This window comes from Pituophis catenifer, unplaced genomic scaffold (assembly GCF_029215685.1).
Source record: "Pituophis catenifer annectens isolate HBS135680 unplaced genomic scaffold, rPitCat1.0.hap2 SCAF_2, whole genome shotgun sequence".
Lineage (NCBI taxonomy): Eukaryota > Metazoa > Chordata > Lepidosauria > Squamata > Colubridae > Pituophis > Pituophis catenifer.
In genome coordinates, this window is record NW_027256882.1 from 52,893,330 (window position 1) to 52,965,418 (window position 72,089).

At 38.6% G+C, this 72,089-nt stretch overlaps 1 protein-coding gene across 1 annotated transcript; it reads left to right on the forward strand.

Annotated features, from left to right (window-relative positions):
* Window positions 1–20,103: 20,103 nt before the first annotated feature.
* KBTBD8 (kelch repeat and BTB domain containing 8) lies at window positions 20,104–39,095 on the forward strand. Its single transcript, XM_070933543.1, is given in 5 exon segments — window positions 20,104–20,123; window positions 26,531–26,667; window positions 30,129–30,339; window positions 33,202–34,316; window positions 38,632–39,095. Coding segments are annotated over 5 exon segments (1,947 nt in total).
* Window positions 39,096–72,089: the final 32,994 nt, after the last annotated feature.

Below are 72,089 nucleotides of genomic sequence, written 5' to 3' on the forward strand. Positions count from 1 at the left end.
AATAAATTCTGCAACATGTTGTGCACTGAATGGACATTCAGGTGGTTCTGGGATGAACTAGCACTCAGGTTGCTTGCTCTTCATGGGCAGGAAATTGATTTTATTTATTCATGTAGGTTTTCTAAATGATTAAGGAGTCTTCTCTGGAGCGAGAAAAGGACAAAGTTCACACAAAGACAACGAGAGGGTTGGTGGCCAAATCCTATGAAGAATGCTCACAGGCCTTAAAGAACCCAGTGGCCTTAAAGAAAAGAAAGTTGAGGGGTAGCTGTCTTCCAATACTAGAAGAACTGAATGTGGATTTCAGGTCTGAAGAGAATATAGATTTATTCTCCATGGTGCAAAGAAAGCAAAAGAACCAATGGATGGAATTTTTATATAGGGAGACCCAAACTCAAGAACAAATGTCCTGACCATGAGAGCATTAAGCAATGGAATAGAGCTGGCTCCCAGAATTGGGAATCTCCATCACTGGAGTTTTTCAAGCAAAAGTTGGACAGCCATTTGTCAGGGTTTGTCTGAGGAATCTGCCTTGGGAGAGATTTGGACTCAAATATCTCCAAGGACCTTTTAACTACGTTCTACGCCAATTTACTTCTAATCTGATTGTTTAAATTATGCATCAGGAAGCTGGTGAGAATAGCAACACAGGGGAGAAAAGTAAGCACAGGAGTGTAAGCACTATGTACAGTTGATAAGCAAAGTTCAAAGTTTAGTACTAAAGGACCATGTGCAAAATATGGACTTCAACTGAAGAAAGTTGTCTTACATATTGAAATGATCCACATAAATATTGTAATCAAACACAGAATATGAAAAAAAGTCATTCTGAAATCTCTGTCATAGTTATTACAGTAAGGTGTAAAGCAACACCAACCCAACTAAATGGAGATAACATTGCTTCCATACTGCCAAGGCTGTGAGACAGTGATGGCGAACCTTTTCGGCACCGAGTGCCCAAAGCGGAACACGCACACTGGAGCACCGGAAATCCCAAGACCAGCTGGCCGGCGCGCATGTGCATGCCGGAAACCAGAAAAGCAGCTGGCGACGGTGCGTGTGCCCACAAGGAGGGCTCTGTGTGCCACCTCTGGCACGCATGCCATTGGTTCACCATTATGGCTGTAAGACGTTTGTGTTGTCATTTCAACAACTAGTATTACCCTGAAATGCTCTAAGACTCAAGATTTTCTACAGAGCATTGGAACTATGCCAACTAGAGTATTTCAAAATATTGTACCTCTGACTCTTGGGAAGCTTGCCAAGGCAAAACTGGAGGATACATCCAAGCCCATTTCTGAAAACATTGCTCTGTATAATATTCTTTATAAATAAAATACATCAGGCCGAAGGAAGCAGATGAATTTGATTCTACGCAATCCCTTATTATCCCTTCTCAGGAGGAGCAAATTAACTTAATATAGCACCTTGATGATATCAAAACAAGTTTACAAAATGGGATAATGATCACCGCATTCTATCTCTGTGTGCAGGAGACACACCCCTGCATATAAATAATTATACCTTGGTGTTTGGATCATTACCAAGCTCTCTAAGTGAGATTGCTCCATTAAACAAGAAAAGGAGAAAAGTATAAAGCAAGGGAAAGTTGAATTAAGATCCTTAACTACTAATCATGGAGCTACAGGAGGATCTCCTGCAGAATCACGTGTGCAGGCCAGATGTTCTGCATGAGTAATGAAGAAAGCTATACATCCAGTGGTGGGATTCAGCCAGTTCGCACCACTTCAGGAGAACCGGTTGTTAACTTTCTGAGCAGTTTGGCAAACTGGTTGTTGGAAGAAATCATTAGGGCAGAGAACCGGTTGTTAAATTACTTGAATCCTACCACTGTATACATCTACTGCAAAAACATCTCCATATCATATCAAGATCCATATGGAAACCTAGCAACATGTTCCTCAAAGATTGCATATAACTCCCCAGTGGTGGAATGCTGCCGATTTAACAACCGGATCAGTGAGTGTGCGCTTCACACTGAAAATGGAGCATTTAGAAACTCAGCTGCTTACCTTCCAAGTCAGCAATAGTAAGTAGAATGGGGGGGGGGGGGAAAGCAGCTATCCCGCACGATTGAGATGAGCTAGAAAGCAGGAAATAAAGGACAGGATAGGGCAGGGGCGGGTGGATAGGGCAGGGGTAGGTGGGCAGGGCTAGCAGATCGTCGGAGTTACCATTTCACCCGAACCGGCTGAATTCCACCTCTGTAACTCCTCCTTTAGAAGATCCTATGCAAAATCATCACGATCTAGTAACCCCACACTCAGCAACACTGAATGAAGCTGCCTTCAAATTATACCTCTAAAGTTGTATAGAATATTTCTACTGAACTATTTCATGCAGATTATGGATTATAGACTCCCCACTGTGAATGCTCAGGAAAGTACTCAGTAGATAATCCAGTCTGTTTACGTGCATCTTAATGTTTTATTTGGCCCTGGATTTTTTGTTTACTTGCAGTTTTAAGACAAGAGGCATTCATCAAAGCATTTGAGACACCTGGCACTTTAAAAGAAAACATTTTCAAAAAGGAAAAGGGACTGCTTTCAAATGTGAAAGAATATTTGAAACAGTAAGCAAACAAAGATTAAACAGATTCATGGTTTGATTTCTGTTTATTCAGCCATCTTTAGAATGGATGGAGCCTGGAAAGTTTCCACAGAAGCTTATGATCTGAGTCTTAAGGTTTTGAAAGGAATTGCTGTGAAAGGGAGAAGAACTTTCCCAGCATGGAAGTTTTCAAAGCATTCTTCTTTATTCATTCTTCCTTCATTTATAGAAGTTTTAGCAATCTACATTGATTATTTTCTTGGATTTTTAAAAAAAGCTCATTTGTTTTGCCTTATTGAACCTTGCCCCAAGTTGCATATACATAGATAATTGCAAGTTTTAATTCATGGCTCCCTCCTAACCATTACCAAATGACCCTGTGAATCTTCTCGTCTTAAAGGAATACTGCATTCAGTTTTGGTTGCCACGATGTAAAAAGACTCTAGAAAGAGTGCAGAGAAGAGCAACAAAGATGATTAGAGGACTGGAGGCTAAAACATATGAAGAACGGTTGCAGGAACTGGGTATGTCTGGTTTGATGAACAGAGGGACTAGGGGTGACATGATAGCAGTGTTCCAATATCTTAAGGGCTACCACAAAGAAAAGGGAGTCAAACTATTCTCCAAAGCACCTGAGGGTAGAATAAGAAGCAATGGGTGGAAACTAATCAAGGAGAGAAGCAACTTAGAACTAAGGAGAAATTTCCTGACAGTTAGAACAAATAATCAGTGGAACAACTTGCCTCCAGAAGTTGTAAATGCTCCAACACTGGAAGTTTTAAAGAAGATGTTGGATAACCATTTGTCTGAAGTGGTATAGGGTTTCCTGCCTAAGCAGGGGGTTGGACTAGAAGACCTTCAAGGTCCCTTCCAACTCTGCTATTCTGTTCTGTTCCGTTCCAGTCCAGTCCTGTCCAGTCCAGTCCAAAGCAATTGAGCCAATGCAGCCTTTCATTGTTGCACTGAAGTAGAGGTAATCCTCAAATTACAACAGTTCATTCAGTGATCGTTTAGAAATTACAACATTACTGAAAAAAGTGACTTATGATTGTTTTTCACACTTACGACCGTTGCAGCATCTCCATAGTCATATGATCAAAATTTGGATGCTTGGCATCTGGTTCATATTTATGACAGTTGCAGTGTCTGGGGCCACCTTTTATGACTTTCTAACAAGCAAAGTCAATGGGGGAGCCAGATTCTCTTAACTGTGTTAATGTCTTAACAACTGCAGTTATTCACTTAACAGCTATGGCAAGAAAGGTCATAAAACGGGGCTCCCATTGCGAACCTGTAGTAAAGGTAAGTAGAACCCACCCCTGCTTCAACTCGAGCGATGTGATTATCCTTCTGGGCAAAGCCATTAAGCCACAAAAGAAATTGCACAACAAAGCCCCTTCATTGCATCAGCCCAAGCTTCAACCAAGTTTGACCCAGGTAACCTACTAAATCAGCTATGACCCCTGCATAGCCCCATGGGAGTCTGACAGCAACCAATAAAATACATGCTCTTGCCACAGGAACAGGAAGCTCAAGGGCAAGGCCCAAGAGAGGGTATAAAGGGAGAGGACCCAGATTGTGGAGGCAATAAGATGACTTTGTATAAATATATAAAAGTATGAAGGCTATTGCTTAACACATTGTAAGCCGCCCTGAGTCTTCGGAGAAGGGCAGCATATAAATCAAATAAAATAAATAAATAAATAAATAACCCTCACTCTCCACTCCATGTGGTCAGCTACCCAGAATCCCATGTGCTTAATTCTGCTTCACCATTAAACCATCTTTCCAATCAGCCTCCCTGTTTCCAGTGTCTTTCTCCCCACTTGGAATTGAACCAGATGGCTATTTCTTCCAACTATTGTTTTATCTGAGTAGATGGCTGTTTCAAAATATTTAAGGAGATGGTGAATTCCTCTTCTTGAAGCAGAAACATTTGTGTATGTCTTAACATAGCTACCTGCAACTGGGGGTAGGTTCATATTTCATGCCCTTAATGAGCACTTTCAACATTAGGGTTCTATAATGCTATATAAGCATTGCCGGCAAAAGTCTGCCATTTTTATTTCTCAGAAATGCCTACCAGATTAATGAAACTACTACCATTCTTGGAAAGAAACATACTAGATCAGGGGTGGGTTCTAAATTTTTTTACTACCGGTTCTGTGGGAGTGGCTTATTTTGTGGGCGTGGCTTGGTGGGGTAATGTGCCTGGCTGGGAGTGGCCAACTTTTTTTTTTTTTTACTTTTAAAAGCATTTTTCCTACAACCTTAAGAGGTTGCAGAAAAAAATGCTTTTAGAAGCCTCTGACAATCAGGCAAGTCAGCTGGGACCGCCAAAGGCTTTTAAAGGGATTTTTTTTCCCTACAACCTCTTTGGCTGAAGAGGTTGCAGAAAAAAATGCTTTTAGAAGTTTCTGACAATCAGGCAAATTTGCTGGGATCGCCAGAGGCTTTTAAAGGGATTTTTTTTCCTTCTTCAGTGAAGAGGTTGCAGAAAAAAATGCTTTCAGAAGCCTCTGACGATCCCAGCTGAGCAGCGCGATCATCAGAGGCTTTTTTTTTAACTTTTAAAAGCATTTTTTCAGCCGAAGAGGTTGTAGAAAAAATGCTTTTAAAAGTAAAAAAAAAAAAAAAAGCCTCTGATGAGGTGGGTGGGGTAAGCGAACGGCACCCAGCCGGGACCAGTTCAGGGGCGTGGCCAGCCAATGTTATTACCGGTTATCCAAACTACTAAAAAATTTTAGTACCGTTTCTTGTGAACCGGTGCGAACCGGGAGCAACCACCACTGTACTAGATGCAGCTGCTTTGATTTTCAGCATGCCTGTTTCTTGCTGTTCATAATTTTTAAAATCTTTCTAAAAAACAGCTGAGATGAAAAGGAAGGTTTAGCAGATATTCTTGGAGTTTGAGTCTGAGGCAGTCAGTTTGCTCTTTAAAAGGCTTCGGAATACCTTCAGAAACTTCCCATTCTTTGAGGAAATGGATAATTCCTAACTTGCCTTTTCATGAATATCCGACAAATGAAGGAAATGAATCAGTTGATGACTGATGGTTTCAATTTAGTTTGCTACCAGTTCGGTCATGCGCTCATGCGCAGAAGCATCCGGGCGGGTGGGCAGTGCCTCCCGCCACCGCCGCTACCGGTTCGCCCTATCTGGGGCAAACTGGTAGCAACCCACCACTGAAATGAATAAGGATCCAGATTAAATCAAGGAATCCTATCCCTGAATTTAAAAATTGGTTATGGCCTGACTAGGTGGCTCAGTGGCTAAGACACTGAGCTTGTCGATCAGAAAGGTTGGCAGTTTGGTGGTTCAAATCCCTAGTACAGCTCGCCTGCATGAGCAGGGGGTTGGACTAGATTAGTGGTCATCAACTGGTGGTCCATGGACCACTGGTGGTCTGTGAGAAAATTTTGGTGGTCCGCAGAAAAATTATTTGCATTTTTTACATAGCACTAAATCAGGGGTCCTCAAACTACGGCCCCTGGGCCGGCTCCGTGCAATGAATGTTTGTGTTGCTGCAGAGAGTCTCCCCCTTTGGGGTCTTTTTGTGCAGGTCAGAAGGAGGCAGAAATTCTGACTTGGGGTCTGCTTTGGCCTCCTAGTGCGGGGTTTTGGGCAAAAACTGGAGGAAAGTGCCACTGATGGCGAAGAGCCGTAGGGCCTTGTTCCAATGGGACTGTATCATGGCCTGGAACTGGCCAACCATCTCAGCCCTCTGAGCCTCCAGGCGCCGGTACCTGGTTTTGCACTCCTGCAGGTCTTCCCTCTGCTTGGAAAGCCTATGCTCGTAGTCCTAAGTGAGGTGTTTCTGCTGAGCCTCCTTCTTGATCAGATCCAATTTGAACTGAACCAGCGGTTTTGTCATCTCTTTCTCATGGTGGCTGCTTAGCTCCAACAACTGCTTCTTGTTGGGGCCCTAAGGAGCCTGGGTGGACAGGCAAAGAGTGGCTGGGAGGGGAGGGGTGAGTAGAGGCTGGTGAGGTGCCCCTCGATGTGAGTGACATCAAGTGGGCCACACCCACCCAGCCAGTCACATGACCACCTAGCCACGCCCACCCAGCCAGTCATTAGGCAGATCATATTAGTGGTCTGTGGAATTTAAAATTATGAATTTAGTAGTCCCTGAGGTCTGAAAGGTTGGTGACCCCTGGACTAGATGACCTCCAAGATCCCTTCCAACTCTGTTACTGTTACTGCCTACCCCAAGCCCAGATATCTTTTGCATAGCAGGGATAAATGGCAGGAACAGGTTCTTTTGCCATTTGCTTTCCTGAAACAGCTAGAACTAAACCCAGAGGATCAGCAACAATGATAACAAACGAGCAATCCAAGGTAATCAAGTAGCCATACAAGATCACAGACATGCTTTAATCTAGTGATCAAGCTGAGTGACTCTGGGCCAATCATTCTCTCTCAGCCCAACTCATCTTATAAGATTGTTGTGGTGGGGAAAATAAGAGGAGGAAGGAGTATTAGGTATGTTCACAGGTTGTTTGCAAACAATAATAAAAGAAGAATGAAAATAAAATAAATAAGTAATCTGAGGTTGCCCCTCTTTTCAGGTCCTGAACACAGATAATATCAGAAGGAACTACACTTAGATTATTAAATACATCTCCTTGTTTGAGAATCTACTTAGAGGACCTCCACCCTTTCCCACCAGATAAAGACAAATAATTGTGTATTTAACATCTAACCACAATGCCTTTAAGGCAAGAGAACCAGTTTAGCTGCCCACATAAATCATGCTTTTTTATTTTTGAAAGTGCTCTCTTATCCCCTTTCATTTCAGATCAAATGATCTGAAGCACATTATTAACGCAATTCCTTCTAATTACACAAATCCCAAACTTTTTTTTATTTATTAACCCATTGCTTTATGGCTGGAGTTTTCTAATTCCATGATTGCCTTATTTCATGGGACTTGTTTCTTCTTTAAACTAGCCAAGGAAAGGTGGGAGGCCACTTCCAAATTGGCAGCATCTCTGAAGAGGAAATGCACTTCTTCATTTTCAACCTGTCCACCATTACCTGAAGACTATTTCCAGGCATTGAAAGATTATCTCATGGCTGTAATTCCTGTATTTCTCCGTCATATTCTTGGCATCACCTGGCAGGATAAAGTTCCAAATAGCGCAGTCTTGGAACGTGCTGGAATTTCTAGCATGTATACACTATTGAAACAGCGACGTCTGCGCTGGCTGGGGCATGTCGTGAGAATGGCTGCTGGTCGGATTCCGACCATATATGTATGTGTATGTGTATGTGTATGTGTATGTGTATGTGTATGTGTATGTGTATGTGTATGTTTATGTATATATATATATATATATATATATATATATATATATATATATATATATATATATATGATTTGATTTATATGCCACCCTTCTCCGGGGACTCAGGGCGGCTTACAATGCATTAAGCAATAGCCTTCATACTTTTGTATATTTTATACAAAGTCAGCTTATTGCCCCCACAATCCGGGTCCTCATTTTACCTACCTTAGAAAGGATGGAAGGCTGAGTCAACCTTGAGCCTGGTGAGATTTGAACTTTCAGTAATTGCAGGCAGCTGATGTTAATAACAGTGCTTTAGTCTGCTGCGCCACCAGGGCTAATTCTATATGGAGAATTAGTGCAGGGAAAGCGCCTCAGAGGGAGACCACAGCTGTGGTATAAGGATATCTGCAAGAGGGATCTAAAGGTCCTGGGAATGGACATTAACAAGTGGGAAACCTTGACCTTCGATCGTTCAGCTTGGAGGCTAAAGACGCAGCATGGCCTTCTCCAATTCGAAGAGACACTTGTTCGGCAGGCTGAGGCAAAGAGGCAGTCCCGGAACCAGCAAAATCTCGGGGCTGGGCAGGGGACAGAATGTATCTGCCCTCACTGTAGAAGGGATTGCCACTCTCGAATTGGCCTTTTTAGTCACACTAGATGCTGTTTTAGGACCTCTTTCCAGAGCACGATACCATAGTCTTTTGAGACTGAAGGTTGCCAATGAATTCCTGTGACTTAATTAATAATCACATACAGTGCATTATTTGGCTATTTCCCTAACTTTTCATCAGGTAGGTTTTTGAATGGTTGACTGATCCAAATTTATCTTCTGTAGAAACTGAGCCAAGCATGAATTTTGCCTGTGGCACTGAATGAAAATAGAGCAAGCCAATAATGAAATCTAACTGATCTGTCTTTCCACTTCAGGATATATTTAAATCTCAGCCAAGTCATTTTTTTTCTCCCTTCTCTCTCTGGTATCCTACTACAGATGCACAAGGCTGCAGTGTTTGAATGTTCATATTCTTACTACTACTACTGCTACTATTAAAACTATTGTTATTAAATATTACTAACAATACAACCCATCTTAAAAGAGCTCAGTTGTTTATGTTGTTTATAGCACATATTCAGACTTTTTACCTGCTTATTCTCTAAACTATTTCTTCCATAATGATAAATTTGCTAAAATCAGATGGGCTGTGTTTCAGTGGTGGGTTTCAAAATTTTTTACTGCTGGTTCTGTGGGTATGGCATGGCTTGGTGGGCGTGGCAGGGGAAGGATACTGCAAAATCCCCATTTCCTCCCGATCAGCTGGGACTTGGGAGGCAGAGAATAGATGGGGGCGGGGCCAGTCAGAATTTTTACTACCAGTTCTCTGAACTACTCAAAATTTCTACTACTGGTTCTCCAGAACTGGTCAGAACCCGCTGAAACCCACCTCTGCTATAGTTCCTATAAATGTTCAATCTATATAGAAAACTATCCAGTGTCAATCCAGTTTCACATAATGTAGAAACATTTCATTATACTATTAATTTATTTTCAGTTCACTAGCCAGCATAGCTGAAGTTGAAGTCTACACATCTTAAAGTTGCCAGGGTTGAAAAATATTTCTACTATCAGGTACTTGATTTTTGTTTCAATTTCTTGTATTACAGTTCTTCCTAAATCATTCTAAGCAATCTTGCTTCATTATCTTCGAGACCGCCTGCTGTTACCGACGGCCTCCCATCAACCTGTGCGCTCCCACAGAGAGGGCCTCCTCGGGGTGCCATCAGCCAAACAATGTAGGCTGGTGACCCCCAGGGGGAGGGCCTTCTCTGTGGAGGCACCTACCCTATGGAACCAGCTGCCCCCAGAGATAAGGAGAATCCAAGACCTCGGTGCCTTCCGCCGTGCCCTTAAAACCTTCTTTTTCCAGCAAGCCGGGCTGGCCTAACACTTTTTAAAATGTTTTTAATTGTTTGTTATTGTTTTTAATCATGGGGCCAAATTTATATATATCTTTTTAATTGTATTTTAATGTTTGTAGTTTATGCTTTTACTTGGCTGTTCACCGCCCTGAGTCCTCAGGGAGAAGAGCGGTATACAAATTTAAAAATAAATAAATAAATAAATAAATAAATAAATAAATAAATAAATAAATAAATAAATAATAAGTGTAAAATCTTCTAGTTGTGCAAGTATCATTGGGCCAAAATTTTAGTGTCATATATGTCTGCAAACAGACATGTTTCAATGATGGGTGGGCAACATTATGAAGATGCTTTGGGTCACAAGTGGGGTTATCATAGCTTGGTTATCAGACTTAGCATAATGAGCAAACCAGTCTAAATTATTGGACCTCTGGTTTCAATAACCTCATGTGAAAATTAGCCATGGTTTGTCTTACTTATTTTAATGGAAACGACATGCTTCTTATTTACTTTAATTATATTGTTCACAATATAGAAGAACCCTCATAAAATGACAATACATACAGTACATCTCTATCATCCATGCTTTCTCTGCTGCATTTGATTTAGAATTTTTTTAGTTGATTTCTTCTGGTATATACATTATTCTTTTCTTTCTCCTTTGGTTTCTGTTGCATGTAACCTGCCAGAGTCTTTGGAAGTTGGGTAGCCTTCTAAATTTCATAAGTAAAATTAAATTAATTTCAGTAGACAGAATTACATGAATTACGTTGCCCGATTGAGTATACTCAGATTTCTGGATCAAAACCATTGTCTGGGAAGACTCAAAAGCATTTGAAACATCACTTGTCTCAATGAGAAGAATAGAATAGAACAGAACAGAACAGAACAGAATAGAATAGAATAGAATAGAATAGAATAACAGAGTTGGAAGGGACCTTGGAGGTCTTCTAGTCCAACCCCCTGCCCAGGCAGGAAACCCTACACCACTTCAGACAAATGGTTATCCAACATCTTCTTAAAAACTTTCAGTATTGGAGTATTCACAATTTCTGCAGGCAAGTTGTTCCACTGATTAATTATTCTAAGGAAATTTCTCCTTAGTTCTAAGTTGCTTCTCTCCTTGATTAGTTTCCACCCGTTGCTTCTTGCAATGGGTGGAAATAATATTAAATAAAATAATATTATGATACATTTGATGATGGGGATAATAATATGATACATTTGATGATGGGGAGCCTGAGTGGAGTGGGAGGCTAATGCCTCCTACTAAGGCAGTATTTAACATCCAGCTGCCTGCAATTACTGCAAGTTCAATTCTCACCAGGCTTAAGGTTGACTCAGCCTTCCATCCTTTCTAAGGTGAGTAAAATGAGGACCCGGTTTGTGGGGGCAATAAGCTGACTTTGTATAAAATATACAAAAGTATGAAGGCTATTGCTTAACGCATTGTAAGCCGCCCTGAGTCTCCGGAGAAGGGCGGCATATAAAAATAAATAAAAATAAAAATAAATAGATTTGGTTTTTTTAAAATTCCACTTACAATAGCTAAAAACAGAGTTTTATTGTAAAGTTTATAGAGTAGAATGATGTTGCTAGCTACCAATTTTAAATAATTTCTATATGTTTTTCTCCTTTTATCTATACTAAAAACAGGAATATCATATAAGATTTAGATTCATTTTTTTTAAAAAAAAAATAGATGATACTATGGTTTTAGTGTTTAAAAGTGTTTAAAAAGGAAGATGCACTATAAACTCCAGATGCCACTGGCTTATGGCTATTTTATTTTGCTGTTTCAAATTTGGAAAGCTACTCTTTTGAGTTGAAAATGAATAGTGCGGAGTCCCATTGCTTATTACCATAAAATGTATGAGCTGAGCAAATATGAAAGTATTCTTCCAAAAAGGATATGAAAGAATGTTTCCCAAAGTAAAATTCAAGGGCGTTGAAATAAAAAGTTCAGAGTTTAAAGTAATGGGATGTGCCAGGATTTTGATTGGAGCTGGGGCAGATGGGGTGGATTTGGAAGATGTGACTCTGTTTTTCAAGTTGCTTATTACAATGCATTTACCCAGACAGAGCATGCAGCCCAAGATAAATTTGTACTAAAAATATCCTAATACAAAATACACAGCACCAATAAACGAGAATATTTGTAGCTCAGGGTTGAAATGTGGGGTGCTCTCTGAGCTTGCTTGTTTTCTTGAAGATGTTTCATTACCTAACTAGGTACGGTAACATCATCAGTGCTAGTAAGGAGTGCTGTTTGCTGTCAGTTTATATTCTGATGACTTGTCTGTGTGGGTAGGGGTGGTTTTAGAGATTCTTTGGTTGGGCTGTTTACTGATGGCTCTTTGGCAGTGCCTTGATTGGGGTATTATTTGCTTGATTGTTGGTCTGAAGTTAACCTTGGAGTTAATCTATACTGATCTAGGTGCTGATTACTGGTGGAGAGGGGCTGGAGTTTTTTTGCTCTGTTTTGGGCTGGTTGATTGTCTCTTTTGCAAAGTCTGTAGATGTTGTTAATGTCTATGTGTCTGTTGATGGCTGATTTGTCAGCATGCCAGACTTCTAGAAATTCCCTGGCATTTTTGAACTTGGCCTGGTCTAGACCTGTTGTCATAACCAGATCTCTTTGTAGCTTATCATTGGTCTTTATAAGCTGCAAGAAAATAAGCTATTAGTAAATGTTACCATTTCAGACATCATGGCTATAGTTTCCAGGGCATTGTTTTGCATGAATAAATACTTAACTTCTATCAGCCAGAAAGACATCCTGAGTCTGAGGAACCAGTAACCAAAGAGTTCCACTTTGTTATTATAATTCACTGAAGCAGCAACATGAAACCACTGCCAAGGTTGGATTTTTTTTTTTTTTTGGCCTATCATCAAATGAACATTGCAAAATAGAGATGAAAGACAAGACAGTACTGTGGAAAGGCATTGTTTCAGTAAAAGGATATCTTGTAGATGTTCTCTTTTGCAAATTGAGGGCACAATTTATTTGTTAGATTTTTAACCGACCCGGGGGTGGCTTACAAATATTCTTTTCCAAACCATATAAAATTACAATTCTTCAGTCTAGTTGAGCAGCTAGTCTAACATCACCAAGCTAGCTTTGCAGAAGACTATGATTTGAATCTGGAGCTCTTGGACCAAATCCAACATTCCACAAGACATCACCACTTGATCTCTACATTTCCATTGTGGTTTAAAAAAAAAAAATGCACTGTGGAAAAATTACAGCAAATTCTCCAAATAGATCAAAATAGACAGAAGGAACTATACAACATGGTTCTTATGAGTGGTAGGTCACCAAGTCAAAAATAGAAGTCATTTGCTCATGAAACTAAATAGAAAGTATTAAGATCAGAGTGCCAAGCTGTATTTTAAATATTATAAGAAGACCTGGTTTTTTTGTTTTTTTGTTTTTTTGAAGAAGGCTCTTCTTAAATGTTGGGAAAGTTGGAAGGAAATAAAGATGAGGACCATCAAAAACAAAGTGGTGGATATGATCCCAACAGCAATTGGTGCATTATTGGAAGACCCCCCAAAATCAGTTTTGGGACAGAATATCACATAGAAGTCTATGCAATTGCTAAAAGTCAACACCAACTTCATGGTTCATAATTCAATCACCTAAGTGTGGCTATGCATATCTGTACACACATATACTATTTCTCCTTTATAGGAATTTTTTAAAAAAATCAGACCCACTCAGAACATATAAAAATAAAAAATGTGCCAAGGAAGAAGTTTGGAAGAATACTTCCTTTCATACAATTAGCCATTCTCACAAACACACACTCAACAGATAATTTTAATGTATTTATTATCTTAGTATCATTTTATTTTAAGCCACCCAGAGTCAGAAGACAATCAGATAGGCAGTGAATAAATTTAATAACTAAAATAAAACAAATAACATTACTAGAACAGCTCTTGATAGCTTTGTTGTTAATCAAATTTACAAGGTACCAGTAAGATGCCTTCCTCTATCTCCATCTCTTTTATTTAAAAGAAATTGGCATGAGTAGAAGGAAACAAAACATCATGCTCCAGACTTCCTTTTACTTTCCAAGAAACATTAAAGGAAGAAGTGACTATGGAGTTTCTCAGTCATCCAGGTCATGGTTGTCCCAAAGGTGTTTTTTCAAGAGGCAACTGAACTTTCTGGTTTTTCTTTGAAGACATTTCGCTTCTCATCCAAGAAGCTTGGATTTAGTCATGCTGGCTAAAAATAAATATGGGTTCCAGTGCATTCAGACGAGGTCATTTTGGACATGATTGATCTAGTTCACTTAAGGACTTGTGGACTTCAACTCCCGGAATTGAAGCTGAAGAATTCTGGGAGTTGAAGTCCCCAAGTCTTAAAGTTGCCAGGTTTGGAGATCCCTGATGGTGCTGAAGCATAATGTTTGCTTTTGTTTCCTTCTCCTGTTCCTTCACTTGGGCAGGTGGATGGTCTCTGCCCCTTTTGAGAATGAAGTGTAGGACGTTAGCACCCTCTCCTAGGAAAATGAAATATTCTAGGAAATATTAAAAAGGCAGAATATTATATTTTCCCTAAAGGAGAAACATGTTTCTAAAGACAAACTCAGAGTCTCAGCTCCATGCCCCTACCCCCAGCAGATATTTTGGTGCCAATCCAGGGGTGAAATTTAGCAGATTCTAGCAGGTTCTGGAGAACTGGTAGCAGAAATTTTGAGTAGTTCGGAGAACCGGCAAATACCACCTCTGGCTGGCCCCAGAGTGGGGTGGGAATGGAGATGTTGCAGGATCCTTCCCCCAGAAGTGGGGTGGGAATGGAGATGTTGCAGTATCCTTCCCCTGGAGTGGGGTGGGAATGGAGATTTTGCAATATCCTTCCCCTGCCACGCCCACCAAGCCACGTCCACAGAACCAGTAGGGAAAAATTTTGGATTTCACCCCTGTGCCAACCTATCTACAAGACAAAGGCTGGGCCAGCTTATCTACAACACAAAAGACATGGCCCTCAGGACATGATAGGATTAGCCCTCACTCAAGATCCAAACCAGGACAAAGCCATTAAGCAATAATAGGAATTGCTCAAAGCCCCTTCATTACATCATCACCCAGCAAGATTCAACCAGGCCTGGGAGTCTGACAACCAATCAGAGTACATTCCTTACACAGGAACAGGAAGCTCAAAGGCATAAATAAAGGTATAAATCTCTCTCCCTCTCTCCCCCATGTGCTCTTTTTACCCAGGACTGCAAACCATGTGCTCCCGTCCACCATTAAGCCGTCTTTCCAAGCAGTCTCCATGTTTCCAGTGTCTTTCTTCCCACTTGGAACTGAACCCAGATGGGACATTTCTTCCAACAGAAGGAAGGAGGGGAGGACAGAGAAACAAAATCTCAGCATTTCTTGTTCTTATGCACAAAGAAAAGTTTACAAAACAAAACAAAACAAACCAGCAGTGCTGAAAAAAAAAGTTCCCTTTCTGAAATAGAATATTAGAATGGTTATATCTCTAGTAGATGCCATTTGCCATTCCACTGCTTCATTTTATCCCCTAATCCAGCTGGCCTCTGCCTCTGGAGCTTTGACATCATGAAAGCTTTTAGGAAGAAGGATCCACTGGCTGACCAGGACAAACAGTCAGGAATGTCATTTGTTACTAGGTGGGAGCCCCACCATTCCTCCTCCTCTTTCTCTACTATCATTTTTATACAGCTCTGGTCAATTTCACAGCCCATAGCAATACTGAATGGGGAAATTGGAAACCTGCAGAATCGATTTGCAGAAGTGAGGGTCTATTTTCTTTTACAGCTCTCTCATCAGAGTTGCTATCATTCCCGTGTTAGGGGGTATTATAATCGAAAGCAGCCTGGCTGCTCCTAGTAATTGGTAAGAAAGGCTGGAGCTATTCTCGGAGAGGAAAGAGAGCCCTGTTGTGATGCTCAGAGGAGTTTTGTGTAGCTGTTGATCATACTTGGAAGGCTCAGTGCTTAATTTTTAAAATGGGGTTAACTACCCAGAATGGCACCAACCAAGAAGATTTATCTCTACCGTGTGCCGTAGTTAACCATTAATGAATGAACCAAGCAGGTTAGAAATGCTTAATAAGTCTACACAAATCAGCCCTGATTCAACTTGAACTGGAGAGAGGCATGACTCATTCTGACTTTGTGGTTCCAGGGCAAAGCAATTCAATCTGGGCTCTTGGAATATGCAATTCCAGATTCAGTTTAGAAAAAAAAAAACCTGCATAGGCTTTACTGGGCAAACATCAAATGCCTTCAGCAGTTCCATTGTTTGATAGAATGGAAATAAAATAGCAAGGATGGGAGTTTTCAAGGGTCATTAATCTTGCCTGATTGAATAGAATAGAATAGAATAGAATAGAATAGAATAGAATAGAATAGAATAGAATAGAATAGAATAGAATAGAATAGAATAATAACTTTATTTTCACTTTGAATGTACACTAATCGGCATACATTAAAATGAATGTATGTATGTTGCATACAGTTCTCAAAGGGTCCCCACCTCCAATATACATTACATAAACATGACAAAATAAATAAATAAATACAAAATTATGTATATATACCCACATATATTATATGACACCGAGGAACAACACAGTATATATCTATGGATATATACATGTACATGGTGAGAAAAACAAATCTTGCAAGTTCAACAGATGCATAGGGCAGGGATCCCCAACCTTTTGGACCTCAGGGACCACTAAATTCATAATTTTAAATCCTGCAGACCACTAATATGATCTGTCTAATGACTGGCTGGGTGGGCGTGGCTAGGTGGTCATGTGACTGGCTGGGTGGGTGTGGCCCACTTGATGTCACTCACGTTGAGGGGCACCTCACTGGCCTTTACTCACCCCTCCCCTCCCAGCCACTCCTCACCTGCCCGCCCAGGCTCCTTAGGGACCCAATAGGAAGCAGTTGTTGGAGCTAAGCAGCTACCATGAGAAAGAGTTGACAAAACAGCTGGCTCAGTTCAAATTGGATCTGACCGAGAAAGAGGCTCAGCAGAAGCACCTCACTGAGGACTACGAGCATAGGCTTTCCAAGCAGAGGGAAGACCTGCATGAGTGCAAGGCCAAGTACTGGTGCCTGGGGGCTCAGTGGGCTGGTCAGCCAGTTCCAGACCATGATACAGTCCCACTGGAACAAGGCCCTCTGGCTCTTCGCCACCAGCGGCATTTCTCTCTAGCCTTCACCCAAAGCCCCACACCAGGAGGCTGAAGCAGACCCCAAGTTGGAATTTCTGCTCCCCTCCGACCCGCATAAAAACACCAAAGGGGGAGACTCTCTGCAGCAACACAAGCATTCACTGTACATTTCCGGCCCAGGGACCGTAGTTTGAGGACCCCTGATTTAGTGCAATATAAAAAATGCAAATAATTTTTCTGCGGACCACCAAAATTTTCTCGCGGACCACCAGTGATCCACGGACTACCAGCCACTGGCATAGGGAACAAAGCTGTTACAGAATCTGGTAGTCCTGCTAGAAATACTTTGAAACCTCCTCCTAGAGGGGAGCAACAGAAACAGACTGAAAAGTGGGTATGTAGGGTCTCTAACAATGCTTTGAGCTCTAAGCACATAGCGCTTATAAGCAGTATCCTGAATAACAGGAAGAGAGCTTCCTATAATCTTCTCAGCTGTCCTTACTACTCTCTGTATGGGCTTTCTATCCGAGGCACTGCTACCACCAAACCAAACCGTGATGCAGTTTGTTAAAATGCTCTCAATCATGCCTCTGTAAAAAGTGGCCAGGACAGAAGGAGAAAGATGTGCTCTCCTCATCTGATGCAGGAAATACAGACGCTGGTTTGTACAGTTCACTAAGGATGACGTGTGGAGAGACCAGTTCAGATTGTTAGTTATCTGCAACCCAGATACTTAACACTGTTGACCACCTCTACACCTGCATCCTTGATACTGAGTGGAGTATGGCTATGCCAGCTCTTTCTACAATCTACAATGACCTCCTTTGTGTTATTAACATATAGATTCAGGTTTGTTTTATTGTACCAGTCCACCAGAGCCTGGATAAAGAGTTTTGCATTAATTTTTAAAAAGCACACCCTTGCATTTTTTTTTTAAAGCTACAGGTAACAAGATAAGGAAAAGTCAACAAAGCAACCTCCAGATTTTTTAGTATAGAGCATCTTTTTTTTTTCTGTATTCATGGTTAAGATAACATTATCTCAATTTAAAAATAAACATTTGTAAAAATGATTTAGATCAAAATTCTGGGAGTCTGCACATCTTAAAGTTTCCAAGCTTGAGAAACTGGTTTAGAGGGTAGATTTCACTCACACACTAATGTCTTTCTAAGATACCAAGCTTATGTGCCAGTGGAAAAAACCTCACCTGACTTTCATTTGTGGGGTGATGCATCTTTTCTGCTTCTAATCATCTGTTCAGGGTTGACTGGAGAATTAGCTTAGTTAGTGGAAAATTTCTTTCTTTCTAGGAATGATCTCGGTGGATTTGATTGGGTGCCAGGCTGGACAAGTTGCAGTGACAAAACTTAATTCTAAAGCAAGATTTAAGATTTTTATTCATTTATTTATATTTTTGTCATGTTTATGTAGTGTATATTGGGTGACCCTTTAAGAGCTTTATGCAATGAAATTTCATTTTAATGTATGCCGATTAGTATACATCCAAAGTGACAATAAAATTATTCTAAGTCTAAGAACCTTATAATAGGGTTTGTTTGGAAAATAAAATTCATTAGCTGGCAACTCATATCTGTATCAGATAACTCATCAACTCCAGCATTCTTCAAATAAAGAAATAAAGTCGCAATGTTGTATGTTGCTTGTAACAATCCCAGAATCAAATCATTGATTGAATTTGTAAAGATGCTTTGCAGTCATCTGATTCAATTCACTAGTATATTGAACTTTGATCCATGAATCTTTTTGATGCAGTCATTCAAAGACATCTTTATCAAAACTGAAGCATCCCTTCAAAACTTTATATTGTCGTAATGCATAATGGTCACATCTTTTTACTGAGTGACCTATGCCATGATTTCTATTTTGAATATACCGATTGGATTTATGTTACAAGAAGTAGGACTGATATGTAATTGTCTTAATCATTGTTCTTCCTAGACAAAGAGTCAGCAGATAGATAAAATAGGTTTCCCAACTTGGTGTCCTTCAAATGTGTAAGATTTCAACTCCCGCTGGGTGGGCTGAATAGAAATGATAGCTGAACTTCAAGATATTTGACTGGGGAAGGCTAGAAAAGTTTCTTGGAGACTCCTCTATAGTCCTATATTTAGGTATTTATGAGATAGCCATTTGTGTCAATGAATGGCCAATGACTGGTCTAGTGGAGGGGTCTCCAAACTTGACAACTTTCAGAGTTGTGGACTTCAGCTCCCAGAATTCCCCAACCAGCATGATTAGTTGAAGAGTTCTGGAAGTTGAAGTCCAAGATTCTTAAAATTGTCAAGTATGTAAACCCTTGATTGATGATTAAGGCATATGGTTGCTACTCAAGCCACATGCCTTATTACTCAATAAGGCATGCCTTATTACTCAATGAGCAATAACTCATTCCCTAAATCTGAGTACCACGGAGGGCATAGTAGTGCAACCATTGGCTAGCCCACCTACCTGTTTTTCAAGAGGCAACTGGACTTTCTGGTTTTTCTTTGAAGACGTTTCACTTCTCATCCAAGAAGCTTCTTCAGCCCTGACTGGATGCTGGGGAGGACCATCCAGTCAGAGCTGAAGAAGCTTCTTGGATGAGAAGCAAAACGTCTTCAAAGAAAAACCAGAAAGTCCAGGTGCCTGTTGAAAAAAAAAAAGCACCTTCGGGACAACCATGACCTAGATGACTGAGAATCTCCATAGACATTAAGAGACATGTTTCCCCCACCCCACCCCCTAAGAACTGTCCTAAATGGAGATTTCAGCAGCAGTAGAATCAGCAGCGAAATCACAGCCCTGCGAAAGAAACCATTCATTGAACAGGCCCTTGAAAGAACAACAACTCCCAGTGTGCAATTCGCGGGACGTTGACGTCTTGACCTTCGGAGGTGGGGGGGGGGGGCTGAAGGAGGGGAAAAAAAACTACAATTCCCAGCAACCTCTCGGGAGCCGCCGCTGGCCAATCCCGTCTCGGCTAGCGCTCGTGGGGCGTTCTTTGCCGAGCCGACAGAGGCGGCGAGCATCACTGAGGCGGCGGCAGCATCTCTCTGCGGCCGACGGAGGTGGAAAGGCGGGAGCCGCGGCGGTTCTCCTCCGGTAGCGGCAGACTCTCTTGAGGCCCGCCTTCCCCTCCCCTGCAGTATGGCTGCCACAGGAGGTGGGCACGGCGGGCTGGAGCCTCCAGGCGGTTGGGGAAGGGAGGGGGCGGCGGGCGAGGGGGCTTCCGAGGCCTTGCCCGGTGGGCCCTCGGAAGGAGGAGGAGGAGGAGGAAGAGAGCCGGGGTGGGGGGATGCCTCTCGTGACCCTCTTTGTGAGGTGTCCCACAAAGAGTGGGGACGGGTGGCTCGAGTGAGGGAGGCCGGGCTCTTTTTTTTGCTCTTTTCTTTCAAACTCTTGTTAATGTTAATGACTAACAACCCCCCCCCCCCAAAAAAACCCACCCCACTATCCCCTCCCCAATATAGAAGGGTGGTCGCCGTAGGCTTTTAGGATAATACTTCGGTGGGGGGTATTTTAGGCGAGCGTAACCCCTGGTGACAACCCAGGGAAAGAAATGCTACAGATTGGGGGTGTGGGGTGTGTGTTTCTTTCAGAAGTAACCCGACAGACTTTTTTTCATCGCTCAATGAGGACTAGAAACCTTGGACGAGTCTTGTTTTGCGTGGCACTTGGTCTTGGAGAGGCGCTGAAAGGAGGAGGGGCGGGGTTGGGGGCTTCCGTTTTTTTTTTTTTAGTTCCATTAGCACCGAGGTGTTAAATTTGGGTTAAGAGGACAAACAAACAAACAAAAAACAACAACCCAGGAGTGGGAGGGTACCTGTTGCCAGCATGGCTGATGGTCGCCAGAAGTTGTTAGCTCAGTTAAAGGGGGGCAAGCCGCAGGTTCCTCTCCTTAAGAAATGAAAACACAGCAATTTTGAAAGAGGAAGCCTTTTGTTTTTTGGAGTGGGACGTCATCAGAGATACCAAGAAGTTAAAATAGGAGTTTAGAAGCCACGTTCTCTGATGGGAGTTTCAAGAGGGTTAATTAGACGTGTCTGAAACCAGGAAGTTAATGAGAGATCCAGGCTGACACAGAGAGAGAGAGAGAGAGAGAGAGAGAGAGAGAGAGAGAGAGAGAGAGAGAGAGAGAGAGAGAGAAACCCATTTTTAATCTCACAATTTACAAATAGGAGAGTTGAGAAGTTGAATTTTGTTCTCAAAGGCACATGGTGGGTGGGGAAAGGGGGGTAAAAAGAGTGGAGATTGGTGGCACTGTGTCTCCTCTTCTACCCCACGACTCTGTTATCGCCATCCTGCTCCCTTAATCCCCAGACTTCCCTTTACTGAGCAAATCTACATGGGCAAAAACTACAGCTCCCCTTCAGATTCTGTGGCTTAACCAAGGGAGGTCTGGGATTGAGAGAGAGTGTGTCCCCCTGCCTTTCTACATACCTTTCTAATTATGCATTCTCCTGAACCCCTAGAAGAAGATACATTTATAGCTAATATATAGAGAGGTTTTTCTGTTACCATCAAAAGTTAGGCATTTTGTAGAATGCCTAGGAAATCTTAGAGAATGCCAAAAATGGGGTGTCAGAGTATGAAATGCTTAAATAGTTCACACATTTCTTAGGCATTCTATGCAATTCCAAAAGGCAAACCAGCAAAGTATAAAATACTCCCACTAAAGTGCCATTCTAGCCTTCCTTGTTGTAACAAGTAGGTCAATATTTGACTTTTTCTCTGTTTTTTTCTTCTTGTTTTTTCAGTAAGAAAGTTCTCCTTACTAAAGGACTTTCTTACTGAAATTTCCATAACATAAAATTGCCACAAAAATTACAATCACCAGGCGTTGAACTTCACCTGAGTGTATCTTGCCTTTATGTATATTACTACCAGAATGTATGTTCTAGAATAGATTAAAAAGCAGCAGAACCTGATTTGTAAAATCCTCAAGCACGTTATCTGTCTTCTCTTGGAATACTGGCTTCTTTCATTTCTTTACCACCAAAACAGGTTTTATATTGAAATACTGCTTGGCTGTCATTTAGCCAGATATTCTGAAATATTTCTAAACTTGGTGTTCTTTCTGGTGATGTGCTAAGAGTTGATGTATTATTCTGTTATTATTTTATCATCTCTGTTGCATGTTCAAGACTGCTAACAAATAGTTATATTTATATTTATATAAATATATATTTATAAATATATAAATATATTTATATATTTATTATATATAACCCTATAATGTTGATATGGAAAGGACATCAAAGGAAAAAGAGTAGATGGACATTGAACCCACAGATACTGAAGGAAAAGGAATATAGAGAGCTAATGAAAAAGGAATTAGAGTTATTTTTTAGAGATAACACAAAAGACCATACCTCCCTTCAGAACCTGTGGGACACAATGAAAGCATATGCAAGAGGACTAACAATAGCCTACAATGTAAAACGAAAAAAGGAAAGGGAAAAAGAATATAATAATGTGCAGGAAGAGATCAAAAATTGGGAAGAAAAATTACAAGATAAACCTGGAGATGAGCAAATTAGAGGTAAGTGGATAGCAGCTAAACATAAATTGAATATATTAGAACAGGAAAATTATGTAAAGGCATTGAAATTTATAAAACAGAATTATTTTGAACATGCGAATAAACCAGGGAGATGGCTTGCTTATAGATTGAGAAAAGAAAGGGAGAAAAAAATAATTCAGCAACTACAGGATAAAAGGTAAAATGCAGTATAGCTTAGAAAAGAAAAAAGAAATAGCATATCAGTTTTTTCAAAAACTCTGAACAAGACAGAGTGACAGATGAAGAAATAAATAAATATTTAAGTGGAGAGGGAATGTCGATCTTAATAGAAGAAGAAAAGGAGATATTAAATAGGGCTATCATTATAGAAGAGCTAAGAGAAGCGATCAAGAAACAAAAAAATAATAAAACACCAGGGACCGATGGAATACCAAGTGAATTTTATAAAGGACTAGGAGAAACATTAGATTGGATATTATTAGAAACATGCAATGAGGCATTAATAGAGGCAAAGCTACCAGACTCATGGAGAGAAGCATACATTTCGTTGATACCGAAGGAAGGAGCAGATATAACACAAATAAAAAATTACAGACCAGTCTCTTTATTAAACACTGATTACAAATTTTTTATGAATATAATGGCAAATAGGATAAAAAAAATATTGAATTGTAGGATACACCCAGACCAGAACGGGTTGTTACCAACGAGACAAATAAAAAATAATATAAGAACAGTAATTAATGTATTAGAATATTATGATGTGCATCCAGAGAGGCAGGTAGCCCTGTGGATGCACAAAAAGCTTTTGATCAGGTCAATTGGCAATTTATGCTCCAACAAATAAAACACATGAAATTTGGGAAGAGATTTGAAAACATAATAGCCTCCATATATAGAAAGCAAAAAGCAGGTATAATGGTAAATGGAGACTTTACTAAACTTTTTGAAATAAAGGAGTATGGCAGGGTTGTCCACTCTCACCCTTATTTTTTATTTTGACATTGGAAAATCTATTGATAAAAATTAGAGCAAATAAAAAGATAAAGGTGTTAAAAGTAAAAGAGGAATACAAGGTCCAAGCATTTGCGCATGACCTTGTATTCTTCATAGAAGAACCATTAAAAACAGGACAAATATTGATAAAAGAAATAGAGGAATTTGAGAAGGTAGCTGGTTTAAAAATTAATAAAGATAAGACCAAAATGTTAAGGAAAAATATGACGGGAAAACAAAAAGAGGAATTAATCAAAGAATCAGGATTACAGGTAGTAAAAAAGGTGAAATACTTAGGTATAAATTTGACCCAGATGCGCAACAATAAAGGAGAATAATTATGTAATCTTAGTCCAACAAATAAAAGAAGATTTAGAAAAATGGGGGAAACTGAAATTATCATTATTAGGGAGAATAGCAGCGATAAAAATGAACGTTCTGCTGAGGCTACTTTATTTCAGACAATCCCAGTAAAATTGGACAATTTTTTTTTTGTAAATTTGAACAAAATAACTACAAAATTTGTATGGGAAGGAAAAAAGGCAAGAATTAAATTAAGTATATTGCAGGATGACAGAGCCAGAGGTGGATTCGGATTACCAGCATGGGAAAAATATAAAGCAACGAGTTTGACATGGATTAGGGAATGGGTGAGTTTGAAAAATCAAAGATTGCTAACATTGGAGGAACACGATTTGATGATGGGGTGGCACGCCTTGTTATGGAACATCAGGAACAAAACACATAGATATTTTTGTAATCATATATTAAGAGACTCATTAATTTGTACATAATAAGAAATTAAAAGTAAACACTATATGAAAGTTCCTGGATGGCTATCCACAATGGAGGCGATGATACACCTCAATACTTTGACAATTCAAAAAATGGTAAGATATCATGAAATATTAAATCCCCAGGGAATATTAAAAACACAAGAGGAACTTAGAGAGCAAGGAATACAGATAGACTGGTGGCCCTATTTACAGATAAAAACAAGATACAAAAAAGACCAAGAGGAAGGAGAAATTGAATTAAAACCAAATTGGTTGGATAAACTCTTAGAAGTCACAGACAAAAAATTGATTTCAAAAATTTACAAAAATTTATTAGAATTTGATTTAGCAGAAGAATTAATAAAGGGACAAATTATAGCATGGGCAAGAAACATTGGACATAACATAGAATTGGAGGACTGGGAAAGAGTGTGGGAAAATAATTATAACAAAATCAGTGGCTTATAAAAAGAACCAGTACAAAATGTGGTATAGATGGTATCTGGCCCCTTCGAGCCTAGCAAAAATGTATTCGAATGTAAGTCCAATTTACTGGAAGTGCAAGCAGGTACAGGGCACTTTTTTCCATGTCTGGTGGCTTTGCCCAAAAATTAGGAAGTATTGGGAAAAAATAAGGATTTGGCTAATGGAAATAACATCAGAAAAAATAGAACTCAAACCAGAATTTTTTTTACTAGGGATTATTAAAGAAAATTATAAAAAAGAAGTAAAGCATTTAATACTACATATAATTACTGTGGTCAGATTGGCGTTAGCTCAATTTTGGAAAACCGATCAACTACCAACAGAAAAACTGATAATCCAAAAAAATTATAATTGTGTGGAAAAGGATAAATTAACATTTGAATTGAAAGATAAGGCAGACTCAAAATATTATACAGCATGGAATAGATGGTACGATTGGAAAAATCGGAGAAATGAAGGCAAATGTAAAATTCTGAATAACAATTTTTTTTAAAAAAAGCTCCATCAATAAGACAATGGATAGGTGACAAAAGTCACCTTTTTTTTGGAGTGGTGTTTATATGGATATATATGTGTTTAGTGCATATATGGTGTAGCATTTCGCTTTTAAATGTTTAATAAAGTTTGTTTTTAAAACCAAAAAAAAAAAAAAGAATGCTAACAAATAAATAAAAAGCCAAAGACATAAAATTCACACCAAATTCAATTATCAGTTGGCAAAAATATTTTCTAAATTCTGAGAAGACAATTCCAGACACAACTCCCAAATGAAAGCATTTCATGTTCTCTGATTAATGCAAGATAAAGTCCTCTTGACTCACATAAGGCCTTAAAAGTTAGTACCAATTGTTTCAAATGATGCCAAGAAATATTTGGTAGCCTGTACAGTTCTTTCCATATAGGTATATGATCACTTGTATGCTGCAGCCTAGTTGCTGCATTGTTTACCAATTACATATTGGGGGCATTTTCCTGGGATAGGGTTTTATAGAATACACTGCATGAATAATGCTTACCATATTTTATCAGTTCACATCATACATGATTCTTGTTAAAACTACCCTTGCAAGTTGACTAATAGATGAGGATAGATGAGAATCAACACCATACCCAAAATGATAGCTTACTTCTTTTAATAGGAGTTCAGCCCTATTCTTACTTTAGAAAACTGAATATGTGGATTTGAGCATTTTTTGGATCACAGAGAGGTTTTAAAGATAGGACAGAAGACAGAAGTTTTAAGTCCTTCTTTTGACATAAGTGAATTCCTCTATCCATCTTCAATAAAGAAATGTTAATCATTGTCAAATAAAACATCTTGGTATTTTGTAAATTCTTACTGGGTGACCTTCAGCAATCTTGAGCTCCATGCACACAGAATAGGCTCCCCTTCACAGCTCTGCATCAGCCACTTCTGAGATGTCCTTTAGAGTTAACAGCACATTGTCAAAGAACATAGAAAATGTATGGTTTGCAATTCATACATTATGTACAGTCAGGTTGATGTTGACTTTTAGTAAACACAAACACTGTTTTTCTTCAGGATAATCTGTTCCAAACTTGACCTTTCAAGTCTCCAACAGTGCACTCATCATCACTGTAACTAAGTCCATCCACTTTGTCGGTGGTTATCTATGTTTTCTTCCCCTTTTCTCAGATACAGATTTTTTCAGAAAAGCAAGTTCTTCACATATGAAGTGTCCTAAATAAGATGGTTTCAGCTGGTCTTTTGTGTCCCAAGTGAGAATTCTGGATTAATTTTCTTCTACGATCTATTTGTTTGAATTTAGAGGGACAGGACAGCCATCCATTCTTGGGAGTCTTCTCCCACACTGAAGTTCAACACTCTCTTTATTCCACATCCTTCAACTTTCATGTCCATAAAGTGTCATAGAAAAAAATCATTGCATGATTTTGATTTTTGTAGATGTGGACAATACTTTTACAAGGTTTTCATCAATACTTTGTAGCATATTTCTGAACTGCTGGTTACTTTACTGTTGATAATTGATCCTAAAAATCCTATCATTTCAGTATCTTTACAAGCATTGATAAAAAAAATTGGATGGAAATATTTATTTTGAAAAAATATTTAATTTAGAGAATTAAGGGAATCCTGTTGGATTAGACCAAGTAGCCATTAATTATTTCTAATTTCCAGCAAGCTTTTCTCTTGAGATCCTAATGAGCAAGCAAGAAAGTATCAGTAAATTAATACTGAAATATAAGGACATTTTGAGGGTGCCATTAAGGATCTGGGTTTTAGTGATGCACTTTCTCTGTAGTTGCCTCCAAACTCTGAAACACATTGTATTTTAGAGTATAGAATGTGAGTGACCTCTTGACCTTTAGGAGGACAGTTAAGAACCTATTACTTCACAAAATATTTAGGTGCTAATAGTGTCATGATTACTATTCATTAATTTTGCATTTTTATTTGAATTTCCATGTTATTTATCCATTATGTACCTTATACTTTCTATGTTATTTTGGTTATTATTTACCACCTCTCTCCTAAGAGTGCTTTATGTCTTAGGAAATAGTGGTATATAAAATTTATTATAAATAAATATAGATTAAATAATTGTTAGGCCCTAATACTAATAAATTACCCATGAGAATCAGTATTTTCTTTGTTTTTGTCTCAAGTCATTAAGATGTGACGTATTTAAGAAGTCACTTGGAAATCTTTTTACATTGAGTAATAGATGAGTGAATAGAGAAAGATCACAGTATTCTGAAGGAATCTCAGTAAAGCTAGACCATCAAATGAATCTGCAGTATGATGAGTTCCAAATTCTAGTTTCTAGGTACTTTTTGAATGTGCTTCATTTTACATTGAGTCAAAGGGAGATTTATTTATCTCTCAACATCCTCCCAACACACTCTTCCAATTAGTCTTGACTCCACTGAAAATTTGATTTCTGAGGATTTATATGGCATGTTGATTATTTCAGTTAAAAAATAAGTACTGTAAATATAGAAACATTGGACCTATTAATATGTTTATGGTAATAAATTTGTGTATACACCCCCTTTTACTTTCTGAGAGCAATCAGATAAATAATAATTGTAGAATTAGACCCTAAATAGCATTTCAGTGAGATAACATGAGGTATATAGAATGTTCTTTCTTTTGGCTAATTTCTAGAGTAAGCCTTCTTACTCTATGGGTGGTCCAAACATGTAAAATATAAATAAAGTCCTATTGTCAATCAAGTGCAAGCCCAACTTGGAGTGCTTCCTGCAATTTGCTTCACTAAAGAAGATTTGGAGTTGAGTTGTTATCACTAGCTCTAAGTCTTAATTGGTTAAGACTTCCTCTGGTAGCTGTTATCAGCCAGAATTAACCAAACAAACAATACTTTCTCATTCTTGCATGTGGGCAGAAAAAAAATCAAACATTCCCCCCCACACACAAACCTGTATAATTACAGAAATAGTTGCTTTAAAGACATACTTGAATCTCAAAGCTGAAGCCTAAAGTTGAAGCAGATTCAGATATTTTATCAACAAAAGGTTTTGACATTTACTATTTTTACTAGTTTTCTCATATTCATCCTATTGTTTTAAGCCTATTTCATGTTTTTAAAAGTGCAGCATCAGTAAGATACTCTTCCGATAAAATTGGTGAACTTAAGCCTTCAGTAAGGCATTTGATAAAATAGACCACAACATATACTTGATAAGATAGAAAAATGGGGGTTAGACAGCATCACCACCAGATGGATTCATAATTGGCTGACTAACTGTGCTCAACATGCAGCCATTAATGGAACTGTATCTACATGCAGGGAAATATGCAGTTGGGCATCTCAAGGCTTTTTAGACCCAGTACTCTTCAACATCTTCATAAATGATTTAGAGGAGCAAGTAGAAGAGGAATTCATGAAGCTGGCAGGAATAGCCAACATTCCAGAAGATAAACTCAAGATACAGATGGATCTTGACAGACTTAACACTGGACCTTATTTTAACAAAATGCAATTCAATGGTGAGAAAAGTAAGGTTCTACATTTAGGTAAGAAAAACCAAATACATAGGTACAGAATAGGTGATACCTGGCTCAATAGTAGTAACTGTGAGAGGGATCTTGGAGTCATACTGGTAAAAGGTTAAAGGTAAAGGTTTCCATGTCCAATTGTGTCCAACTCTAGGATGTGATGCTTATCTCCATTTCTTGGCTGAGGGAGTCAGCATTTTCCCAGCATTTTCTGTAGTCATGATCAGCACGACTACATGCCAAAGGCACATGGGACACTGTTACCTTTCCACTGAAGTGGTATTAATCTACTTGCATTTGCATGCTTTCAAATTGCTAGGTGGACAATCACTTAACTATGAGCCAGCAGCATGCTGCAGCTGTCAAAAAATCCAGTGCAGTCCTAGGCTGTATTAACAGAGGGATAGAATCCAGATCACATGAATTATTATTACCACTTTATAATATATTGATAAGACCACACTTGGAATATTGCATCCGGTTTTGGTCACCACAATATAAAAACAGATGTTGAGACTCTAAGAGCAACAAAGATAATTATGGAACTGGAGGCTAAAACAAAAGAATGGTTGCAGGAGTTGGATATGTCTAGTTTAAATGAAAAGAAGGACTAGGGGTGACATGATAGCAGTGTTCCAATATCTAAGGGGCTGCTCCAAAGAAGAGGGGATCAACCTATTCTCCAAAGTATCGGAAGGCAGTAGCAGCAGCAATCAACTAATAAGGATAGAAGCACCCTAGAACTAAGGAGAAATTTCCTGACAGAACATTTAATCAGTGGAACGACTTGTCTCCAGAAGTTGTAGGTGTTCCAACACCGGAGGTTTTTAAGAAGGGGATTTGACACCATTTGTCTGAAATGGTATAGTGTTTCCAGCTTGAGCAGGAGATTGGACTAGAAGACCTCCAAGGTCCCAACTCAGTTACTCTGTTACTCTGTTATGGAAAATAGTTGCAAGTCAGAACATAATGAACACATAAGAGCAAGAGAATATAAAGTATAGAAAAATACAATCTAATCTGATTGGATCTTAAAATAATAATGCAATGTCCTATAATATAATATTGCTTGTTTTTTCTTGTTTGCAGAATGATAAAAATAATATTTTCCATGTATAATCTTGAAGAAATATCCTAGCATTGTACTGAGGTTTGGTTTTTTTCAACATTCAAAAATTTAAATTGTGCAGATAATTTTTTTAAACAAATGCTTTGGGTGTGAGGTGTTATTTGACAAACTTTGGGAGGATATCTCTACTTTTGTCGGTGTACAGAATATTTTCCAGCATTCACATCTAATGAAATATGGTTCACGTCTTGATCCATGGGAATCAATCATAATATGTGCCATTCTTTCTCAAATTCATTTATTTCAATTTTTCACCAGAACAAAGCAAATTTACCCAAACATTGTATGGAACTTCTTCTTCAAGCATAGCCATTGGTGGGATGGATCCCTTTCATGCTTGTAGCATTCTCCAACAGCTCAAAATGATGTACGATGAAGGACAGCTGACAGATATTGTGGTAGAAGTGGATCATGGGAAAACATTTTCCTGTCATCGAAATGTCCTTGCTGCAATCAGTCCTTACTTTAGGTATATAATATTTTATTTTTAGTGTATTATTTGTATTGTAAGTAATGTATTTTTGTTCTGGTATTTATCTGTGTTTGTGAGAGACAGAATGGGCAACAGATTAATTCATTTGAACAGTCTGTTTTCTTCTAACATATACTAGTATTCTTTTATTTACAACATTAATGTAGGAATTAAAGCTGTTAGAGTTGGCTATTTTTAACTGCTTCATTTCTTGACTTCTGAATGTTCAGGGTCTATAATTATTTTTCCAAACTTATTTGCAGAGCATCTTGGATATTTCTACAATTTGTGACAACTTGCAGAAGTTGGATCATATGTATTGTAAATGTACTTTTCACATGTTTTGTATAATAAGTCAAATAAGTCAAATCACTATTCCCCTTTCCCAGCTTAGAAAGTTGTTAGAAATTACAATTGACTGTTTAAAACTCAAATATAACAGATAAGCAAAGAATAGCATTTAATGTGCTTAGGTTTCCTAACGCAGCCACAGGAAAGAGTTTTTGAGATTAATATGAACCTCTTGCCAGGGAGTTGGTTATTGAGTTGAAAGTATCTTTTCTTCAGATCTGATCGTACAGTAATCAGGTCTCTGAACTTCTAGTTATGCCTTTGGCATCACCATTACTTTGGCACTTGTAGGCACCATCTCTGGAAAAGGCCAGGAATAGCAAAAGTTAATGTGAATTATGCCTCCTTTGTGATAGAGAAAAGAAAGGAGTGAGCCAAAGCAGAGCTCATGCTGGCAGGCACTTGGAGCCAGGAAGGTGCAAATGCAAGCTTCTGTTCTAAAATAATTGTTGTACACCTATAAATATATTTGGAAATATAAATATATGGAACTGTCTCACCCAGATAGAATTGGTCTATACCATCTGTGCCAGCAGAAAGGGCATGTCCCTGAGCCTCAGCATAGTAAGCAGCATTGGAGCCTTGCAGAGAGGGGAAATAATTGTTCAGGGCAGTTGAACAGTCCCTTACCTTGGAAGCTGGGTTTGGGAGGAACAAAGCCTAGAATGGCTTGTATGGGATGAGTCTTTACTGGTGGAATTTGGTTAATGATGGGAAGCAGCAGGAAGTTCTGGGATTGCCTTCACTACACGATGCAGTTATGTGACATCATGCTTTATGACCGCATAACTTGAGCAACATAAATTCTTATCCGAATTACTGTTCTCCCCATAAGGGGAGAGATAATAAGTTACATTTCTGAGAAGTCCTTGGTGCTCTCTGAGCTTGCGTGTTTTCTTGCAGATGTTTCATTACTCAAACTAGGTAACATCATCAGTCGGGTGATGTTACTTAGTTTGGGTAATGAACATCTGCAAGAAAACAAGCAAGCTCAGAGAGCACCAAGGACTCCTCATGTCAACTCTGAACTACAAATATTCTCCTTTGTTAGTTACATTTCTATACTAAGTGCAGATATGCATTAAACACTGTAAGAATAATAAAATCCATAAAACAATCTAAACAGTTACAAGTAACGCCACAGTGTGTGAGAAATGCCTGGGTAATGTTCTTGTGAATGGATGCCCTGTATTGGTTTGATGCCAAAAAAAAAAAATATTCTAAAGCAAGATAAACCATTTCATATAGTTTATCTTACCAAACACCAGAAGGCAGAACAAGAAGCAATGGATGAGAACTAATCAAAGAACCAACCTAGAACTAAGGAGAAATTTCCTGATTGTTAGAATAATTAAACAGTAAACAACTTGCCTCCAGAAGTTATGGGTGCTCTAATACTTGTTTGAAATGCAATTTATTTGAGACGACCTCAAAACCTGACACTATTATTCTGTTAAATAATGTGACATTGGGAATTTTTAAAATCTGAACCATCCATTATAGCACCTCCTACAAGTGCTATTTTTACAAGGAATATTAATATGGATGTAATCTGTTTCCAATAATTTAATCCCCCATACTTCTGAGTTCAGAGCAATTGGAAGTCTATACTGGAATAAGCTTTCACACTTGTATTTATTGTGCAATGTTGAACTGCAAAGTTTAGTGACCGTGGTTGAGACAGCCAATTTCTTCTGAAGGTGACTGCCACAGTAACCAGCAAAATACCAGGAAATCTTTCAGACCACAGTTACTAAATCACAAAACTGCGCAGTTTGAGTCATTTCAAGAAAGAAAAAACAGCTGAATAGTTGTTTTTAAATTACATGAATTATTCTGTATTACACATCAAAACTCATCCCAACCTGCTACAACTATGGTGTTTGTTTACTTCAACACCTGTATCATAATCCTATACATAACTCATTAGAAGCCTTTTTAGAATTCGGTGGGACTTATGTTGGTAAATCTTTCTAGGGTTGTGGCTTAATTCTTCAGGATTAAAAAGAGTATTCTCATGACTTTTACCAAGCGAAATCTGTGCTTTGTAGTATAGATAAGCTAGTTGCTACTAACAACTCTTCAGGTAATCATGATGTAGCTATTCTGAAGTTTTGTTTCCATGTTGTACAAAATGTAAGAAAACATTGAATTTATTGAGGCAGGAGCTGCAAACACTTTAGTCTGGATTGTTGGAAACAGGTACATAGAAAATCCAGACAGGCAGTTCTCTCTTAGTGGTTGCAAAAGGCATTTTGATTACCCATATTGCAATCCTTATTTTTAGCAGTAGCATGCATATAAGCAAGTGTTCTGTAGCTCTCAACTAATATAAATGTGTTAAAAATCTAATGGTAATATCTTAACAAAGTCAGGATTCTGCTGACTGATTTAAAGTCTAATGTGTTTTGCAAAGAAAAATAAGTCTGAGTATTAATAACAGTTGAAATGATGGTTGATATGTTAATTGTACTTTTTATTAATTGTATCCATATCCTCATTTTATAGATCTATGTTCACTAGTGGCCTTACTGAGAGTACCCAGAAAGAGGTTCGGATTGTTGGTGTTGAAGCAGAATCCATGCATTTAGTACTGAACTACGCATATACCTCCAAAATAACATTGACAGAGGCCAACGTCCAAGCTTTGTTCACTGCAGCTAGTATCTTCCAGATCCCTTCCATTCAGGATCAGTGTGCTAAATATATGATCAGTCACTTGGACCCACAGAACTCCATTGGGGTGTTTATTTTTGCTGATCACTACGGACATCAGGAATTGAAAATCAGATCGCAAGATTACATTCGTAAAAAGTTCCTGAGTGTCACCAAAGAACAAGAGTTTCTCCACTTGAGGAAAGACCAACTTGTAAGCATATTGGACAGCAATGATTTAAATGTTGACAAAGAGGAGCATGTCTACGAAAGCATTATAAGGTGGTTTGAGCATGAGCCTAGTAAAAGAGAAGACCATCTGCCAGAAATTTTTGCCAAATGCATCCGTATGCCCCTACTGGATGAAGCATTCATAGAGAATATTCCTCCCATGTTTGCACAGGCTATAGCCCAAAACTCTGTACAGAAAGAACAAAGTGGTGCCAATGGCTATACCCAGAGGCTTGGAATGACTGCTTCGGAAATGATCATCTGCTTTGATGCTGCCCACAAACACTCAGGAAAGAAACAAACAGTGCCTTGTTTAGACTCCATTACAGGGAGAGTGTTCAAACTATGCAAACCGCCTAATGATTTAAGAGAAGTTGGAATTCTCGTCTCACCTGACAATGACATTTACATTGCTGGAGGATACAGACCAAGCAGCAGTGAGGTTTCCATAGACCACAGAGCAGAAAGTGATTTTTGGCTGTACGATCACTCCGGCAATAAATGGATCCCTAAATCTCCGCTGCTTCGTGCCCGAATAGGTTGCAAACTGGTTCATTGCTGTGGTAAACTGTATGCAATAGGTGGTCGAGTTTATGAAGGAGATGGGCGCAACTCCCTGAAATCTGTGGAATGTTATGATGGTCGAGAGAACTGCTGGACAGCTGTCTGTCCAATGCCTGTAGCAATGGAGTTTCATAATGCTGTGGAATATAAAGACAATATCTATGTTTTACAGGGTAAGATGCTTTGTGTGGGGGGATATGGTGAGATTTGAAGTTAGTACTGACAATTGAAGTATTGGAAGAAGAGAGTAATTTCATTAGATCCTGATCATTGCCAGTAGTTTCCCTGCTAATTGTACCATACAGGATGGATGATCCTATTCATGTCATATAGTACAGGCAGGGGTAAATTATGCTGTGGTGCATATCACTTATTTTTATACATGATAATATTTTGGCTTGGTGTTGAGATGTTCTGATATAACCTACAGTAGGAATTACTTAACTCTGTAGGCGATAGGGAGAGTCACTGACAGAAGTATAATTGGACGCTATTTAAAGGTATTCTACATAGTTCTACTTCTGAAAGTGATATTCCATCATTCATCTTACTTTTTCTTTACAAATTTCTTAATATTTGGACCAGTGTTTCTCAACCATAGCAACTTAATTACTTTTAGGCAACTTTCAGAATTCCCCAGCCAGCACAGTTTGGGCCAGTAGTCTATGGTTTGGGCTATTGAAGGTCAGATATATTTAATAATTAGCAATAAAAAGAGAGGAGAGCAAGAAGCTCACACAATTTCAGAATTCTGATACAAAGAGCATTAACCCTGTGCCCTCACCACAAACCTAATCTGAATTACTACCATCATCCCATATACACACCACCTATTTGTATAGAAAGGAAACTCCTATTTGGCACTAGTTAATATTTCCTTCAATTGTGAATAGCTGTCAGGACTGAATTCAGATGGAACTATAGTGAAGGTAGGAGATAAATATCCTCATCCTCGTATCATATTCTTAGCTGACCTTGTCCAACAGTCTTCAAATTGTTTTTCTTTTTAACAAATGTGCTTGAAAACTTGCATATTTGGTTTGCAGATCTTTCACATGAATGTCTGAATCTAAAGACATCTTAGAAGCCTGTATCTGCTGGACTCCTTTCCTCCTCACATTACCATTAATTAAGGTGTGGGAAACATTCTAAAGTATTGCTTTAAACTACGTACTTGATTTGTATCTTAAAAGACACAATATAAAAATTGCAGTTGTGATAATATCAGTACTCAGCTTTCATGAAGTCAGTAAACCAAAGGAGATAAAAGATTTATTTCTACAGCTGAACTGTTATTTTGTTCTCTGTTATTTGTACCAAACATTTAAATGCTGTTTGCACAATAAATGGAAAGGTTTCTACTGAATGCTTTCTGACTCATCCTCCCCAAATTATTACGTCCAGGTGTGTTGAAAAGTTGTACATGTGCCAACTTTTCTGTAGAGATACAAAAAAGATAGACTTAAAGCTAGGGTCTGCTGAATAATATGGGTTCTGGATTAGCAGTTGCATGTCTGGAACCAATATATTCTCCCTAGAGAAGTGAATATTTATTATCTTTGGTTAAATGCTAATGAAACAGGCTATAAGAGATTTAATGTGGTGATGTAAGGTAAATATAGAAGACAGTAAAGTTGAAGGTTCTTGTGAATATGCATAAGTATCTTAATTTTTTTTTAAAAAAAATGGCTTGATACAGATGTGAAATGCATTGATGTTATATAAAATATTTTAGAGTGGTTTTTAAGTATACAGCTTACACTAATTTCAAAATTAAATTTTAGAAGGACCTATAGGCAGGATTATATCAGGATTTTGCACTTCATTATGTTTTCATAATGGGGAGCTACTTGTTTTTAATAAATCTGGTTGATGTTTCCAATGGACTGGAATTTTAAAAGCTTATGAATATAATATTTATTTTGATGAGCTGTGGTGTCATGGTCGTTAGAATGCAGTATTGCAGGCTGACTGCTCACTACCAGGAGTTTGATCCGGATCGACTCAAGGTTGACTCAGCCTGCCATCCTTCCAAGGTTGGTAAAATGAGGACCCAGATTCTTGGGGGTAACATGATGACACTGTTAGCATATTAAACCACTTAGAGAGGGCTGTAAAGCACTATGAAGCAGTATTCTAAGTCTAAGTGCTATTTCTATTTTGTTAACATTTTAATGAACAAGGCATAGATACTTGTGTTTTATTAATTTACATGTAGATAGCTTATAGACCAAATTTTGTGAAACTTCTGCTATTCTTTCTCCTCACTTTACTGATCAATTTTGGGTGTTAAAGCACAGATCTTATAGTGAATTCAATATAGTTCAGGACAGCATTTAAACTTGCCTGTTGTGATGAAGAGATCTTGCTTCTCCATCATTATTGCATCCACATTGTCCCCAGCAGTTTTTAAAAGTAGGTAAGTGCAACCTCAAATGAGCAACAATACATGACATTACACCATATCATCATTTATTTTATAAAAAGAAAGCCAAAATGGAGATGTCATTTCATATGACTATCTGCTTTAAATTTGTTGCCACAATTACTGCTGTTCCTGTGAATTTTTGGAACTGCATCTGCTAGGAGATCATAGCATCAGTTTCTTTGCTATAGCCAGATACTTAGAGGGATAGGTTAACTAACTGTACCCTTATTCAATGTGATTGCTAAGTTCCAGGAGGAAGAGTATGATTGCATGCCTCCAGGGAGGAATCACTGCCTTTTAACCTGAGGGCTGCATGACTGCCTTGAAGAGCCTGTCCCTGTACCTTGGGAGTTTAAATAAACCTCCCAGTTGCAAATATTCCGTTCCTGGGCAAGGTGCTGAAGCGAATGCCTATTCCTCTGATCCATTTTATGTCATCTTCTGAATAACATAGCAATAGCTTTGGTTGCCCTGATTTCAGAAGAGAGACATGGGAAGTGTTACTATGTTGACTCTGTTGAATTGCTCAATAGCTGGTTATGGCACATTACTGGAGTGGCTCAGTGGGTTTCAAACTGAAGGTACTTTGTTAACATTCCTACGTGTAGGACTATCACCAGAGAGTAGCTGTTTGGCTCCTCTTTAATGCGTACAACTGCCAGAGGTGGTCATCTATAGAGATTTGGAGTTATCATTTTGCTGATGGCATTCAGCTCTGGCTCACACACACACATGAATCAGAAGAGGTTGAACTGGTGCTTGAGTGTTGCCTGCAGTTAGGACGAGGAATGATAAACTGCAGCTGAGTCTAGATAAAATGGAAGTACTGAAGTGATCCTCAGGTCCAGAGATGGGAAGATAGTCAGTATTGGATGAGGTAGTGCAACCTGAAAGAATCAGTATATAGGTTGTCTTTCATTCCAGTTTGTCATTAGAGGCATATGTGACCTTAATAACAAGAAGAACTGATGTTTAGTTTCAGCTGATACATCAGCTACAATATTTCTTGAACACAGATCGCCTATTCTTAGGGGTCTGTGCCTTAACAACTATATGATTGGTTATTACTGCAATTCACTTGTAATGTAGAGAGAGATACCTTGAAAATTACGAGGAATGTTGTACAGAGAACAGATATAACTAAAGAAGGGGTCCATATCAGAAGTTCTGAAATGCACTGAACTGGTTTCCTGTGAGCTGCAATCCCAGTTTTGCCGAGGACTCAGTTAATTAAAATATGGTCTCCCTCTGTACCATCGCACTCCTGCATAAAAATCAGCTGGGAGACTCTACTTGTGGATCCACTGGTGAGTTTGGCTCACATTTCGTAGCCAGAAGTAAGGCCTTCATAGTGACAGTGGCCCAGTTATGAATGCCCTCTTAAGATGTGTGAAGGTGTCCCCTTCCCACACACACATCCCTTCAGAAACATTCCATACCTGTCCACCCAGTCATTTATATAGTAACAACTATTTTGGGACCAGATTGCCTAAGGCTGCCTTTATTTGGTTTTTCTCATTTGAAAGAACTTCAATATTTCTTTTTTTATTAATTTAACATTTTTTTAAAATGTATTTTTCAAACATTACTGTTTAATTTTGACTTATTATAGTCAAGTGGTTTAGACCTTTTCCTTTGTTTGAAAAAGGTTCTACGTTGCTCTCGTTGAAAGCTGTATTAAAATAAAATAGCTTTTCTTCTAGTGAATGAATGTATTATAATTGGCTTGGCCCACAATTGCAAGGATGTCCATAATGTTCTCAAAATTACAGATGTAATTTTAGAGGCTTCTGAGTCACAAGATTTGGTAATATACAAAGTTAATAAGTAAGTAAATAAATATTTTCTGGCTTTGAATATTTGAAATATTTTAGGACAAGTCTTTAATTTTCTATATGATGCACAGGTACCTTATAGCTCATTAGAAATTGTTCTTAATATTGTTGGGTCAGTTGCTTTGAGGAAAGTAGAAGTCTTAATCCATTTCTTTTGGAGGTTGCTTAATAGTGTCTTAAGGCAAGTTCTTTACATTTTAGTTTCCCTTCCTTTCTGTCCCTTAGGAGAATTCTTCCTCTGCTATGATCCTCGAAAAGATTATTGGGGTTTCTTGACTCCGATGACTGTGCCTAGGATCCAGGGTTTGGCAGCTGTCTACAATAACTCTATCTACTACATTGCTGGAACCTGTGGAAACCACCAACGTATGTTTACTGTAGAGGCTTATGACATTGAATTGAACAAGTGGACTAGAAAGAAAGATTTCCCATGTGATCAGTCCATTAATCCATATATTAAACTTGTTGTCTTGAAAAATAAACTTAATTTGTTTGTTCGAGCTACTCAAGTCACAGTTGAAGAACACGTCTTCAGAACCAGCAGGAAAAATTCTCTTTATCAATATGATGAAACTAATGACCAGTGGCAGAAAGTGTATGAAACTCCAGATAAGCTTTGGGACCTTGGACGTCATTTTGAATGTGTTGTTGCTAAATTGTATCCACAGTGTCTTCAGAAAGTTATTTGACTCCTCTCCCCTCTCCCTTTCATTGGTAAAAGGCCTTAGTGACTTTGGTGTTCCATGCTAGCAGAAACATCTGTTTTTAAGAAAAATTCATTCCTGTCAGTATTTAATGTGATCTGAAATTGATAGCTTTTGGGTTTTTTTATACATATATAAATATATATATATATATATCTACATATATGTGGGAATGGGTGCTCTTTAAAGGTTGCAGTGGGGAGAGGGAATTAGTTTTAGATTTTCAGTGGATGTTTTACTGCAGAGTATGGAATGGGTTACAAAGTGCAATTATCAACATTTTCTCATTTGATCATATTCTATCTAGCATGACAGTTTGACTAAAAGAAAGAGGAGATGGATTGGGTAACTATGCACTATAATGAGAACAAATTGAATATGAATAGGAAAGGTGAAGAGACCAAGCTTGAAGTGACTTCTTGTTTAAATACGGGTAAAATCTGAGGCAATATTGATGGGTTGCTATTTTTGATTTGGTGACAGTAAATTAAAAAAAAATACCCAGCTCTTTTCCATTTATTGAAACGGTACTGAAATATTTGAAGTTTATATACTTTGGTTATTTGTGAAAGTTTAGGCAACTAATTTATTTCAATGAGTCCCTAAATGAAGAAAAGGTGACATAATCTCTACATAGTACAAAACTCACAAGTTCTTTCTGCAAATTTGAATGTATAATTACTATTTTTGTGCAGTTGTTTACAGATTCAAAGTAAGATTATTGTGAATATGGCAGGTTTGGATGTTTCTTTAACCAAGTGCATTGTAACATTTCCTTTGGCAGAAACAATAGATTGCAAATATTTTCTTTTGTCAGCTCTAAGTATTTCTATTCTTGCTTTTGGATTTTTAAATCCCATTTTTTCATTGCAGAATTTCTCTAGCTTGCTATTTTTTTAAAAAAATCTGAATCGATAAACAGCTGCACATAAATAGTGTGCATTCAAATTTGCAGAGAAAAATTGTGGGTTTTGTATCATATAGAGATTGTGTCACTTCCTTACATAGGGCTTAATTGAAAACTACAGTTTGTTGAGGAGTGTCTAAAATCTTATGTGCAGCTTTAAAGAAATGTATTTAAAGTCACAGAAGAATACAAATTCCCATTTGAGAAAGAGCTGCCCTACTTCAGATGGCTACATTGCTTCTCTTCTGTAGATTTAATTTTAAGTGTGGTTCCTTAATCTTCCATTAGTATTAGGAGAGCTATTTTTGCCAATTAAATGTAGAGGTTCAAAAGCAGTTGAATATGTTGGTCACTCCATAAAGGGCTCAAACCCATTGGTGCTAGTACAATTTTCATATTTGTAAGTCCAAAATAGGTCAAATGGAGAGCTGCTATGCAAGGCAGTGGGTAGTATTAATGTCTTGAGTCTTAAATACACTTGCTGCTTTGTGCGTGGACACCTATTTTATTTAAATATCTTATATGTTGATGGTTCCTATATAACATATAGATAGTCTTAATGGCCTTTTGGAAACAGTTCCATCTTTGAAAGTTAAGCGCTAAAGGCACTTTGTTTTGTCCACTCTCCGATAATCTTGACAGCATAGCTTAAAACAGTTCTACATAGTTGACCATAAACTTCTAGTTAATGTATTGGAATGCATTGCTATAGGTAACTTTTGGGAGTATGTAATATTGGGCCTTCTTATAACAGTAGAGCAAACTAATGTATTTATTGTTTCCACTATTGCTAATTTGGCATGAGTTGTTGGTGACTTGTTACTCAAAAATATATTCCTACACTCCAACTCAAAAATATATTCCTACACTCCAATGTCCAGCTCCATTTGTTTCTGGAGTAATGTGAAAGTTTGCACTACTGAGCTTTCTTTGTAGTCCTAGGATAGTTATTTTTGGAAATCTACCATAAAAACGTGTGTGGAATTGAAAAATAAGAGTCCAGAACTTTTTATATTACATTTCTGCTTTCATATTTGAAATAACTTAGAATTCTTATTGTTGTTGGTTTTTTCATCCCTACGTAGTATTGAGGTATCTGAGAATGCATTTGCTAACTGGCAATTCTTAGAGTAACATTGATCCTCAAGAAAGAAAGATATTTGACTTTCATCTTGGTTCAGCTTAAGGCTTGTTTTAAATGATAAATTGTCCTTTTTCTACGATGGGTCTCTACTTTTGACTGAGTCAGATCAATCAACCTTTAGTTAAGAGAGAAAATTTAAAACCACAGATTGATAAATATGGTTCACACACTCCAGTAGATAAATATTATCTCACTTGATTTTGTATCTTTTCAGTCTTGCACAATATTATATGTAGAAAACATGACTGTGAAACTAAATGGATAAAAAAGCCTCATTCTGTTACATACCTCATTTTCCAGAGATTCAGCAAGCAGCTTTTTCTTTGGGCTTTTTCATATACCATGCTGGAGGTACATTAGTCTAGACATTGATGTGTGCGTGTGTGAGTGTGTTTCTTCATTATTATTGCTTAAGCACATTAAGATAACAAAAATACATGATAGATAGTTGAGTTGATACATTACTTAGTACATTACTTAGTGTTATGAAAGGTGATAACTTCATTTTTAACTCTTGTCTCAATAGTGCTCAGGTTGGGAAGCTCCAGTAATGCAAAACTGCATAGTCTACGGTATCTAATCTTGACCCCTGGCTTCTTTGCTGCCAACTAGAGACAGGAATTGGTGCTACATATTATGGTTGGCTCCACATTGTTTTCATTCAAGAGTATAAGGCTGTATAGTTTACCCTTATAATTGGAACATAATAATGGAAAATGATTGAAGAGTAGCAAATGCTCTTTGGATGCTGTAGGATTAATTTCCAAGCTGAATTAAGTGTGTCCAAGCTATAGTTCAACATGGTAGGGCACTAACCTGCTACTTTAGAAGTGAATTTAGCTTTTCTGTACATGGATAATTAAGGCTTTGATGTCTTAAGTGTATTTGCCAAGACTGAATTTTTAAATAAGTTATGGTTTATTTGGCATTTGTATAAAACTGTTTAGTTATCATACATTTAATTGTTTTTATTATTTACTTGGCTGTATTTGCGCTGTTGTAAGCCTCTTAGCTGCAAACTTTCTGAAGCACCCTCCTCTTAATGTTGCATTATTTTTTGCAAAAGAAAAAAGTGTTACGTCATTTTCAAAAACCTTACAAAACACATTGCTGCTTGTTGACAATCTTCTGTATTTATTTAGAAGTGTCAATCAGACTTGAAATTTAAGAATTTAGCTTGTTAGCAAATGAAGTTGTCATGTGATGAATAGGAATAGAATATGCTGTGGTTAATTCTGCAGTAGGTTTGCTCTTAATTTTTGTTTTTTGTTTTATCTGCACTAAATAAAAATCTTTGTCTAACCATTCAGAGGGGGAAGGGGAGAGGCTGTGGACTACAGTGCTTGAGAGTTAAATCTTGAAATTTTTACCAAGGGGTGAAATACCGTGAGTCTTACGCATGAATAATTATTTAAGCAGTAATATTAACTGAGGAATTTAGTTGTTTACATGCTTCTAACTTATCTAATAGGAAATTTCCTGTATAAACTTGTTTTCCCAGTAATCTAATACTGAAAGAACCTTGCACAGTGTGTGAGACCAGATGGACATAAGTTCCCATAATTGTGCTAAGCGGTTCATTTGTTGCATTTGATATTTCTACTTATATTCTTTGTTGTTCTTTTTGTTTATTTAGCTTATTTTCTGGTACATCACTCTTCTATTTAACATACATTTTAAAAACAGACATGGAAAACACTCTCAGTTTTTAATTCCACAATTGGTTGTTTTAAAGGCAGAATCCACCAAACACATTTGTTGCATATTTATCACAACTTTCCACTTGCCCCACAGAAGTGGAGTGAAGCTGTGCAGCTGGACGACCACCTGGTGGGTTGTTTCCCAACCTGCCAAGCCAGCTCTCCTCTGTATGCAGTTTATGTGGTTTGTGTAATATCAGAAGGCTCCCAAATCTGTTTAGAAATGGTATCAGATGTTCAGTGCTCAGGTATGCTAGTAAAGAAGTACTGTAGTCCTCTGAGGGCAAATGCGTGGATTTTTAAACATTTTGCCATAATTGCACAATTTTGCAATTTTATGTAATGTCATGTTAATTTTCTTATAATAAACCTGTTGTTCAAATGCAGTTGTTTCCAGTAGCTTTATTGCTCTTGCTTGCTTTTCTCTTAGGTTTATAGAACATCTGTATTGGCTTAAGGCCTGAGGACCGCATCTCTTGAAATCTGTCTCATACAACTACTAACGACCCAACTTCCTCCTTTTTCTTCAGTTTTCAGACTCTGAAGAACATTTCAATTTTTTTTTTCCCGAAAGCATTCCCCAATTCGGTTATGGGTTGTTCAAAGTGATGTTCTGAGGGAAAATGGTGGGCTAGAGTTGGATTCAAATGACTTAGCCCATGTCATCAAATATCAAATGATGCTTTTTCTAGATCTTCTCCTTCCCACCTTGGACAGTTGTAATATGCAAATACAAACGTACTCATCGTTTCTCAGAGAGGAATTGTTCCCACTGTTCCCACTGTTGACTGTCTTCTCTGCTGTAAATCACCCTGTTGCAAAATGTTCTTCCTCAACCCAGGATTAACTTCTGAGGAAAAACAGTGAGTATTGCAGCAAAAAAAATAAATAAAAAAATGCTGCCCTCCTGTCTTTTGAAAGAACCAGTGCCTAAGGTTTGCAAACCTGAAAAATGTAATGGCCTTTGCATTGTCCATGGAACCGAGGGCTTTAGAGATTATCTCCCTTGAATTTGTTTGGAAGAAAAATATTAGAGAACTATTGTAAATACAGGTAGTCCTCAATTTACGACCACAATTGAGCCCAAAATTTCTGTTGTTAAGTGAGACATTAGTTAAATGAGTTTTGTCCCATTTCACGACCTTTCTTGCCACAGTTGTTAAGTGAATCATTGCAGTTGATAAGTTAATAACACGGTTGTTACATGAATCTGGCTTCCCCATTGATTTTTGCTTGTCGAAAGGCTGCAAAAGGTGATCACATGACCTTGGGATACAGCAACGGTTCTAAGTACGAGTCAGTTGCCAAGCTTCTGAATTTTGATCACATGATCATAGGGATGCTACAAAGGTCGTAAGTGTGAAAAACGGTCATAGGTTACTGTTTTCAATGCCATTGTAAGTTGGAACGGTTACTAAACGAACTGTTGTAAGTCCAGGACTACCTGGGTTAATATTGACATATTACTACATATATATTTAATATTGCATTCTGCTGAACATTTCCCCCAAGTGTTTCCAAGATAGCACTGAATACAGGAAATCAAATGCAGAAAAACGATAAGATCAAATGAAAATATTAAAATGACTCTTGCGGTAGAAATTTCAAGCGTGAATTAAATATTCTGCTCTCATCTTTTGACAAAAAGGAAGCAGCTGCTTTCCTCTTTTGTGAGAGAAAGAACTTTGCTCCAACTTTTTTTTGATTTTGTAGCCCAAAGACAACTAAATTGTACATTTTCGACTCCCAGTCACTGGCATGGAACTGAAGTCTGCTTGGCTGTCTATGCAGATTTTATTATTTCCACTTGCTGTAAGTTACCTTTAGAAACAGTTGATAGGTTGGGTGTGAATTCTTTTTATACATATTTTCTTTTGGAATGGCTGAAGAAAGGAAAGAGTTTAAATAAAGAAAATCAGGCATGATGCTGAGCTTCATCTGCATCTTCACCGTATCCAACACTGAAGACTGCTTCGTAACCACTTCACATTGGCCTCATTGAAATTTGGAGTACATAATTTTCACCATCTGGTGCTATAGATAGTCCTCGGCTTACAACAGTTTGTTTAGTGAACATTCAAAGTTACGACATTAAAAAAAGTGACATGACTGTTTTTCATACAACCATTGCAGCATTCCCATGATCATGTGATCAGCATTCAGACACTTGGTAACTGGTTCATACTTATAACTCTTGCTGTGTCCCAAGATCATGTGATCATGTTTTGTGACTTTCTGACAAGCAAAGTCAATGGGGAAGCCAGATTCGCTTAAAAACCAGGTTACTAACTTATCAGCTGCAGTTATTTACTTAACAACTGAGTCAAGAAAGGTCGTAAAATGGGGTAAAATTCACTTAACTCTTAACAACAGAAATTTTGGGTTCAATTGTGGTCGTAAGATGACGATTACCTGGATTTGAACCTTGGTGGCACAGTGGTTAGAGTGCAGTACTGCAGGCTACTTCTGCTGACTGCTGGCTGCCTGCAATTTGGCAGTTCAAATCCCACCAGGCTCAAGGTTGACTGAGCCTTCCATTCTTCTGAGGTCAGTAAAATGAGGACCCAGATTGTTGAGGCCGATATAGGGCCAACTCTGTAAACCACTTAGAGAGGGCTGTAAAGCACTGTGAAGTGGTATATAAGTCCAAATAGCTATTGCTATTTGCTACCTCATGCTTCTCCAGCCAATAGCAGTTAGTTTTGTTAGGGAATTTGAATTTATGTATGAAGCATTAGGGCTGGGGAATGTCTTCTTGTTTTAAGAATTGCTATGGACTTCCTTTGTTGCTTTATATCACTATAAATTGGAATCATTAAAAATGATACGAGTTTTAGCATAAAAGTTGGCCGCACTTGTCTAACTCCACCATTTGACCAAGTTGGTAATAGCTTGATCTCTTTTATGTATTCACACTTCACAGCCTTGTTGATGAAGTAAACCTGGCTTGTTATCTTGGCTTTGATTAAATTTGCGGGGTTGCCTTGTTTTGAGAAAATTCTCTACATTGACAGACTTTTCGCTACCAAGCAGTCAACCGAGTCCTAGCAATTTCTCTATTTCGCAATAAAAGCATTGATTTGCAAGGCAGACTTTTGTTCCCATCCATTTCAAATTATCACTTAATGGGACTGGCTTAAAGATAACTGTGAATGTTTTCCAAATTGGATGCATGCAACTTTTTGAAAAATACAGTGTACTGTTTTCAGGCTCCGTATCGTGTTTGTTTGATCCAGCTGTTATCGTTCATCTATTTATTGCCTCTTTCTAGAGACTCATTGCTGCTTATTATAGAAATAGCACACTTACTATTTTTACTGCTGCAAAATACAGGAGGAATTAGCCTGCCTGAATGAAGAGAGGAAAATACAAATAACCAGAGCACAAAGAAAAGCAATAATGTTAAGAAGAAGCCGAAGAAGAATTTCAGGAAGAGATCAGAACGGTAGACAAATTTCACATGCTCTTAACATCATTCAAAATAGAGGAACTATCTCATCAAAAGCCAACAAGTGAGTTTTCTGACTTTTCTGTCATCTGATATGTGCTGAGATAGATGAGGATAATGAAAAGCTATCACTGTTAGAGGAGAGTTGTAAATAAAGAGTAGACAATATTTATACAGAAACATTTATAATGAGCTCTGTCAATTAAAAGGAAGGCAATATTACTCCATTTGGATTCTGATATGGATTTAATAGGTAAAAACTGTTTGCTAACAGCCTAATCTCAGTTTATGCTCAGTTAGTGACTGCTAATAATAAAATGGGTCAAATTAATATTCTTTTGAGAAAGATACTCTGTTTCCCCCAAAATAAGACATCCCCTGATAATAAGACCAATTGGGCTTTTGAGTGCATGGCAATAAGACCAAGCGCTTATTTCAGCATTCAAAAAAATAAGACAGGGTCTTATTTTTGGGGAAATACAGTACAAGTAAGGTTACAAGAAGAAAGATAAATGAATATTACAGAAAGGTCCAAATTGGGAGGTGGGGAGGCCTTTAAAGCAGATCTGGAAGAAAGAAGAAACAGAAGTTAAAGAGAATTATTTCTCTTCAGTCCACTCTTTTGAAGCCAGTACTCCAAATTTGTAAACAAATATCTGTGTATTATCAATGTATAACTATTGTCGCAAATGAAATTAATAAGGCCAGAGGCCAGAGGTGGGTTTCAGCAGGTTCTGACCAGTTCTGGAGAACCGGTAGTAAAAATTCTGTCTGGCCCCACCCCCATCTATTCTCTGCCTCCCAAGACCCAGCTGATTGGGAGGAAATGGGGATTTTGCAGTAACCTTCCCCAGGATTGGGAAGGGAATGGAGATTTTACAATACCCTTCTCCTGGAATAGGGTGGGAATGGAGTTTTTACAGTATCTTTCCCCTGCCACGCCCACCAAGCCACGTTCACCAAGCCATGCCACGCCCACCAAGCCACACCCACAGAACCGGTAGTAAAAAATGTTGAAACCCACCACTGACAGAGGCCCAAACAGTAAGCAATAATTACTCCCTTAATCAAGGTTTCTGCTGCCCATCATAATAAAGGCAAGAAATTGTAAGTTTTAAATGAGCTGCTTTGATAACGATAATGATGAAAAAGCTCTTAGGGCCATTTTGAATCACTTTTTTTGAGTTTTTAAATATGGTTTACCTGTCCCTGAATGTTGAAAAACTTTGACCGTGGGAGTGAATTGTAGACGAGGTATTTATAATACCTATTAATCCATCAGAGATAACACGTTGTCAACAGACATTTTCAAGGCTAAAAGATACCAAAAACATTGTTCGTGCAGAGCAGGGAGAGGTGGAAAGGGTTGGGGAGGGAGAAGATGCAGAAGAAAAAAATATTTTTGTAAACTCTTCCACCAATAAAGCAAAAACAAAGCCCTCACAGGTGAAATAAAAAGCCACTGCAACACAACCACTTCAAGTGATTGTACTAAACAAAAGATAAGCAAGTGAAAACAGATCTTGAAATTAATAAACATTGAACAGCTCAGTGCATCAGCAGATTAAAAAAAATAAGAAAAGGGAAAAGAGGAGATTGGATATGGAATAGTTTAATATGGATCAGGAAGCAGAGCAGAATTTATGGACAACCTACAATTATCTAGACGAAGGCCAGTGTTTATAGGGTTTATTGATTGATCAGTACAAGTAAGTGAAGGTTACAAATAACCAGAAATTAACAAAACTGATTTGACTGCTAGCACAAATAGACTGAACATTTCCACTAGGGGGAAAAAACCTTATTCTGGCAATCAGCCATTTCATAATATAAAATATAAATGAACAATAGCAATTGTTCATTTATAATGAACAATTGGTGGAACAGGCATAAGGTGATAGAACATTGGAGAAGACAGAAATATGGTGTGAACTTGCATAGGGTTTGAAGGCTTTAATGGAAGAACATAAAGCAAGAAGCTGCTGAAGTTGCCAACATTTTAGGCCAATGTTTTTTCAAACCTGGAAGTTTTACAATGTGCGGACATCAACTCCCAAAAATCCCCATCCAGCATCCTCTGCCTAATTCGCAGGGAGCTTTCCTAGCTGCCCATCATCTCTGATGAAGCAGGTCCCTGTAAATCCACTGATTCCAGAGAAATTATAACATAACATCATAAAACGAAATCTCTGCCAACTTCATTCTGCCCATTTAAATAATCATCTCCTGAAAACTTTGAGGATGCAAAACATCATGCAGGGATGCTAATTTTATCAGTTAACCAAGTCAGATATGGTGCTTGGGCAGCAGACCAAAATATGTGAAAATATTAAGTTAGATGAGATCATTCAGTTTCCTTATCAGCATCTGTGAATCTGTGGGTAACCTAGTGAAGAGCTAGAAATATGTTCCATAAAGTTTTAAACTTAATGTATCAAATTGTGCCCCTGGAAGAGTATATCTTATCAGTAATTTAACTATTGCAGCTTCCTACTGGTTAAATATTTTGTTAGGCTATTAGTAATCTCCCCACTAATAGCCTAACAAAATATTTGGAGGAACTGATAATAATGAATCCAATCACATATAAGATAGCAGGTAGTAACATGACACAATCCTGTATTCTAGAGTCCATCGGGATTCTTCTAGTTCAGAAGAGGTCCCTCTCTTAAAACACCATCTTGCTAAAAAAACTGGACATCTTTTCTTGTTGGTTTGAAACGTTTCCTTGCTTATCCAAGTAGCTTCTTCAGACTTAATCCACAGCGATCTTCGCTATCAATTCTAAGGCTAGATGTATACTGGTTGTTATCAGTTTTAGCCGCCTTCTTATTTAATTGTAGTCTTGTTTTTCCTCTGTGCTTCTTGACTTGTATTATTAGAGCGTGCAGATCATATATATTTGTGGCTATCAAGAGTAGAAATAAAGCTAAAAGTAGCAATTTCCAAAAAATCTATAGTTGCAGCTCTAACTATAATTGGAAAGAAACAGTGTTATCTTAAAACATACACATGTCACAGTGTGGGAGTGGAGGGGGAATTATAGTAAAAGATTTCCGTCACTCTCAAAGCCTCTTGGTTTATATTGTCCAGATGTGTGTCTGTATTCATGTGTTTGCACCTGTTGATTTCCTTTCCCTGGTTCTCTTTTCTGTCCGAACCATCCTATGCAAAAGTCCTGATTTTGCAGCCCAATAGGTAGAAGAACGTAGATCCAGTAGATCCATAAATGCAGGCTGCTGTCAGAATACTCTTCTACATCATGGTTATCAACAGTTGATTTGCACCACTGGAAATTTCGGAAAAACATATTCTGCACCTCCCCAATGGAATTCCTCCTGTATCATTATATAATGATACAATTAATTTGTAGCACATTTAAACACAATAAACAGATAACAGAGTAATCCTAGACTTGGGTCCACTGTTTAGCTGTGTATATACAATGAAAAAGACAGACAAATGTATTTTAAGTGTTTGTTTATTATAACCTCCATCCCAATTTTAAAAAACACTCCCTTTTTATGATCCTGTAATCCCTTAATTCAGAGCAGAGTCAGGACAACTGGGTGAAGCTGAGCATTTACTGGCCAGATGCCCTTCCTGACACCACGTGGAGTTCACAACAGATATTTTTTCTTTGCACCCTAGGAGGGAAACATCTGCTACTCACCTAGGATTGAACTCTCAACCTTGCAAATGGGAGGCGAGCATCTTCACCACTAGGCCACCATGCCGCTCAGCCTCCATCCCAATCAAACAAAATTAATCATATACTGAGTGGAAAAAATTGTGTTTGGTGAATAAAAAATGGAAGGCAATGCTTTTGACATGTCAAGGTTGGGCTTAATGCACTACATGCTTGTTTGAATGATAGTGGATATTAGTCGATTAATCAAATAGATTCAAAAAGGAAAGAAACAGAGGGTGTTTATAACTGCTTTTTCCTAGAGTAAAGGGGCACAAAGTAACTTGTACTTCTTATGGGTGTTTGGAAAACACAGGAGCAGTAGGTTAGGTTAGACTTTGCCCTTCAAGCTTTTAGACAAAAATTCAGGGTAGACAAACACTCAAAGTTCTCAGATATTCTTTACAACCTTCTTGCTCATAAATAGCTAGTCAGATAGTTAGATTTAGGATTTTTGGTATATATTGTGGGGATTTCTCAACTGGGGATATGAAAGAAGTTTCCTCCTAATCGGAAGGAGAATAGTTTTGAAAATACAGCAAAAGATCTTCTGGACTAGGTAGACATAAATGAAAAAGAACGAAGGGCCTGGACGACGAGCCAAATCTTCAAGGTCTTGTACCATTCAATTTTCCACACAGTTTGTTCTATTGTGGATCAAATGATTTGTCACCACTTTATGCTGCATTTTACTCCACAAACAACATAGATTCATATTTTGCAAATTGAAGGTTTCTGTAGTGGGCTCTTATTTGCTTTTCTGTTTTATTCTTTCCTGTGCTTTTTTGTTGCTGTTGTTGTTATTATTTTTTTTATTGTATTGATATTTTTACTATCCACTGCTAGCCATCCAGAGTCCAGATTTGGAGTCTATAAGATGGGTGGTCAAGTAAATTATTTATTCAATACACTGCCCAAGTCATATAGATTGGAAATCTAATACAAATAGTCCTTGTTTAATGATGTCAAAATGGACTCCTGGTTTTACAACCTGGTCCTGATGTTATAGCTACTGCAGAGCCTCATCGTTGTTTATCCCTACGACTGGCCACAGGGATGCTGCAGTGCCTCCACTGCCTTTCTTCTGCCCCCATTCTCCACACTGGGTCCCCACAGGGCTTGGATCTGCTTCCTGCCCCACTGGGCCCCATCTCATTTTGGAGCCCTAAGGAACAAACACTTAAATATGAGCCAGCAGTGTGCAGCAGTAGCCAAAAAAAGTTAATACAATCCTAGGCTGCATCTCTAACAGAGAGATAGAATGAAGACCACATGAAGTATTAGCACCACTTTATAAAGCTTTAGTAGGACAAAACATAGAATACTGCATCCTGTTTTTATCACCAAATAATAATGATGATGATAATGATGATGTAGAGACTCTGGAAAGAGTGCAGAGAAGAGCAACAAGGATGATTAGGGGTCTGGAGGTTAAAACATATGAAGAATCGTTGCAGAAATTGGTTAGTCTAGAGAAAAAGACCGCGGGTGACATGATAACAGTGTTTCAATATTTGAGGGGCTGCCACAAAGAAGAGGAGCTCAACTTATTTTCCAAAGCACCTGAGGGCAGGACAAGAAACGATGGATGGAAACTAATCAAGAGAGAAGCAACCTAGAACTATGGAAAAATTTCCTAACAGAACAATTAACCAATGGAACAGCTTGTCTTCAGAAACTGTGGATGTTCCATCACTGGAGGCTTTTAAGAAATCCATTTGTCTGAAATGGTATAGGGTCTCCTGCTTGAGCAGGGGGTTGGACTAGAAGACCTCCAAGGTCCCTTCCAACTCGCTTATCCTGTTATTCATTTACTTTTCCTAGATCTCCAAGGTCAGAAGGCCGAAGTAGGGAAGGAGGGCAGACCGCTGTGTTGCTGGGCCTCCATTTTCTGAGCAGCCACATTGAATGGATGAATGCTGCAGAGCTTGTGTTAGGGAAGCAAAGCAAGGCTAGGCTGCGCGGTGTTGATCCCAGAAGGGTCCATATGGGCAGCGTTCAATGCGTGAATAATTTGTCCCTGTAGTTTTCTCAGCAAAATTTCAGGAGCGGTTTGCCATTACTTCTTTCCTAGGGCTGAAAGAGAGAGGGACTGAACCAGAGATGGGTTTCAACAGGTTCTGACCAGTTCTGGAGAACCGGTAGCGGAAATTTTGAGTACCGGTAGTAAAAATTCTGGCCCCGCTCCCATCTATTCTCTGACTCCCAAGTCCCATCTGATCAGGAGGAAATGGGGATTTTGCAGTAACTTTCCCCTGGATTGGGGAGGGAATGGAGATTTTACAGTATCCTTCCCCTGCCACGCCCACCAAGCAATGCCATGCCCACCAAGCCACACCCACAGAACCGGTAGTAAAAAATTTGAAATCCACCACTGGACTGGAACAAGATCATGCAGCTAGCCTTGTGCCTGGCAGGACTAGAACTTACAAACTCCTGGTTTTTATCATGATGAACCACTGCACCAAACTGGCTCTCATTGTCTGCTTAGCTATCTACATTTGTCAGCCAAGCATGCATGCTACTTGTAATGTCTTACTTGTTCTGTCCTCTGGGTTTTTCTCTTTCCCTATATTTTTCTGTACATTTTTCTTCCCACCCATCTAACTCGTAATTTCAATTGCAAAATTGACTGTCTTGTGCTCTTGTTTAGCTCCTTGACGTGATCTCTGAATCCTATCTGCTCCTGACCTTTGCTTTCATGTCTCCATGACCCATCATTGTCTTTTAGCTGAATCCAAATATTTTGTTGTTTGGTCTGTGTGGTCCCTATAATAGTCAGAGGCTGTTTCTTCTTTATGCCTTTTGTGGTCTTCGGTTGCTATTGTTCCTAATCTAATCATTCTTTGTATACCTCCATAAACTGAAACTCCTTCTTTCTTTTTCTCTGCTGGGATCTTTCAAAAGCATGCTGATTTCTGTGATTCTTTGTAAAGAGTCTTTCTGAATGACCTTCTAAAATCCATGGCTTTCAATACCATTTATAATCCGAAATCCATGCTGGGACATTATCTCTATTAAGCCAATTGTACTTTAAAAGCAGTTATCTTTTGCAGTTCCAAGAACTCCTCATGAGGCAAAATCATTAAAATCTGGGCAATGAAATGTGGAGATGAAAAAATATTATCAATGTTTAAGTCTTGTCTCAAGTACAAGGATAAGCAATATAATACCTGCCCATAGAGTTTCCTTTAATTGTGTGAGAGTTTATGTCTTTTTTTAAAATCCCCCCTCTCTCTCCTCTATTTATTTCTATTCTTTCTCTCTCTCCCTCTCTCTCATCTACCTACCTTCCTTCTCTATCTCTCCTATGTATTTACTTACCTAGTAGCTACCTACCTCTTAACCTATCTATCACCTATGTATTTATCATCTATCATATCTATATTTACCTACCTTCCTTCTTTCTCATCTACTAACTTACCTACCTACCTCTTTCTCTATCTCTCTATCATCTATTTATCATCTATCTATCATATCTATCATCTATGTATCCTTCCTTCCTTCCTTCCTTCCTTCCTTCCTTCCTTCCTTCCTTCCTTCCTTCCTTCCTTCCTTCCTTCCACTTCTTACCTACCTACCTACCTACCTACCTATCTCCTACCCCATCCATCCATCCATCCATCTTGAAAATGAAAGCACAAAACTGTGGCATTATATTATTAATAGAAATGTCTTTAAGGTTCACAAGGTCTCTGTGGAAGAAAGCATCTGCAAAATTAGTTTACTTTCGAGAATATGGTGGCATCGTTATTCTTCTATGCACAACCTGACATCAATAGATGTCTACAGTATAACTAAAGTATAATGTCAAGAGAGAAATCCTCATTCTTCTATATTATGCATTGGTCAGGCCAATGAATATAAGAATATTACTGCATATTAGGAAAGGCATTACAAAACTGGGATATGTTCAGAGGAAAGAAGTCAAGATGATAAGGAACTTGGAAGAGAAAAAGTACAAGGGAACTTTGGAGGAACTTCAAGGTTGTTCAGCCTTGAAAACCCATTATGGAAAAATAGCTATCAAATATGTCATACAAATTAAAAGGAAATATATTTTGGTTAGGTACCAGGAAAAAAATCTGGAAAGTAAGAATAGAACAAACCGCCTTAGGAGGTGGTGGAGTGATATGCATAAAATATCCTTTCTGAACCAGGAAAGCTTGCTGTGAAAAATTTCCATAAACTTGTTGGAGCTCATTTTTGAAAATATAAAATGTTACACCCCTTTCTGCAAGTCAAATCAGGATAGGAAAAAACAAACACATCTAAATGTAAAAGTAATTTTAGAACACTTGTCAGGAATCTGGAACAAAACTCTAGGATTCTGCTCATTAGAAATAAGTATATCTTTATACTTATACTCCAGAATATAATCGTCAAGGGTCTCCATTTGTTTAGACTGAATCATAGATCTTATCTGATGCAACTGTTTGGGGATAATAAAGCCCCATAGGCCTGTATCTCAGAATAATGGAAAACACCCCATTATTTTTCTGTTTTATATAAGCAGCCTGGGGGATGCAGTAAACAAGTGAAGCATTTTATTTTGTTTATTCTGAGGAAAAATCCACTTGTTTTCTGTTAGGGGTTTTTCTTAATATGGTACATAACAAGGCACAGAGATTGTAATTGTTTTTCTCAAACTGGGTGGTGTTTTTTTATATATACAAAATTAAACTTTCTTGACATACCAACACACCTGAGTGCTTTTGGTTCCCTTTTTATAAAAGGCTCTCCAATTTTAGAGAGGGTGGGACTCTGTTAAGCCTTCCACCCAGGTAATATCAAAGCTCTGCTCCCAGGAAAGAGAAAAAAATGCCTGTTCAATCCACTTACTTCTTTTAAGTAACAAGATCTTTTCCTGGTACTTTTGTCACACAACTTTCATTAGCCATTTCTTTATTTGTCTCTGTTCTTTTTCTTGATGTGACACAAGATTTGCAAGGATATTTTCCCCCCATTGTGTGCCGGATAATGAACTTGTAGGATTGCAATGATAGATACTGTGTAATTCATGGAATACAGTCTTTCATCTGTTGTATCCATATATCAGTGGTTGACAGTATGTTAGAACTGTAAATAGAATAGAATAACAGAGTTGGAAGGGACCTTGGAGGTCTTTTAGTCCAACCCCCTGCTTAGGCAGGAAACCCTACACCACTTCACACAAATGGTTATCCAAGATCATCTTAAAAAGTTCCAGTGTTAGAACATTCACAACTTCTGTGAATGTGGGATCCTTGGCACCCTCTGAGCTTGGCTTCTTGCAGATGTTTTATTATCCAACTAGATAACATCATTAGTGTTTGGTGATATCATCAGGGCTAACCCTAGCCCTGATGATGTTACCAACTTGGGTAATGAAACATCTTCAAGAAGACCACCAAGGTCAGAGAGCACCAATAACCCCTCAGTTCAACCTTGAGCTACAAATATTCTTTTCTATTGGTACAACTGTAAATTCTGGCCTGATCAATTGAGGACATCTATGACACTCAAAGCTAATGCTTCCTTTTCAATGGTGTGGTACTTGGTTTCTTATGGAAATTTGTACTCCAATCTGTTAAAAACCGAAAAGTTTAACTAACTTTTCAGCAATCCTTCTAGCTGTGGTTGTCCACAGAAGTACTGCTTCAAGGTATCAGGTTGCATAATCACATGGGACAAGAATATATTGATGTCCTTGTCTTGTCTTGGGGAAGGAGTCCACAATATCCATTGCCACTTTTGTAAATGGTACTGCTACTACCAGGGTTTTCACTAATGGTGCTAATCTTCTGGCTCTTTTTGCCAGACTAGCTGGCACTCTGGACATGATTTACAGTACTACCATATTTTTCAGACTATAAGACGCACCAGTGTATAAGATGCACCAATATTTCGAAGAGATAAGCAAGAAAAAAAAAGTTTTTGCCCTCCCTGGCCCCCAGGAGCACTCTGCAGGCCTCCCAAACCCTCTGCGCGCCCTGTTTTTTGCCCATTTTTCACAAAAATTGGGGCGTTTTTGCCCTTCCCAGCCCCCAGGAGCACTTTGCAAGCCTCCCAACACCTCTGCACACTCTGTTTTTGCAAAAAATGGGCCCATTTTTCACACTGGACATGTGGGGCAGAGCTTTGGGAGGCCAAAAATGGTGGTATTCGGTGTATAAGACACACCAACATTCCCGCCCTCTTTTAGAGGGGAAAAAGTGTGTCTTACTGTATACTCCAAAAAGTACGGTCTATCTCTGGCAATGCCTGGCCATTAGACTCTCTCTCGCATCCTATATAATATCCTATCCATGTCTAAGTCTCCTGACCAGAGATGCTCATGAGCTAATTGGAGACTCTGCTCTCTGTACTTTTGAGGCACTATGATTGATTCAATTTTTTCTTTAGTTAAGGGATGTGCTCTGACCCAATGTAAGATTCCATTTCTTTCTTCAAACATGGCTCGCTTCTCCCAGTCCTTTCCTTTCTTCTCAATTAGGCTACTCTTTTTGTATTGTCCTAACACCCATTCCCCCGAGGAAGAAAGAAATTCTCTATTGGTTGACCTCTATGCTTATCTGCATTATGCAGATTCCACTGACCTGCATCTTACTCTTCTCATTCTCATCTGGTTCTTTCACTAACTCCCAATATCTAAGAAAATAAATCCCAATGAGAAGAATAGAATAGAATAACAGAGTTGGAAGGGACCTTGCAGGTCATCTAGTCCAACCCCCTGCTTAGACAGGAAACCCTACACCACTTCAGACAAATGGTTATCCAACATCTTCTAAAAAACTTCCAGTGTTGGAGCATTCACAACTTCTGGAGGCAAGTTGTTCCACTGATTAATTGTTCCAACTGTCAGGAAATTTCTCCTTAGTTCTAGGTTGCTTCTCTCCTTGATTAGTTTCTACCCATTGCTTCTTGTCCTACCCTCAGGTGCTTTGGAGAATAGTTTGAGTCCCTCTTCTTTGTGGCAGCCCCTGAGATATTAGAATACTGCTATCATGTCTCCCCTAGTCCTTCTTTTCATTAAACTAGGCATACCCATTTCCTGCAACCGTCTGCAGGAAACCTGCATCTGCAAGAAGCCTGCAACCAAAAAAAGATGAAAGAGGAGTTTTGGTATAGTCCCTATGAAAATAAAATATCTAGGAATATGGCTAACAAATAAAGGATCATCGATTAGAGAAGACAATTACAATAAATTAACAAGACAGATAAAGAAAAACCTAGAAACTTGGAGCAAACTACAGTTATCTTTTCTAGGGAAGATAGCTTCAATCAAAATGAATGTGCTACCAAGAATGTTATTCTTATTCCAAGTGATACCTATAAAATTGGGAAAAAAATTCTTTAAAGATTTTGATCTTTGTTGTATCTTTCGTTGTATGGGGGTATATTGTGTATACATGTACAATGACAATAAAGTTATTTATTTATTTATTTATTTATTTATTTATTTATTTATTTATTTATTTATTTATTTTATTTAATAAACTTATAGCGAATTATATTTGGCAGGGCAAGAAAGCAAGGATCAAAATAAAATATTTACAAGACACTAGGGAGAGAGGAGGATTAGCACTCCCAGATTGGGAAACCTATTATAAAGCAACCTCATTGATATGGATTAAGGATTGGATGGAACTGAAAAACAAAAGAATATTAACATTAGAGGGATACGACCTTCAAAGAGGGTGGCATGCTTTCCTGTGGGAGGGAAAAAGTAGACAGCACGGATATTTTCAAAGACATTTAATTAGGGAAACATTGCTAGAGATATGGAGGGATAAAAAAGAACCATTATGATAAAATTCTGGAATGGCTATCTACTATGGAGGCACAAACTTACCCAAATGCTCTAGATATTGGTAAAATGAAAACTTATAAAGACTTGTTAAATAATCAAATTGAAAGAACAGGGTACAGACATTGATTGGTGGTCATATATGCAAATAAAATCTAGATACAAGACAGATTTGGCACAATTTGGATTTCAAAAGGAAACATATGAATTAGATAAAATTCTCCATGGAACAGAGGACAAATTGATAAAAAAAATTACAACTATTTATTAAGATGCAAATTGGAAGAAAAGGTAGTCAAAGAAAACATGATAATTTGGGTGAAAATTTTTGGATACAATATTGAATTAGATAAATGGGAGAAATTATGGAATATAAATTACAAACTAACAATGTCTGTACCCTATAAAGAATATATATATAAAATGTTTTATAGGTGGCATCTCCCACCTGCCAGATTGGCAAAGATGTTTCCAAAAAGCTCCCCGCTATGTTGGAAACGTAAACACCAAAAAGGAACTTATTATCACATGTGGTGGTCTTGCCATAAGGCAAAACAATTTTGGCAAATAATTGAAACACAAATAGAAGAAATTATAAATCAACAAATAGAAATGAGGCCAGAAACTTTCCTATTGGGAATAATTACTGTGTCATATGAAAAAGAAATAAGATACTTAATCATTCACATAATTGTAGCAGCACGAATAGTTTTCACCCAAAACTGGAAAAACAATGACATACCATCAGAAGACAATGTGATTAGAAAAATTGTGGAGTGTGTGGAAATGGATAAGCTCACGAAGGAGATACAAGAAAAACATGAAACAGAATATTACTTAGTCTGGTAGAAATGGTATAAATGGTTGGAGGAAAAAGGGAGGGAGGACAAAGGAAGACTAAATAATGGTTAAATTAGGTAGAGAAATATAAAAACAAATGGGAAGATATAAAAATTGTGGAAAGGAAATTAGGTACATGTTTATGTCAAATGTAAATAAAATAATTAGAATAATAGAATATATTATAACGGTATATATATGATATACTAGAAATATAGGTATAAAAGATATGTTAAGATAAGAAAGAAAATGTATAAATATGGATTACTGATGCGAAGATATTGAAAGGAAGAAGATGTAAATATCTTTGTTTTTTAAAAAAATATTTGTTTTTTAAAAAAACTGTTTAATAAAAAATATTTCAAAAAAAAAGAAAGAAAGAAAGAAAGAAAGAAAGAAAGAAAGAAAGAAAGAAAGAAAGAAAGAAAGAAAGAAATAACATTCTTTGACCACTAGAGGGAGCTATGAAGATGTTTGACTCTGAACTGGAGTTAACTCTGAACTGGAGTCAAGGAAATTTTTGAAAACTCAATACAGAAAATTATTTTTACCATAAATCAGTTAGGGTCTGATTATACAGAGGATATTAAAAAAAAGAACATGTGACACAATTAGGTGTAGAAAATTATCAACCCACTCTCCAAATGCTGGACAATGTAACTAATCTAACTGAACCTTTCTAATATAAATCTGACACCAGCTTTTATTATGATGATGGTTTGAATATAATCCTCCCAGTGCAACTGAAATAAGAGCGCCAAGTAAATTCACAATTTTCAAGAGGTCAAGTTTGGGACTTTTTCTTTATGGATACTAACAATGTTGAGAACTGTCAAGTATTTGCAAGCCATTGGCACATATATCATACAGACACTAGTGGAGGCAGGAAGTGCCCCCACCCCTATGTGGAGAGGAGGGGCTTACACTGAGTATAAAACCCCCTCTAACCTTTCCACTATGCTCTCTTTTACGTTTGTTCTCCATGAGACATGATCTTTGATAGGGGTAGTCACACACGCTGTGTGCCCCCTACCGTAATGGATATTAAGACAGCCTTTGTATATAGTTAATATGTTTTGTTATATGAATAAATACATTTATCACATTTATTCATGCATCTGCCTTTGGACTCTTCTATGCTCCTGGGTGTTTCTACGATCCCAATTTCCACAGAATGGTAGCAGAGGGAATGGTAGCAGAACTCCACTCCAGGAGCTGTTGAAAAGGCAAGATGCCCTCCAAAAGAACCTGTGAGAGAAGCTCCCCTGTTGTGACCAGAGGCCTTCAACGGAGGAGAACTTCACAGCAGCCCCAGTCTGAATCAACGATGGAAAACATTGAAGGGGGTTTCCATCCTGCTACACCCTGGCAGCCAGAGGCCACCCAGATGCAGCAAGAGATCCCAGGGGCCGAGCCAAGCGATGCTGGAGAAGGCTTCTTCAGCACTGACGAAGAGGGGGCAGAAGGACCAGATGAAAGCCTGGACAGGCAAGTGGCTGAGATGTCAGAAGAGGAGTGCAGAGCAGCGCTCGCCTCCCTCCTGAAGACAAGGGCAGCAGCCAGAAAGAGGCCTGAGGAGGCAGCACCAGAGATGCCTGCCATCCCGGTAAGGACTCCCCTGCCTGATCTCTCCAAGATGGCGCCTGCCGCCAGAGAGACTGCCCCCCACCCAGTTTCCCGCCAAACAAAATGGCCGCCAGGCCACTTCCGGAGGCAACTTCCTCCAAGATGGCTGCTCCCCTGGGCACTTTGCCAGAACCACGAGCCAGGCCCTCCCCAGCTCCCCAGCCCAGGCCTACAACGCCAGCCAGTCAGTTCAGCCTTCCAGCGGCCCAGAGGACCACTCCGAGCCCACAAGGCCCTTGCCAGGCCCCCCCTGCCATGGCAAACATCAAAGAGGCCATAGAGGCCCTGGTCGCTGCCCTGCAACTTATGGAGCAACCACCCACTGGCCCCCCCGAGGTCCCAGACCCAGCTGCCCACTCAAGGAGGGCCCCAAATCCAACCTCCCACCCCCGGAGGAACCCAGATGGACCTGCAGCCTCCCACCCCCCACTGCAGAGGTGCTCACCATTTACTGAATGCTCCAGGGAGGCCCAGGCTGAGGCCTCCGCACCTTTCCGGCCCTGCTGGGATGATCCGGAGCTGCAATCCTGCTCCTCTGATGGAGAAGAGGAGATCCAGAGACATTTCCAGGCCTACCCAGCCCATGGACCTCATCTGATGGGCCTCCAGTCTCCAGAAAGATCTCCAGGCCTTCTTCCCACTCCTCCAAGGCTTCCCCACCACATCGCTGATGTCCGGGCCTATTCTGAGGCTCCAGCCAGACCTGACTTCAGAGCTCAGAGAGGGAGATCGGAGCTCCAACAAGAAAAGGCTTTGGAGCATGCTCCATTTCCTGCACGTGCCCAGTTGCTTCAAACTACAGAAGGACTACAAAAAGGAGCCAGACCTAAGCAATCGATCCCAGGCTTAGGGATCCCAATGCCATTCACAACAGGATCTCTTCAGCCATTTGAACAACTCCCCATGCAGTTTAATGGCAATAATTTTGTAACTTTGCCAAATAATTTTGAAAAATTACATTTAAGTGGTCAGAATTTTAAAAAATGGTGTAAAGAGATTCAGATAATTCTCTTAAGAGAAAATACTCTGGACATGATCAAAAGACCACCCCCTTTACCTTGGAGCCCTGAAATTGAGTTCCTGCATAAAAGAGCTTACACAACTCTGTTAAGTTCTATAGACACAGCTCTGTATGCCAGTCTTTCAGACGGCCTCACAGCTCAGGAAGTTTGGACTGCCCTATATAATTTGTTCCATAGTGACAATATGGCTGCAACCAGCAGATTGTCAAGAATGTTCCACAACTATAAACTCAAACCTGGTGTCAAAATGGGGGAACATTTGGCAACGCTTAAAGCCATGAGGGATGAGCTTATACAGAGGGGGGAGCCTGTTTCTGAATCCACTTTAATTAGTGTGATGTTGAACTCCCTAGACAAATCCTGGAGTCCCTTTATTATTTCTCTAGAAGGGGTTTCTAGGGAACAAAGAAATATAGAATACTTTTCTGGCCGCTTTATTGAGGAAGATTTAAGACGCAGAGATGAGGAACAACAAGAAATGAAGGAGACATATCACAGGCCTAGGCCTCAGAGGAGGCGCCAGGACACATGTGAAAGGATTAATACCCTTCCCACCTGTTTTGACTGTGGCATACAAGGTCACTTTAAAAGGGCCAACACGGCTGGACTTAAGCACAATAAAAATAAAAGAGGCCGTGGAAGAGGGGGAGGTGGTCATAAAGGATACCAATACTGTAGTGTCACTAATGACAATCACACCTCCCAGGTAAAGGATGCTGAGGGGCTGTGGCTTCTTGATTCAGGTGCATCAACGCATATAGCCAACACGAAGCAACGATTTAAGGTTTTACACCCACTCAAATCCTCAGTAAAAGTTGCCACTGGGGACAAGGCAGAGGTAACTGGGGAAGGCGTGATCAATGTGCCTGGTATAGGAGATGTCACAGAGGCACTGTATGTTCCCTCAATTAAGAACAACCTTTTAAGCATCTTAAAATTGACTGAGGATAAAAATGTAAAACTGGTTTTTGAGAAGGGTGGAGGTTATGTTTCCGAAAATGGGAGTGTTGTTGGCGATATTGTAAAAATCAACAATTTGCCTTATTTTTCCCCAAAAGCACAGGTCAAAAGGCACAAGAAACCTAACAAGAGGGCTCAGGGAGCTAACGCCCAGATAGAGCAGAAAGCTTCTGTGCCAGCCCCCAGGTTGTCCAAACTCAAGGACCCTGGACCTAAAACCAATGAAGCTTTTAAACCAGCTCCTAGGACATCCAAAGCCATTAAGGCTGAGCCCATTAAGGTCACAACTCCTCAGCCAATCCTGAGGAACTCTAAGGTGACCATTAATCCAGTGCCTACTCTCATTACTGAACAGACCAAAGCTTGTAATGGTAAGATACATAAGGTTGACAAAGTATGCATGGGTAAACCTTTACATTTGGATTGTGCTCATATATTACACCGCAGGCTTGGCCATGCCAGCTTCCCGGTTATTAAGAAAATGCAAGATTTTTCTGATGGGCTTAAGATAAAGAATTGTAATACCTATTTGGAATGTGCCATCTGTAAGGCAGCAAAATCTAAAACTGCTGCTATACCTAAGGTCTCTTCCCGTCGTGCAAGGTACCCTTATCAGCTGGTACACATGGATTTGGTTGGTCCTTTTAGACCCTCCCTTGGTAGGGGGCGTTATTTTTTAACGGTAGTAGATGATTACTCTCGTTATGGCCATGTATTTATTTTAAAGGACAAAACTGAAGTCTTTACCAACTTCAAATATCTTTACAACCAGATCCAAACGCAACACAAGGTGTGCATCGCTCAGGTGCAGAGTGATAGGGGGACTGAGTTTACATCCAAGATTTTTGAAAAGTGGATGAAGGAGAGAGGTATCCTCCATTTTAAATCATCCCCTCGAACTCCGTCCGAGAATGGTATTTCAGAAAGGAGAAATGGAGTGCTGCAGAATGTCATGAACTGCCTACTTGCAGATGCTGACATGAGCCAAGTTTTTTGGGCAGAAGCGGTCAAAATGGCTAATTATCTAGTCAACAGGACGTGGAGTAGTGCCATTAACCAAACCCCATACTTCCTGGTCCATGGAAGGAAACCTAGCCTCTCACACCTGAGAATTTTTGGTTCCTATGCCTGGGTCCATATTCCCAAGCACCTCAGAAGAAAGGGGGGCAAGGCATCAAGGAGGCTCAGATTTATAGGTTATGCAACCGGCAGCAAGGCCTCTAGGTTTGTAGACAAAAATAACCTTGTCATTGTCTCTAGATCAGCTTCCTTTGAGGAGGGGTCAAATTGGTCAAAAATTCATTCCAATGAACCCGGTTATTCCCCTATTAGAAGCGACACTGAACAAGCAGCACCACCTGAAGAGGATGAACCAACAAACTCCAAGCAACTGACCAGCGAAGATCCAGATGGTGATGAATCCCTACCTGACTCTGACGATTCAGACAAGGAATCCCTGGGTGACTTCACACCTCCTGCCTCACCTAAACGACCATATCTTCGTAGCGCCTGGGACAGAGGCCCGCCCCATTTTGATTGGAAAGATACCTCCGGCAGCTCCAATTCTGACACCGATGCTCCGGATGACAATGATGATGGTGAGTGGCAATTTCCCAGACGATCAAAACGCTCCAATAAAGGGGTGCCACCCAAAAGATTGGACATTGGCTGTGTTGCCTCGGTCAACAGCGTTACCATGGCCCCTAAAACGTACTCAGATGTCCTCCAACTTCCCGAGGAAGAACAGCGCAGGTGGAGGGTGGCAATGGAGCGGGAAATGGACAGTCTCAAAAAATTGAAAGTCTTCATCCCCATGGAAGTCCCCAAAAAGAGGAAAGCAATTGGCACCCGTTGGGTCTACAAGGTCAAGCCAATGCCCAACAACAAACTCCTCTATAAGGCCCGGCTGGTAGCACAAGGCTACGCACAGCGCTACTTGCAGGACTTTGATGAAACATACTCCCCCACCGTGAGAGCGGAAAGTGTGAGGGCTGCTTTGGTCACCGCAGCAGCACATGGGGAACACATTTTTCAATTTGATGTGCAAACTGCTTACTTACACGCACATCTAAAACAAGAAATTTACGTCAGAGGTGCCCCCGGATTTCAACGGCAGGAAGGCCACACCTGGCTTCTGAAGAAAAGTTTGTACGGCCTCAAACAATCAGGCAGACTGTGGTACAAATGCCTGACTAAAACTCTCAAATCACTGGGTTTCCATCCATCTCCAGCTGATAAATGTACCTTCACAAGGGATACCAAAGGGGGGCTGGAGAAAGTCCTAGTGTATGTCGATGATCTTTTATATATAGGGCCTGACAAGGGGGGAAGTATTATATTTGCCAGGACCCTACAAAAAAAGTTCACTCTAAAGTCTTTAGGATATGTGGACAAGTACCTAGGCGTACAAATCATCACTACACCAAAAGGTTTTGCTCTCTCCCAAAAGGAAAAGATAGAGGAACTCTTGGTGAAATGTAAAATGGAAGATAGCAAGCCAACGGCTATCCCAATGCAGACCGACTATTATGGGTTGGCACACAAGGATAGCCCAGAGTTCCAAAATAATACTCTATTTAGGTCAGTGATTGGCTCATTACTATATATAAGTAACTGGAGCCGTCCAGATATTGCCCTGGCCGTAAACCTGCTATCTAGACAAGTGGAACATCCTACCCAGTTCCACTGGTTAGCCATTAAAAAGCTATTAAGGTATCTCAAGACCACAGCAGATTACGTGCTTCGCTTGGAACCTGAGAATAGAGACAAGGCCCAATTAAAATGCTTTGCGGATGCGGACTGGGCCGGAGATACCAAGACACGTAGGAGTACTTCGGGCTTCTTGGTACTATTAAATGAGGCACCCATCCATTGGCATGTGGGGCAACAGAAATTTGTTTCGTGCTCCACCGCTGAGGCCGAATATGCATGCCTATCAGAGGCAGGGAACGATCTGATATGGTTTGATGCCTTAATTTCTAGCATCTGGACACCACCGACTTTGCCCATCCAAATTATAGAAGACAACACCGGGGCCATAGGCATTGCCAAAGCATATGCGGTGGGAAAAAGGTCCAGACATATCGATATCCGCTATCAAAATGTTAGGCAACTAGTAGAGATGGGGTTTATATCTTTATCACATTGTCAGACCAAATATCAAACAGCTGATATTTTCACAAAACCTCTACCAGCAGATAGGCACAAAGATCTGTGTAAAAAGTTATGTCTCACAGGGTAAAATCTGTTATGCATTGCATTTGTATGTTTGCATGCCATTGGCTCGCAAGGAGGGGAACTGTCAAGTATTTGCAAGCCATTGGCACATATATCATACAGACACTAGTGGAGGCAGGAAGTGCCCCCACCCCTATGTGGAGAGGAGGGGCTTACACTGAGTATAAAACCCCCTCTAACCTTTCCACTATGCTCTCTTTTACGTTTGTTCTCCATGAGACATGATCTTTGATAGGGGTAGTCACACACGCTGTGTGCCCCCTACCGTAATGGATATTAAGACAGCCTTTGTATATAGTTAATATGTTTTGTTATATGAATAAATACATTTATCACATTTATTCATGCATCTGCCTTTGGACTCTTCTATGCTCCTGGGTGTTTCTACGATCCCAATTTCCACAAGAACTCTTTGAGAAAAAAAGATATGATAGTCATCTTAGAGAAGGATACTGTATAAGGATTTGTCCCAGGTTAATCTACAAAGTGTAACAACAGCTGTGGGACATTTTTTTCATGGAAATAAATAAGGCTGAGAAGAAAAGAGACTTGATAGACACCCCTCAGAGTAAAACAATTTCATCCTATGAAGATAAACTGGAGGGAGTGACTTAAATTTAATGACTAAATTAGTTAGGATGGATTTTTATAAGTTTGATGTATGTATTGAAAGAAAGTTTTAAGATAGTTTTGCATGTATAAAATGAGTTTGTAAATTCATGTCTTCTGTCTTTTTACGTAATGCTGAATAATTCCCAATGTTTATAAAATACTATTGATTAAATTTGAAAACAAGAGAAGAAAAAGATCTATTCCATGAGCATAAACTCGAAGGAGAGATTTGAATTTTCTCCCTTTTGGGTTTTTAAAAAATTGATATAATATAGAGGATTCTCTTAATATGAATTACGATAAAGATTAATGAGTTAACAAAAGCATATACTGTATTATTCCCCACAGCAAAAAGAAACAGAGATGGTCTAATTGATTCTTTTATCCAAAGAAGAGAATATATCTAACCTTGTTTCTATTTTGAAAATTGCTTCCAGATTTCGTGCTTGCGATGAAAAAAAAAAAAAAGAAACTTTGATTTTATTTTTGCTAATTAGATTTATTGTTATAGAAATGGCTTGTACATACTGTTGTGTAAAAGTAAAAAGTTGTGGTTGTAATGTTGTTATCTTCCTCTGTGCTAAAGAGAGTCGGAAGTCGGTGTCTTTTTCTTTCCGTTTCCCTCCTTACACCATATTTTTCTCCCCTCCCCCTTCCTAGTTTTTCCTTACTTTTTAAAATTTCTCTTCGTATTTCATATTTTGATAAACCAATAAAAAAGTATTTTTTTAAAAAACCCATAGCAGGGGTGTCAAACTCAATTTCATTGAGGGCTGCATCAGGGTTGTGTTTGTCCTCGGAGGGCCGGGGTGTGGGTGAGTGTCCAGGGGTGGTTGTGGGCATGGTGGGCATGGCCGGGGTGGCCTTGGTCATGGTGGGCGTTTGACCCAGGCTTAAGATGTGCTTTTCCCCTTCTTTCTTTCCATAGTTCCCAGGGAGGCCCCCATTTTTGGGCTCCCCAGCCTCCAGAAGCACTGCTGGAGACTGTGGAGGCAAAAAATGGGCCACATGGGGGCTGCACGCTACCCCCTGTGGCCCGTTTTGGCCAGCAGAAGCACCATGGGCTGGTCCTTTGATATTTCCAAGCTGGCCCTGAAGCACCCCAGATTTAAGCACCCCGCAGGCCAGATTCAGCCCGCGGGCCTTGAGTTTGAAACCCCCGCCCTATAGGGACTTTTTGAGTTCTCCCTTACCTACCTCTTTACCCACCCTAGGGACTGCCTTTACCAACAAGGGCATGCTAAAGTCCATCTTTAAATCTAAATCTAGAAGAGCAATCACATCACTCCCATTTACTCTTGCTGGAACAATCATTTCCTTTCCTAGAGGTTCTCGTAAAACAGCTAAGCTGGAACTTTTCCGAGACATCTTGGGCATTTATGTCTCACAGTCCCTAGTTAAGTACCCAGGTTTACTGCATTTATAAAAACCCTTTTTTATCACCCTAAATTTGAACTTTAATCTGGGTAGAGCCACAGGATTTCTCTAATTCTGATTCCATTTGTTAGGGTTCCCCCCCCTTAATATGTACAAAATTCAGACACAAAAACTCTTTGTTTTCTCTCCTCCCCCACAACTGTTTTATTATACAAAATTAAACTTCTGTCTTATTCTACTTCTTATTACAGTATATACTCTGGTTGCTGAGTTCATTCACATTTCCCATACTATAAAATTTTTTAATTGCTACTCTACATACAATAGTTCAATAAAAAGATGGGCAAAGATGTGAGACAAAGCACTGATCTTTAAACTCTTTTGCCCTCTTAAACATATATCGTATTTACTAAAGGTGATTCATTGTCAAATCTTTATGAACTAAAAAAGAACCACATTCTTTTTTTTTTTTACAATGTAGAAGTTACAAGAAGACCCCATCCATGCCTTATTTGTTTTGTTTTTTTCTACTTTATAGTTGAAGCAAAAGTGGCCAACCCTTTCAGTTTGTCATCCTTACCCCTTGGGAGGAGAAACCTGTACTTGCTCCTAAGAATTTCCATTTTAAAACTTCAACAACAAAATTAAAAAAAAAATAGTTTTGTAATAGCATCTAAGGCTTCTGGATCCAACTCAAGATCTTGGCACCAGGATATGAACAATGTCTCTCAAACCTTGTAAGAATTGCTGAATTACTTTCTCGGGAACTTTTTAGGAATTTTCTGCTGTTGTTTCAGGAGATTGTTCGATACCCTCCCCAGTGCCCTGTAATTTTAAGTGCTCAATCCTAAAATCTGAACATTGTAGGGCTGATCACCTGCTGCTTATGCAATGGGCTTATCCTTTTAAGCCAGGATCATACAGACCAGAAGACATTTTTACTGCTGTCTGAAAACTCTACAAAGGCATTTGCCCTTAAGAAGAAGTTCACATTAGAGGTGAAGACAGAAGAAGAGAGATTCCAGGACGTTTTAGTGGAAGAGCATTTTAAGGTAGGAGACATGGTGACGGTCCCATTAGGCATGTGAATGAAGAAGAAGCCCCTTGCCCTAATTGTGTTTGTTTTGAATTTTAATTTTCATAATTTTAAACATGAGAAAGCATAAGTGCCAGCAGGAGATTGGGAATGAGAAACCTAAGTGGAAATTTCTACTTTTTTGGTTAATGGGGGTGGGGGAATTAGCAGAATGGTGAAGAGAATCCTTAACCAGGCGTTACGTAGATAAATCTGTGTGATTCTTTCTCGTACATTTAATAGTTCTGGTTTCTATGATTTGGATACATTTGTTTTCCTATAAACTAAAGCAGTGATTTTCATGAAGGAGGGACAAAGTTATCCAGCTTAGTACACTACTGCAAAAGAATATATTGAGGTGAGTTGAAGAGATGTACATCTTGCAGCTCCAGGATTATATATGACCTCTAAAAGCCTTGGGTGCAAATCCAAAATACTTTCATAAATTGCCCAACTTTTCCATTCGGCCATGAATGTTATGTTATGAAGTTAAGATAACTCCTGTACATTCTAATTTAAGAGGTTTTTTTTCAATATATATAGATAATAATGTATTAACTAAAATATAACAAAAGGGAGAAAAAATATTGATCTAAAATATTTTTTTTTCCTGGTTGCGATTGATCAGCTGGAGTCTGTTAAAATAGCAAAAATAGAAGTAAACTCTCAAGCATGTTGTCCACTTTGGTTTTTATCTGTAGAGTTTAAGAGTTTATTAGATTTCTATATCGCCCTTCTGCCAAAGGACTCAGGGCGGTGTACAGCCATATTAAAACACATAGATTTATAAAATTTAAAACCAATTAAAATCGAATATAAAATTTGGCCACGAATTAAAACATACATACATTTTAAAAATTCATACTAGGCTAGTCCGGCTTTCTGAAACAGAAGGGTCTTAAGGGCACGGCGAAAAGTACGCAGGCCAGGGATAAGACGAAGCTCTAGGGGCAGCTCATTCCAGAGGGCTGGTGCCCCCACAGAGAAGGATCTCCCCCTCGGTGTAGAGAAAGTGATTGCATATTTATGATCTGTAAACTATCCTTTTTAAGTAGTTTGTTTAAATGTTTTATAAAAAGTGAGATGAGATTCAGGAGAAAATCATTCATTTTGTTCACTTTTCTTCCTAGTTGTCTTCAGCTGTCAACTGTAACCTGGCCATGTCTTCTCCAATTAGCAAAGGCTTGAGCTATATCCCTCCTGATGGTGGATATGGATGGATGGTCGTCTTTGGAGCCTCCCTTTCAGTTGGATTTGCTTACTCTCTCCCTAAAGCTTTGACAATCTACTACAAAGAACTCCAGACTGTTTTTAATATATCCTATAGTCAGGTTGCATGGGTATCATCCATTATGTGCTCCACAACTTATGGCGGAGGTGAGTGACATGTAAACATTTCCTTCTTTCTCGGTTTTTCCATAGTAAGAGTGAATCTCATTATGCAAAACAAAATTTAAAAACACCTATTTTTTTTCAATTCAACTCAGCAGACTGAAAAACAAAAATCTTGCCTTTCTTAGTTTTAAAATTGTATGCACAAAATACATTAGATTCTTCGAATTCTGTGCTCTTTATAAAGTGCTGACTTTAATGTTTAGCTAATTCAAATATATAATGCTAAAGAAAAATAATAATTTTATATCAATATTAGCTATAATGTCTAAAATATTAATGTTGTTAAACATAAAGTTGTTCAAATTTTACATCTACTGTGAAACACAGCAATATATTTTAAATTGTTCGTTATATGGTAAAGATTTCTGTCTGAAGGCTAATACTTAACATTATAGTCTCCACTGCGCTGTTTGTACTTGTTATTGTTTATGCATATTAAAAAAGAAAAAAGAAATAAAAATATTGTATATATGGGGACCATTCTTGCTTGAATAGGCTTAAATTTCACTTGGGAATATATGTTGTTAATTTTGCCATTGCTTCATGCTTTTCAAGTTTACGTTCCCAATAGCATCACAATTGAATTTTTCTTCTAGTATTGATCAAAATTTGCTCTCACTGTTCTGAGTATATATCTCAGTAAATGTAGGAGAAGAACAGGCAGAGATGAGGGATGGAGTTAGGCACATCATCAGCTTAGAATCTTTACGTTACCACAAACAATCTAATGTGGAATTAGAATTAGAATTTTGAATTCCACTGACCCTTATCTGATGCCAAATTAGTACTGAACTTTAGATGACTAGATTCTTGTGTATAGGTGTGAGCAATAAAGACTTTTTAAACAGTAACTAAATGTATGGTCATGATCCTTTGCCCCTGACAGTAAATTATGATATTTACTTTGTTATACCTATGGTAGTAAAAAAAAGTTGTGATTCAGTTTCAAATTTAACTGCCAAAATTTTCTGCATTGTACTATGTATATTTTTCCAGTACTTTTGAAGTTTTTGCATGTCTACCACATGAGGTAAAAAAACGAAAACCTCTCTATTTCGTGGCATTTCCAACATTTATTACTGTATGACTTAATATCCTGTAGATTATTGTTGTGTGCAATCTATAAAACAGTTTGTACCAATTTTCTTTTAGATTGCAGTTTGGAGTAAATTTTATAGATTTGGGCCATAGTTTTTCTTCTGTTGTGTTCTGACCGTTTCTTCAAAAAATTTGCATCCATTTTATCATACAGTTTTTTAATTAGTTCTCTCTTTGGGTCATATCTAAATAAGAGTTTATATAAATACCATAATAGATAGTTTTCATTTTGAATATGTGTTTTAAATTCTGTCTTTTTTCTTAATATCCCTGCCTCATTCTTAAGATTAGATTTTACCCTTCCAACAATAAGGAAACATATCAAACACATCCTTCCATGACCTGATCCAGCCTTCACTGAATTATTTTTTTTTGTATCTTTTCCTTGTAGATTCCATGATCTTATCAACTTTTATCTGATAATATATTCTTTTAAAAAAAATTTCATCCTCTTGTATCTCTGTAACATAAATTTCTGTGAAGTCCATTAGCTAGGCCTAGTCTATTATTTTGGAATATCATCCACTCTATTACCCATTATAAACAATTTGTTTTATAATATAGTTTAAAATTTGGAGAGGACACAAATAGGTGTCCTCTCATGCACCAGCTCTGCCTATTGACTCCTGCACTCCGGCAGGGTTCAGCACTGTAAAAGGACCACACTGCGGTGGCCCGGCTGCAATATTCACTCCATAGAATGCACAGACATTTCCACCCACTTTTTGGGGCAAAAAAGTGCATTTTATGGAGTGAAAAATATGGTAATTTGCAACATTTTCAATTTTTATGTCAGATTTAACATTTGTTGAATATTACCTATATTTCATATGCAATATTCTTGCAACATAAATGCATACAAAGATTTGGGTACGAGAACGTGATGCCTTGCAGTTTTTAACAATTCTAACATTCAACTGAATATTTTTTTTCTAATTGCCAGATAGGATATTTTTTTCACTCTAGAGCAGGGCTGTCAAACTCGCGGCCCGTGAGTTGGATGCGTCACGTGCTAGCCCTGTCCCCACCTGGTTTAGTGAAGGGGGGGAAGTCCCAATATG